The sequence below is a fragment of the Triticum urartu genome, chromosome 2 (genome assembly GCF_003073215.2).
Source record: "Triticum urartu cultivar G1812 chromosome 2, Tu2.1, whole genome shotgun sequence".
NCBI classification, from domain to species: Eukaryota; Viridiplantae; Streptophyta; class Magnoliopsida; order Poales; family Poaceae; genus Triticum; species Triticum urartu.
The window spans coordinates 493,930,412-494,002,500 of NC_053023.1; the positions used below are offsets into that span (position 1 = coordinate 493,930,412).

General features: G+C 46.0%; 1 protein-coding gene across 1 annotated transcript; it reads left to right on the forward strand.

Annotated features, from left to right (window-relative positions):
• The first annotated feature begins 31,367 nt into the window (after window positions 1-31,367).
• On the forward strand, window positions 31,368-37,344 carry LOC125538157 (OVARIAN TUMOR DOMAIN-containing deubiquitinating enzyme 6). The gene is made up of 9 exons (XM_048701452.1): window positions 31,368-31,584; window positions 31,668-32,666; window positions 33,349-33,510; window positions 34,806-34,883; window positions 35,980-36,058; window positions 36,147-36,292; window positions 36,418-36,486; window positions 36,597-36,759; window positions 36,851-37,344. Exons 2-9 carry the CDS (start codon window positions 31,983-31,985, stop codon window positions 37,093-37,095), a joined length of 1,626 nt encoding a protein of 541 aa, XP_048557409.1. The 5' UTR covers window positions 31,368-31,584; window positions 31,668-31,982; the 3' UTR covers window positions 37,096-37,344.
• Window positions 37,345-72,089: the final 34,745 nt, after the last annotated feature.

Genomic DNA, 72,089 nt, shown 5'->3' on the forward strand with positions numbered 1-72,089 from the left:
ACTTTCGAATTTGAAGGATCCAATTGAAACTCCAATGGCGCAACAGGTATGTTTTAAACCTATTTCTTTAACTTGATTGTTTTTCTAACTTCTTGCTTTATGTTGATTTTAGTTTCAGTTGTATAAACAGTTATGTTCTCATGTGATGCACATTACAAGTGTTGCCAATGTTGTGTAGTTTCTCACACTTATATTCTATCTATGCTATTGTGTCTTAAAAATATATGAGTTGAACTGTGTCTCTATCTTGATTTGGCAACATAAACTAGAATTATATGGACAATACAATGACCATAGTACATAGATATATGTTTGTTTCATGTTGTTATCCTGTCCACCTTACTACTGAACCGGTTTACCAAAATGAGTTTGGTCTACTACATGCTAAACCTGTGATGTGTCTGCTTGTTTCTCTTATAGTATGCGAACAGAATATTGGAGAAGAGCACCCCACTATGCAATGATAGAGAAAGTAATGCAGATAAGGTTCAAGATAGTGAGACAACCCTGTTGGTCTCCAAGAAAGGTGATAAAAAGATCTTGTAGACAGTGAGATAACCCCAACAGTCCTGCGTTGATGTAGTGTTCGAGTTACTGGCTAGTACCGCTGGCACAAGCTCTTCGACCTCGCTGCCTGAATCACTTCAGCTACTTCAGTCTCAGCTACAAGCTGAAAGGCATCAGTCAGTTGTGCTGCGGCAAGAAGCCAAAGGACTGAGGAAGTCCCTGTAGAATTTAGATGCATACTTTCTGGTGCAACAGCAAGTGCTGGAGGATTTAGGTGCCAAACAAGAGAAAGTTAATAAGCTTGCTAAGCATCTTGCCAGCATTATGGGTACCCAAGATATTGTTTCTTCAGCTCTTCTGAAGTGGTTTCAGTTCTGGACTTGTTTTGCTGCGGTGTTTATTTGCACTGGTCGCCAACTTTGACAACCAGTGTATATGATATGTTGCTTTATTCCCTATATTTGCACTGGTGGCGAACTTTGATGCCCAGTGGATGTAATATGTGTAATAGTCGTGATAGCCTAGCGTAAGTTGCTTGCTTATTTATTTCCTTGTTGTCTTGTTTATTTGTTTGCTTGTAGTCAGTGCAGTTCTTTTTTCGCGGTTTGCTAGTGGCTGCAATAACCTATTTTTTAAAACTAGGCCATAATAACCACGGGCTACATATTTACTATAGTTACCATGGGCCTCCTACGGTCCGTAGAAACAATGGGCCTTCTTAGGCCCGTTGAGGGAGTCCTGGATTAGGGGGTCTCCGGACAGCCGGACTATATCCTTTGGCCGGACTGTTGGACTATGAAGATACAAGATTGAAGACTTCGTCCCATGTCCGGATGGGACTCTACTTGGCGTGAAGGCAAGCTAAGCAATACGGATATGTATATCTCCTGCTTTGTAACCGACCTTGTGTAACCCTAGCCCCCTCCGGTGTCTATATAAATCGGAGGGTTTTAGTCCGTAGGACAACAGACAATCATACCATAGGCTAGCTTCTAGGGTTTAGCCTCTCCAATCTCGTGGTAGATCGACTCTTGTACTACACATATTATCAAGAATAATCAAGCAGGACGTAGGGTTTTACCTCCATCAAGAGGGCCCGAACCTGGGTAAAACATTGTGTCCCCTGCCTCCTGTTACCATCTGCCTTAGACGCACAGTTCGGGACCCCCTACCCGAGATCCGCCGGTTTTGACACCGACATTGGTGCTTTCATTGAGAGTTCCTCTGTGTCATGGCCGTTAGGCTTGATGGCTCCTTCGATCATCGATAGCGATGCTGTCCAGGATGAGACTTTTCTCCCCGGATAGATCTTTGTATTCGGCGGCTTCGCACTGCGGGCCAACTCGCTTGGCCATCTGGAGCAGATTGAGAGTTACGCCCCTGGCCATCAGGTCAGGTTTGGAAGCTTAAACTACACGGCCGATATCCGCGAAGGCTTGATCTTCGACGGATTCGAGCCCCTGCCTAGTGCACCACACGGCCACGATGAGCATGATTTAGCTCTACCATCGGACAATGTCCAGGAGATCGCGCCGGCAACCGCTCCGACCCTCAATTTGGAGCCCGCGGTGCCTTCCATAGGCGGGTGGATAGACCCCGCCACGGAGGCCGCACTCTCATCGGCGATCGAGTCAAGTATCGACCTTACCCTTCACAAGAGTCGTGACGCCAAATTACCGGATTCCTCCCCGGCCACGGACTCCGAACCGCCTGCGCTCATGCCTATCGAATCCGATTGGGCGCCGATCATGGAGTTTACCTCCGCGGATATTTTTCAGCACTCGCCCTTCGGCGACATACTGAACTCGTTAAGGTCTCTCTCCTTGTCGGGAGAATCCTGGCCAAACTATGTACGGCAGGATTGGGATGCGGATGACGAAGAAATTCGCCGCCCACCCACCACCCACTTAGTAGACACTGTCGACGACTTAACCGACATGCTCGACTTCGACTCTGAAGACATCGATGGTATGGACGACGATGCGGGAGACGAAGAGGAACCACTGCCCACGGGGCACTGGACAGCCACCTCATCATATGATATATACATGGTGGACACACCCAAAGAAGGCAATGGCAACGAGACAGTAGAGGATGACCCCTCCAAGAAGCAACCCAAGCGCCAACGTCAGCGGCGCCGCTCTAAGTCTCGCCAAAGCAAAAGCGGTGACACCGGCACAGGAGATAATACCACTCCGGACAGTGCCGAAGACGACAACAATCCCTTCCAGCAAGATTTAGGGAAGGAGGATGGAGAAGCCAGCCCTCCCGAGAGAGTGGCAGATGGAGAGGCGGAGGATGATAATTACATACCTCCCTCCGAAGACGAGGCAAGCCTCGACGATGACGAGTTTGTCGTGCCTGAGGACCCCGTCGAACAAGAGCGCTTCAAGCAACGGCTTATAGCCACGGCAAATAGCCTTAAGAAAAAGCAACAACAGCTTCAAGCTGATCAAGATTTGCTAGCTGACAGATGGACCAAACTCCTTGCGGCCGAGGAATATAAACTCGAACGCCCCTCCAAGATTTACCCAAAGCGTAGGCTGCTACCCCAACTGGAGGAGGAAGCACTCAAACCTACATCTCCAGCATATGATGCGGCTGACCGGCCACCTCGTGGCCGCGATAGAGAGGCATTTCAGCCAAAAGCTCAGCCCGCACTCCGACGCCACTCAAATAACAATGACAAGGCACGGGGAAACATGCTAGACCCGCGAGACGTATTGGAGGACAAAGAAAAACATGCAAGATCGATCTACGGATCACGAGGGCGTGCCACTATGCGAGACGATAACCGTCATGCCGGATACAGTAAAAGTAAACCCGGCCGGGCCGAACACAGCGGACAAGACTCATTTGAGTTGCATCGCGATATAGCCTAGTACAGAGGTGCCGCACACCCCCTATGCTTCACAGATGAAGTAATGGATCATCAAATCCCAGAGGGTTTCAAACCTGTAAATATAGAATCATACGACAGTACAACAGATCCTGCGGTATGGATCGAGGATTTCCTCCTACACATCCACATGGCCCGCAGTGATGATCTACACGCCATCAAATACCTCCCACTCAAGCTCAAAGGACCAGCTCGGCATTGGCTCAACAGCTTGCCAACATAGTCCATTGGCTGTTGGGAAGATCTGGAAGCCGCATTCCTCGACAACTTCCAGGGCACTTATGTGCGACCACCAGACGCCGATGACTTGAGCCACATAATTCAGCAGCCAGAGGAATCGGCCAGGCAATTCTGGACATGGTTCCTACCAAAGAAGAATCAAATCGTCGACTGTCCGGATGCAGAGGCCCTAGCATCTTTTAAGCACAACATCCATGACGAGTGGCTCGCCCGGCACCTTGGCCAGGAAAAGCCAAAATCTATGGCAGCCCTCACGACACTCATGACCCGCTTTTGCGCGGGAGAAGACAGTTGGCTGGCTTGCAGCAATAACATATCAAAGAACCATGGTACTTCAGATACCAAGGATGGCAATGGCAGGTCATGTCGCAACAAACACAAGCGCCGCATTAACAGCGACAATATCGAGGACACGGCAGTCAATGCCAGATTCAAAGGCTCTAAACCCGGTCAGCGGAAAAAGCCATTTAAAAGAAGCACTCCGGGCCCGTCCAGTTTGGACCGTATACTCGACCGCTCGTGTCAAATACACGGCACCCCCGACAAGCCAGCCAATCACACCAACAGGGATTGTTGGGTGTTCAAGCAGGCCAGCAAGTTAAATGCCGAAAGCAAAGATAAGGGGTCACATAGCGATGACGAGGAGGAGCCTCGGCAGCCGAACACCAGAGGATAGAAGAGGTTCCCCCCACAGGTGTGGACGGTGAACATGATATATGCAACCTACATCCCCAAGAGGGAGCGGGAGCGTGCGCTAAGGGACGTATATGCGCTGGAGCCAGTCGCCCCAAAGTTCAACCCATGGTCCTCTTTCCCGATCACCTTCGATCGTCGGGACCACCCCACTAGTATCCGTCATGGCGGATTCGCCGCACTGGTCCTAGACCCAATCATTGACGGCTTTCACCTCACTCGAGTCCTTATGGATGGCGCCAGCAGCCTGAACCTGCTTTATCAGGACACAGTGTGCAAAATGGGTATAGACCCCTCAAGGATCAAACCCACAAAAACAACCTTCAAAGGCGTCATACCAGGTGTAGAGGCCCATTGCACAGGCTCAGTCACACTGGAAGTGGTCTTCGGATCCCCGGATAACTTCCGAAGCGAGGAGTTAATCTTCGATATAGTCTCGTTCCGCAATGGCTATCATGCACTGCTCGGCCGAACCGCATTTGCGAGATTCAATGCGGTACCGCATTATGCATACCTTAAGCTCAAGATGCTAGGACCTCGGGGGTCATCATAGTTAATGGAAACACAGAGCGCTCTCTCCGTACGGAGGAGAACACTGCGGCCCTCGCAGCAGAAGCGCAAAGCAGCCTCTTAAGGCACTCCACCAGTTCGGCGATTCAAGACTCGGACACCTTCAAGCGCGCCCGGAGTAATCGGCAACAAGACCGCCTGGCATGTTCCGAGCTCGCATAGCAATGCGGCCCCCACCCCAGTACCAGCCAAACGGCGAAATCCGTGCCACGCGTACATAACTACGCATTGAAAATACCATGGACACAGGTGGGGAGGGGGGCACGACTACGGCACGCCCCAAGACGCGGCTTAACCGCACTAGGGGCTTCCCACTTTGTTATTTTTCTCTCTTTCAGGACTTCAATCTCTGGAAACCCTGTCCGGCAGTATGATGGCCGAACACATGATGCAGCAACCAAGGGGGCAGAAAGCTACGTCGCACCACGGAACTCCCAGGTGGATTATGATAACGAGTGAAATACTTGCTTTAATACCATTCCTCAGCTTGCCCTTGGAGGGGACATGTCAAATAGTCCTACTTTTTGCTTATCGCACTACTTGTATCATTGTGCTTTAGTGCACCTTTTTGAATAAACAATGCATAGCACTAGACTATTATTGCATTTTCTATTCTTCTTTATATATATATACATATGTTCATTCATGACATCCAGCACCCGTACATTCTGGTACGGCCAATACGCTAGGGGCTTAAGCATACCCCATAATATGGCATGAGAAGTCCGAACACTTTAGACAGTGTGGCACCCCGAACTTATAGCATTATATGCATCAGCTCTGAATCATGTCTTGGGTCAATAGTTGGGTTTGCCCGGCTCCCATGTTTTGGTACCTTACGTTCCGCTATATCGGCTAAGGTAGCACTGGGAGAACTACTGCGATTGTGCCCCCATTCAGCTAGGCTAAGAACCTCAGTAGAGAAAGCTAAAACTGACTGTCATGATAAGGCGAGAGACTGGTCGCTGTTCGAGAGGTTTCGAGTCCTTAAAGACTTATGCCGCTTAGGGCGGGGAGTCGGCTTTGTCCGGCTTAAGGCGTGTATAGTGCCCCAAATTCGGCCTTCTGAATACTAGGGACTTCGCCAAAATTTAAAATTATAGAATTCTATGGCTAAGTGAGAGTGATAAAGCATTGTAGTCTGATTGCCTTGTTTGTTGCGCTGAGCACCTCCCTCGAAGGACCCAAAAATGGGAACAAGAGTGCTCAGGTTTATCCCGAACACCCCAGCACTCGTGGCATGGGGGCAAAAGCCGACGACTAGCCATCTCTCAGAATTGATAAACAGCCAAACAAAAGGTAATATTTTAAATTCAAACAAGCATTGCATAGCGCATATGAACAAGTTTTCATACCACGGGATCACACGAGCAAGTTCATTCAAATATTACATCTTTCGCACACTCGTCCGCTACAAGACGGGCACCCTTCAGGACACCCTCATAGTACATCTCGGGGTGGCGATGCTCCTTGCCCTGCGGCGGCCCCTCCTTCACCAGCTTCTCGGCGTCCATCTTGGCCCAGTGCACCTTTGCACGGGCAAAAGCCCGGCGTGCACCTTCGATGCAGACGGACCGCTTGATGACTTCCAGCCGAGGGCAGGCATCCACAAGCCGCCTCACCAGGCTGAAGTAGCTGTTGGGAAGGGCTTCGCCAGGCCACATCCGGACTATAAAGCCCTTCATGACCTGTTCGGCCGCCTTGTGCAGCTCGACCAGTTGCTTCAGCTGGTCGCTCACAGGCATCGGGTGTTCGGTCCCAGTATACTAAGACCAGAACAGCTTCTCCGTCGAGCTTCCCTCCTCGGCCTGGTAAAACTTTGCGACATCCGACACGCTGCGGGGAAAATCTGCGAATGCTCCTGGAGAGCTCCGGATTCGGGTAAGTTAAAAGTAATTTACTTTCACATGCTTGCTTTGCATATTGAATGCCTTACCCGCCGCTATCTTCCTTATCGCCTCAATCTCCTGGAGGGCCTTGTGGGCTTCAGCCTTGGCATTCTTTGCGCTCTCAAGGGCCGCGGCAAGCTCAAACTCTCGCGTCTTCGAGTCAAGCTCCAACGCCTCGTGCTTCGTCACGAGAGCTTGGAGCTCTTGCTGCACCTCGCCCACCCGCGCCTCTTGCTTCTCCCGCTCGGTGCGCTCCTTGGCCGCTTTATCTTCGGCCTCGGACAACGCTTGCTTTAGGGTCGCCACTTCGGTCGTGCCCCCTGGCAAATCCATGATGATCCTGTCATTCTGCAATCACATCTTTTATATATATATATATTATATATATATATATATATACAAGGTATAACTTACCTCTGTTCTCCTCGAGCTGCCTCTTGGCAAGGCCGAGCTCCTTCTCGGACCCCTCAAGGTCCTGCTTCAGTGCGGCGACCTCCGCAGTCAGTGCGGCAGAGGTCAGCAGCGAAGCCTGCATACGCATATAGACATACTTATATTAGACTCCTACGGATATTATTTGATCCTCTATTCGGCTTTTCTTTGTGAACACCAAACAGAGCATCATGGGCTACTGTCTATGCGGTAATATTTTTCCTATATTTTAAATACTTACCTCAAAACCTGTTAAAAGGCTGGCACAGGCTTCAGTCAGTCCGCTCTTGGTGGACTGAACCTTCTTGATCATTGCACTCATAATAGTGTGGTGCTCTTCGTCAATGGAAGCACCGCGAAGCGCTCCCAGCAGGTTGTCCGGTGCCTCTGGATGGACAGAAGTCACCGGCACAGGCGTCTTACCCCTTTTGGAAGGGAGCCGCCTGCCCAAGTCCGGAACCGTTGGAGGTTCCGTCGCGGTGTTCGGCTGAGAGTCGAACTTGGAGCCCCGGGAGCCTTGCTCCCTTTGCTCCTGGAGTCCGGAAGGTCGCCTTGAGGCGCCTCCGGGAATGTCTCCCCCCGGCTCGGTGCCCCTTGAGACAATACCTCGGCATTGTCCGTAGGGCAAGGGGAGAAGGCGGTCGGAAGTGGATCGCTATCCATATCCGACGAATCCAAGGAGCCGTCCGACGAGGATACGTCGATACGAGCTTGGGGCGGTCTGCATAGTCATATTCGGCGTCAGGGGAAGCAGTGCGACAAAGGAATGCTATGAGTTACTCTGGTATCCGAATACTTACGACTTTGCTAGGGGCTTGGCCCTGAGCAGCCACTCGTCTTCGCCTTTGGCGGCGGTGGTGGAGCAGTCCGGAAGGAGAGTCCTTCCTTTCTTGGACCCTTCGGCCTCCCCGGTTGGGGCGGCCTTCCTTTTCTTGTCTCCCCGGCTGGAGGGGGAGCATCTTCATCTTCCTCCTCGTCTTCATGGGAGGAGGGCGTCGCAGAGTTATCGGACGATGAGTCCGATATCACCTGGCGTCGGGAACTCTTTCGGGTTCCCTTGGCCTTCTTCTTGGTCTTCTCCGGCACCTTATAAGGAGCCGGAGTCAGCATCTCCGCCAGGAGAGCGTCCGCGGTGTCTTCGGGCAGGGGGGCAGACAGTCGATCTGCTTCGATGCCTCCACCCAGTCCTGTTAAAGGTATGAGAGCTCAGACCCCGCACATGGTTAAGCTATAGGAAATAAATATCCTACCAAATGTGCAGAACTTACCGAATTCGCAGGGCGCTTCGCGCTTAGCCTGCGGTCCTCGGTGAGAGAGGGAGGGACCTCGGCGCCCTTGAATAGCACCCTCCAGACGTCTTTGTGCGTCGTGTCGAAGAGCTCGCTTAGAGTCTGGTGCCGGGCCGGGTCGAACTCCCATAAGTTGAAATCCCGTTGCTGACACGGGAGGATCCGGCGGAAGAGCATGACTTGGACTATGTTGACAAGCTTAAGTTTCTTGCTTGTCATGTTCCGGATACATTTCCGGAGTCCGTCCAGCTCCACCGATGAACCCCAGGACAGGCCCTTCTCCTTCCAGGAAGTGAGCCACGTGGGGATTCCGGATCAAAACTCGGGGGCCGCCACCCAGTTGGTGTCACGCGGCTCGGTGATGTAGAACCACCCCGACTGCCACCCCTTTACGGTCTCCATGAAGGAGCCCTCGAGCCATGCAACATTGGGCATTTTTCCCACCATGGCTCCGCCGCATTCCAATTGTTGGCCGCCTACAACCTTCAGCTTGAAATTGAAGGTCTTCAGCCATAGGCCGAAGTGGGGCCGGATGCGAGGGAAAGCCTCGCACACGACGATGAACGCCGAGATGTTGAGAATGAAGTTCGGGGCCAGATCGTGGAAGTCCGGCCCATAATAGAACATGAGGCCGCGGACAAATGGATGGAGGGGAAACCCCAGTCCATGGACGAAGTGGGAGAGGAAGACCACCCTCTCGTGGGGTTCTGGGGTAGGGATGACCTGCCCCGCGGCTGGCAGCCGGTGCGCGATCTCCGCGGCTAAGTATCCGACTCCGTGCAAAGTTTTGATGTGCCCCTCCGTGACGGAGGAGGCCATCCACTTGCCTCCCGCTCCGGACATGTTTTGGAGAAAGTTGAGGAGGAGGGTGCGGACTTGGGCGCTGGAGCTCGAGTGCGCGAGAATGGATGAGCGAGGAGGAAGAAGGCATGGGTAGAAAAAGGTGAGATCATATCCCTTTATAAGGGCGGACTAAACTATGCGCCCCCACTAGCCTGGTAAAACTCGCTTATCCCCCAAGCGCCGTAATTGATGGCGCGGTTGGGTTACCCACGTCCGTATTGATGAGAATCCCGTAATAAGGGGAACACGATCTCTACTTCGACAAGACATGTCAAGAAACCGCCTCACGTTATGTGCGGGGCTGGTTAAAGAAAAATGGTTCAAATAATTACCGGGCCGTGGCGTGATGTCATGCTGCCAAAACGTGTCAGCAGATTAGATTTGTGGTAATATTATTCTCTCTACGATGGTATGTGGAACTTATTTTGCAGGGTCGGACACTATCCTTGTATTCAAGCTCTCCTGTGGTGTATTCGGAGGAGGAACCCGCCTTGCAATGCCGAAGACAATACTGCGCGCCGAACTCATCGTCATTGAAGCCTGGTTCAGGGGCTACTGAGGGAGTCCTCGATTAGGGGGTCTCCGGACAGCCGGACTATATCCTTTGGCTGGACTGTTCGACTATGAAGATACAAGATTGAAGACTTCGTCCCGTGTCTGGATGGGACTCTGCTTGGCGTGGAAGGCAAGCTAAGGAATACGGATATGTATATCTCCTCCTTTGTAACCGACCTTGTGTAACCCTATCCCCCTCCGGTGTCTATATAAACCGGAGGGTTTTAGTCCGTAGGACAACAGACAATCATACCATAGGCTAGCTTCTAGGGTTTAGCCTCTCTGATCTCGTGGTAGATCAACTCTTGTACTACACATATTATCAAGAATAATCAAGCAGGACGTAGGGTTTTACCTCCATCAAGAGGGCCCGGACCTGGGTAAAACATCGTGTCCCCTGCCTCCTGTTACCATCCACCTTAGACGCACAGTTCGGGACCCCCTACCCGAGATCCGCCGGTTTTGACACCGACAGCCGTAGAAAGAATGGGCCTTCTACGGGTCGTAGCATCAATGGGCATTCTACGTGCTGTATGATCGATGGGCCAAACATGGGCCAATAACAGACCGCATTATGGGCCGTAGATGGGCTAGATTTGGAATCGTCCGTTCATGGGCCGACAATAACAGGTTGTTTTAATCGCTTGTATTTGATGACGTTATGAAAATGGCCCAACGGATTAACTGGCCGCAAACGGGCTGATTGTAACCGCGGGCTGAATTTGGCCCACAAGCAGAAATGGCCAATGACGGGCCGTAAGTAACCGAATGCTGGAAATGAGCCCAAGAATAAATGGGCCATGAGAAGGCTGAAAGATAACACGGGCTGGAAACGGCCCAATGGAATAATGGGTCGTTAATGGGTATAAAGGGGTACACTATTCATCGCGGGCCAGATTCACCACGGGCCATTAATGGGCCAAGAGTTACAAATGGCCTCGTATGGGCCGAAAGACATCATGGGTCGGAAGTTACAACGGGCTGGAATCAGATGGCCGAAATGAAGCTTCTGGGCTTAATTCCGATAGGCCGTAACGGGCCATGAGTTAGCGGGCCGTAAATGGGCTATATACGAACATGCCGTTAACACGCTTTTCGTGGGCCAGCCCATTACCTTTTTACCAAGTCAAACGGGCTGGCCTTTTCACCGGAATAGGCCTCTATTGGGCCGTGCCACGTGTCGACGTATCATAGGCGCCTCCTGTCCAATGAATGGATGACATCTGTCCCAACGGTGAACCAACACATGTTTCCTCCGGCCAATGAAAATTTTACACGTGGAAAATCCTCATTGGTCCGGGCTGTTAGCGGGTTATCAGATCCAAAACCGGACCCGATAGCTTAACGGCGTTCCATTACGGTGGATGCCACGTGTCGGTCACCCTTGACGAAAGCACTTCCATGACGCGTGATTTATCGTCATGGAAGTGGACACTTCTGTGATGATAATTTTGGTAATGTCATGGAACACTTCTACGACGGCACAGGCATGACTATCTTGATTCTATCATAAATTTGTCATGGATGTACATGCATGACAGAAAACATGACCTACTGTGACAAACACGTATCATCACAGAAGTGTCTTTTTTGTAGTGATAGTAATAGCGAATTTATTCCTCATGAGCAAATAGGGTGGCTATATCATTCAATTTAGTAAGATGTGCCACAACAGTTTCATATTCATAACCATAGAAAGGATCGGATTCAACCAAAGTAATTAACTCAGGATCGATAGAGAATTCATAATCCTTATCAGTAACAAAGATAGGTGAAGTAGCAAACATAGGGTCATATTGCATTCTAGCATTCAAAGACTTTTCTTTCAGCTTAGCTAATAGTTTCTTAAGATCATCTCTATCATTACAAGCAAGAAAGTCTCTAGCAGTTTCCTCATCCATAATATAACCCTCAGGTACAACAGGCAATTCATATCCAGGGGAGAATCATAATCTTCAGTTTCAATAATATCAATAGTTTCATTAATTTCATTCTCTCTAACCCTAGCAAGTTGTTCATCAAGAAGTTCACCAAGTGGCACATTATTATCAAGCAGAGAAGTAGTACCATCATAAGCATCATGCATAGCAGAAATGGCATCATCAATAACATGCGACATATCGGAATCAATAGTAGGTGTAGGTGTTGCAAGTTTACTCAAAACAGAAGGAGAATCAAGTGCAGAGATAGATGGCAGTTCTTTACCTCCCCTCGTAGTTGAGGGAAAAATCTTGGTTCTTTGATCTTTCAAATTCCTCATAGTGATCAAAAAATATAAATCCCAAGTGACTCGGAGAATATAGCTATGCTCCCCGGCAACGGCGCTAGAAAAAGGTCTTGATAACCCACAAGTATAGGGGATCGCAATAGTTTTCGAGGGTAGAGTATTCAACCCAAATTTATTGATTCGACACAAGGGTAGCCAAAGAATATTATCAAGTATTAGCAGCCGAGTTGTCAATCAACCACACCTGAAAGACTTAATATATACAGCAAAGTATTTAGTAGCAAAGTAATATAGAGGTAACGGTAACAGTGGCAAAAGTAACAGTAGCAGTTTTGTAGCAATCCTAACACTGGCAACGGAAAAGTAACTTAGGAAAGATCAATATGAAACAAACTCGTAGGCAATGGATCAATGATGGATAATTATGTCGGATGGCATTCATCATGCAACAGTTATAACATAGGGTGACACAAAACTAGCTCCAATTCATCAATATAATGTAGGCATGTATTCCGAATATAGTCATACGTGCTTATGAAAAAGAACTTGCATGACATCTTTTGTCCTGCCCTCCCGTGGCAGCGGGGTCCTATTGGAAACTAAGGGATATTAAGGCCTCCTTTTAATAGAGTACCGGACCAAAGCATTATCACTTAGTGAATACATGAACTCCTCAAACTACGGTCGTCACCGGGAAGTGTCCCGACTATTGTCACTCCGGGGTTGCCAGATCATAACACATAATAGGTGACTATAACTTGCAAGATAGGATCAAGAACACAAATATATTCATGAAAACATAATAGGTTCAGATCTGAAATCATGGCACTCGGGCCCTAGTGACAAGCATTAGGCATAGCAAAGTCATAGAAACATCAATCTTAGAACATAGTGGATACTAGGGATCAAACCCTAACAAAACTAACTCGATTACATTATAGATCCCATCCATCCCATCACTATCCAGCAAGCCTATGATGGAATTACTCACGCATGGCGGTGAGCATCATGAAATTGGTGGTGGAGGAAGGTTGGTGATGATTTCCCCTCTCCGGAGCCCCGAACGAACTCCAGATCTTCCCGCCCGATGAAGAACAGGGGGTGACAGCGGCTCCGTATCATAAAATGCAATGAACCCTTCTCTTTGATTTTTTTTCCTGAACGTGAATATATGGAGTTGGAGTTGAGGTCGGTGGAGGTCTGTGAGACCCATAAGGCCAGAGGGCGCGCCCTCCACCCTTGTGGACAGGGTGTGGGTCCCCTTCGGTTGATTCTTTCGCTAATATCGTTTACTTATTCCAAAAATGATCTCCATGAAGTTTCACGTCATTTCGAGAACTTTTATTTCTACACAAAAATAACACCATGGCAATTCTGCTGAAAATGGCATCAGTCCGGGTTAGTTGCATTCAAATCATGCAAATTAGAGTCCAAAACAAGGGGAAAAGAGTTTGGAAAAGTAGATACGTTGGAGACGTCGCAACTCCCCCAAGCTTAACCCATTGCTTGTCCTCAAGCAATTCAATTGACAAACTGAAAGTGGTAAAGAAAAACTTTTACAAACTTTGTTTAATCTTGTTGTTGCAAATATGTAAAGCCAGCATTCAAATTTTCAGCAAAGATTACGAACTAACCATATTCACAATAACATTTAGGTCTCACATTTACTCATATCAATGGCATAATCAACTAGCGAGCAATAATAATAAATCTCGGATGACAACACTTTCTCAAAACAATCATGATATGATATAACAAAATGGTATCTCGCTAGCCCTTTATGAGACCGCAAAACATAAATGCAGAGCACCCCTGAAGATCAAGGACTGACTAGACATTGCAATTCATGGTAAAAGAGATCCAGTCATACTCAATATCGATTAATAACAACACATACAAATGACAATGGTGCTCTCTAACTAGTGCTTTTTATAAGAGGATGATGACTCAGCAATAAAACTAAATAGATAGGCCCTTCGCAAAGGGAAGCAGGGATTTGCAGAGGTGCTAGAGCTCAAGTTTTTGAAATAAAGAGGAATAATATTTTGAGCGGTATGCTTCCATTGTCAACATAACAACCAAGAGATATCGGTATCTTCCATACTAGATACATTATAGGCGGTTCCCAAACAGAATGGTAAAGTTTATACTCCCCCACCACCAACAAGCACACTCCATAACCGGTCCGAAACAACGGGTACCGTCCAACTAACAACCGTCTCGGGGGAGTTTTGTTTGCATTTATTTTGATTTGATTTGAGCATGGAACTGGGCATCCCGGTTACCAACCATTTTCTCGTGAATGATGAGCGGAGTCCACTGATTGTGAGAATAACCCACCTAGCATGGAAGATATTGACAGCCCTAGTTGCCACATGAGCGATTCGAGCATACAGAACAGATTATCATTTGAAGGTTTAGAGTTTGGCACATGAAAATTTACTTGGAACGACAAGTAAATACCGCATATAGGTAGGTATGGTGGACTCATATGGAACAACTTTGGGTTTATGGAAGTGGATGCACAAGCAGTATTCCCGCTTAGTACAAGTGAAGGCTAGAAAAAGACTGGGGAGCGACCAACTAGAGAGCGACAACAGTCATAAACATGCATTGAGATTATCCAACATTGAGTGCAAGCATGAGTAGGATATAAATCACCATGAACTTAAATATCGTGGAGGCTATGTTGATTTTGTTTCAACTACATGCATGAACATGTGCCAAGTCAATCCACTCGAATTATTCAAAGGAGGATACCATCCTATCATACTACATCACAACCATTTTAAAAGCATGTTGGCACACAATGTAAACCATTATAAACTCCTAGCTAATTAAGCATGGCATGAGTGATTATAATCTCTAATTGTCATTGCAAACGTGTTCCATTCATAATAGGCTGAAACAAGAACGAATAACTAATCATATTTACAAAAACAACATAGGTCGAGTTCATACCAGCTTTTCATCATCTCAATCATTTCATCAAATATCGTCATTATTGCCTTTAACTTGCATGACCGAACGGTGTGGATAATAATAAGAGTGCACGTGCACTGGACTAAGCTGGAATCTGCAAACATTTATTCCATGGAGAAGACAAGGTAATATGGGCTCTCTGTTAGATCAACAATAATGCATATGAGAGCACTCAACATTTTCATCGTGGTCTTCTCCTCTCGAACCCCAAATAAAAGAAAAGAAATTCAAAGAAACACACTGATTTTTTGGAGTTTTTGTTTTTCTGAATAAAGTAAAACAAGAACGAGAAAAACTATTTACATGGGAAAGCTCCCAACAAGAAAACGAAGAACGAGAATTTTTTTGGGTTTTGTTTAATAGTACTAATAAACATGCATAGAAAGGAAATAAACTACAACTAATTTTTTTTGGTTTTTCTTAAGGTTTATCAAACACACAAGAAGAAAGCAAGAAAGAGAAATAAACTAACATGGATAATACATTGAAAAAGTATGAGCACCGGCAACTGGGATGAATAAATGGATTATGAATAATCAGATAATTAGCCTGCTAATTGTGTTTTGCTATTGCAAAAGGTTGTTGAAAAAATACCATGGGTGATGACCTCAAGCGACGCACACTGTTTCTAGGAATAAACCGTGTTGGATCAATGAACAATCACAAACGACTTTCTCTTGAAAACTATTTGCGTTAGGCGACCTTGCGCAAACGTTTACCACATAAAAACTGTGTGTGATGGACAACCTTTGACCATAGTTTCTTCTACGGACCGTGTGTGATACATTCAATAACATAAACAATTTAACGGAAAAAATTGTGTGTGATGTACTCCCTCTGTAAACTAAAGTAGTGATCTAAACAATCTTATATTAGTTTACGGAGGGAGTACCTGTGAACGGAAACGTTTTCCTTGGAGCAGCTGTATGGGATGTGCATACGAACGGAAACATTTAGCAGGGACTGACTGTGTGGGATGTACTTGCGACCAGAAACAATTTCATCGTATAATTGTATTTTTTTAGCTCTACTGTACGTATTTCCGTATTTGAGTGCTCGCCGGTCGCACACGACCTCATTTTGTCGAACGTGTGTGCCAGGAGGTCATATCCCCGACGGTTTCTAGGTCGTGTGGGAAGGACCCCCCCTATCGCCCACACTCACTTGGCGACGGTTCCAAATGCCGTCGCGGAAAGGGGTTTTAAACCGTTTGTTTAGGACCGACGCGCACCAGTGCACATAGCATGGAAGATATTGACAGCCCTAGTTGATACATGAGCTATTCGAGCATACAAAACAAATTATCATTTGAAGGTTTAGAGTTTGGCACATGCAAATTTACTTGGAACGGCAGGTAAATACCGCATATAGGAAGGTATGGTGGACTCATATGGAACAACTTTGGGGTTTATGGAAGTGGATGCACAAGCAGTATTCCCGCTTAGTACAAGTGAAGGCTAGAAAAAGACTGGGAAGCGACCAACTAGAGAGCGATAACAGTCATAAACATGCATTGAGATTAACCAGCATTGAGTGCAAGCATGAGTAGGATATAAATCAACATAAATATCGTGGAGGCTATGATGATTTTGTTTCAACTACATGTGTGAACATGTGCCAAGTCAAGCCACTCGAATCATTCACAGGAGAATACCATCCTATCATACTACATCACAACCATTTTAATAGCATGTTGGCACGCAAGGTAAACCATTATAAACTCCTAGCTAATTAAGCATGGCATGAGTAACTATAATCTCTAGTTGTCATTGAAAACATGTTTCATTCATAATAGGCTGAATCAGGAACAATGAACTAATCATATTTACAAAAACAAGATAGGTCGAGTTCATACCAGCTTTTCCTCATCTCAATCATTTCATCATATATCGTCATTATTGCGTTTCACTTGCATGACCGAATGGTGTGGATAATAATAATAGTGCACATGCATTGGAGTAAGCTGGAATCTGGAAACATTTATTCAAAGGAGAAGATGAGGTAATACGAGCTCTTTGTTAGATCAACAATAATGCAAATGAGAGCCACTCAACTTTTTCATCGTGGTCTTCTCCTCTCGACCCCCAAAGAAAAAAAAAGAATTTCAAAGAAACACACTGAAATATTTTGGGAGTTTTTGTTTTTTGAAGCAAGAGAAACAAGAACGAGAAAAACTATTTACACGGGAAAGCCCCTAACAAGCAAAAGAAGAACGAGAAACCTTTTTGGGTTTTCTATTAATATTACTACTAAGCATGCATAGAAAGTAAACTAACTACAACTAATTTTTTTGGTTTTCCTTAAGGTTTTTCAAACACACAAGAAGAAAGCGGAAAAATAAATAAACTAACGTAGATAATACAATGAAAAAGTATGAACACCGACAACTGAAATGAGTGTGTGAACATGAATGTAATGTCAGTGAGAAATACATACTCCCCCAAGATTAGGCTTTTGGCCTAAGTTGGTCTACACCCATGGGTCAAAGTAGCCCTCTCCGGTGTACTGAGGAGGATCCTGGGGGTTCCACTGGTTAGCGAGCTCTTGTGAATCCCACTGATAAATAGACTCCTAGTATGGATCAGGTGATGGCTCTGGCTCCGGAGGTGGGGATCGTGTCCCCTCCCAGAATGCATGAATGTCTGCGGGCTAAACAAAGTACCTACCTGAATGAATATCGAACAAAATAGGTGCAGGCAAGGTAATAATCTGAAAAGTATTCTCGCTAAATACCAAGTTATAAATGAGTCTGCTTTCCTGATCATAGTGAATAAACTTATGTGCTACCATGCTATCATAATCTAAGTAAATAGTAGGTAGCAGTTCTTTTCTTTCTCATAGTGCCTTATGGGTATCTCAAAGTGTTTAGCAAGGCATGAGGCGAAGATACCTCCGAAAATAGGACCCTTTGTACGATTTAAGCTCAACCATTTAGCAACTATAGTGCCTAAACTGTAAGTTCATCACGGTGTAAAGCATGGCACAAATAGCAAGGTCAGGGCCACTAAGGCCTCCACTCTTTCCACAGCCAAATAAACATCTCCCAACGAATAATGAGTAATAGCATAAAACAGGGAAATGAATACTAGCCACTCTCGCTCTCGACACTACTCTCGGTTCCCCTACGGTAATTTCATGAATAAAACCTTCCACATCACTAGGGTGTGGTTCCTCGACGCTACCCTCATAAGGTAATTTACAAACCTCACAAAAGTCATAGAGCGTCATTTCCTTGTACTCATCATATAAGTAAAAGTCTACCATGGGTGGTGATCTCCTAGCGTGAAAATGAAAATTTTGCACGAAAGTATTAGTGAGTAGGAGATACTGATCACATTGGTCGAGGAGTAAGTCGGTGATGCCTGCATTCCCAGCCAAATAATTGAAATCATCATAAATTCTGGCCGCTTGTAAGAATGCATCACATGGCCATTCACACGGCCGAATCTCCATGGCACGAGTAAGATTATACTTGGGCTTCTCTTTCTCCTCATTTTCTTTTTCTTTCGAACCCCGGCTTGAGGAGCCTCTCAACAATCTCCTCGTCATTTTCTTCCTCGAAGAACAATCCTCTAAAGCAGTTTTGTGAATGGAGATTTGAGCAAGGAGATCAAAAATGGCAGCAAGATGAGCAAGAACACGAGCTTGAGCTATGGAGTGATTTTTTCTGGAGGAAGAAGGAGAGGATGGGTGCTGGAATAAGTGGAGGAGGGCCACATGGGGCCCACAAGGACAGGGGGCGCCCCTAAAGGAAATATGCCCTAGAGGCAATAATAAAGTTATTATTTATTTCCTTATATCATGATAAATGTTTATTATTCATGCTAGAATTGTATTAACCGGAAACTTAGTACATGTGTGAATACATAGACAAACAGAGTGTCACTAGTTTGCCTCTACTTGACTAGCTTGTTGAATCTATAATGTCTCTTACCGATTTACCACTATCGTTTTGGGGTTATGTATTAGAGACATCTACATTCACGTTAAATAGGGCACCATCTAATCCGTTGAGACGACACCATATGAACTATGGTTTGGCTAGAAACCTAAGTTGTCGTTACTTAAAGTTTGGGGTTGTGATGCTTATGTGAAAAAGTTTCAGCCTGATAAGCTCAAACCTAAATCGAAAAAGTGCGTCTTCATAGGATACCCAAAAGAATCTGTTGGGTACACCTTCTATCACAGATCCGAAAGGCAAGATCTTTGTTGCTAAGAGTGGATCCTTTCTAGAGAAGAAGTTTCTCTCGAAAGAAGTGAGTGGGAGGAATGTAGAGCTTGATGAGGTAATTGTACCTTCTCCCATCACAGAAATCAGTTCTAGTGATTTCTACGCCAATTAGTAAGGAAGCTAATGATGATGATCATGAAACTTCAGATCAAGTTACTACCGAACCTCGTAGGACAACCAGAGTATGGTCCGCACCAAAGTGGTACGGTAATCATTTCTGGAAGTCATGTTACTAGACCATGAGGAACCTACGAACTATGAGGAAGCGATGATGAGTCCAGATTCCGTGAAATGGCTTAAGGCCATGAAATCTAAGATGGGATCCATGTATAAAGAACAAAGTATGGACTTTGATTGACTTGCCCAATGATTGGTGAGCCATTGAGAATAAATGGATCTTCAAGAGGAAGACGGACGTTGATAGTAGTGTTACTATCTACAAAGCTCAAATTGTCACAAAAAGGTTTTCGACAAGTTCAAGGTGTTGACTACGATGAGATTTTCTCACTCGTGGCGATGCTTAAGTCTGTCCGAATCATGTTAGTAATTGCCACATTTTATGAAATCTGGCAAACGGATGTCAAAACTACATTCCTTAATGGATTTCTTAAAGAAGAGTTGTATATGATACAACAAGAAAGTTTTGTCAATCCTAAAGGTGCTAACAAAGTGTGCAAGCTCCAGCGATCCATCTATGGACTGGTGCAAGCATCTCGAAATTGGAATATACGCTTTGATGAGTTGATCAAAGCATATAGTTTTATACAGACTTTTGGAGAAGCCTGTTGACGGTGTCCTGGACTAGGGGGTACTCACCACGTCATCTCCCGATCTATTAGATTGGGCCGAGGACCCCCATGGCCGTATACTCATGGGCCAGTTCGGACAGCTGCCGCATACAAGGAATATTCCACAAGACTTGGCGATCAAGACAAGGACTCCTCCCCACCGGCGTATTCGGCTAGGACTCTTGTTATCCTAGGCCTCTGGTGCATTATATAAACCGAGGCCAGGCTAGTCGATAGATGATATATACAACAATCATACCATAGGCTAGCTTCTAGGGTTTAGCCTCCTTGATCTCGTGGTAGATCTACTCTTGTACTACCCATATCATCAATATTAATCAAGCAGGACGTAGGGTTTCACCTCCATCAAGAGGGCCCGAACCTGGGTAAAACATCGTGTCCCCTGCCTTCTGTTACCATCCACCTCAGACGCACAGTTCGGGACCCCCTACCCGAGATCCGCCGGTTTTGACACCGACACCTGTATTTACAAGAAAGTGAGTGGGAGCTCTGTAGCATTTCTGATATTATATGTGGATGGCATATTGTTGGTCGGAAATGATACTGAACTTCTGGATAGCATAAAAGGATACTTGAATAAGAATTTTTCAAAGAAAGACCTTGGTGAAGCTGCTTACACATTGAGCATCAAGATCTATAGAGATAGATCAAGATGCTTGATAAGATTTTTCAATGAGTACATACCTTGACAAGATTTTGAAGTGGTTCAAAATGGAACAGTCAAAGAAGGAGTTCTTGCTTGTGTTGCAAGGTGTGAAGTTGAGTAAAGACTCAAAACCCGACCACAACAAAAAATAGAAAGAAAATGAAAAGTCATTCCCTATGCCTCAGTCATAGGTTCTATAAAGTATGCTATGTTGTGTACCAGTCCTATTGTATACCTTAGCATGATTCTGGCAAGGGAGTACAATAGTGATCTAGGAGTAGATCACTGGATAGTGGTCAAAATTATCCTTAGAGGACTAAGGAAATATTTCTCGGTTATGGAGGTGATAAAAGAGTTCGTCGTAAAGAGTTGCATCGATGCAAGCTTTTTACATCGATCTAGATGACTCTAAGTCTCGATCTAGATACAAATTGAAAGTGGGAGCAATTAGCTAGAGTAGCTCCATGCAGAGTATTGTAGACATAGGAATTTGCAAAATACATACGGATCTGGATGTTGCAGACCCATAAACTAAACTTCTCTTGAAGGAAATATGCCCTAGAGGCAATAATAAAGTTATTATTTATTTCCTTATATCATGATAAATGTTTATTATTCATGCTAGAATTGTATTAACCGGAAACATAATACATGTGTGAATACATAGACAAACAAAGTGTCACTAGTATGCCTCTACTTGACTAGCTCGTTAATCAAAGATGGTTATGTTTCCTAACCATCAACAAAGAGTTGTTATTTGATTAACGGGATCACATCATTAAGTGAATGATCTGATTGACATGACCCATTCCATTAGCTTAGCACCCGATCGTTTAGTATGTTGCTATTGCTTTCTTCATGACTTATACATGTTCCTATGACTATGAGATTATGCAACTCCCGTTTGCCGGAGGAACACTTTGTGTGCTACCAAATGTCACAACATAACTGGTGATTATAAAGGAGCTCTACAGGTGTCTCCAAAGGTACATGTTGGGTTGGCGTACTTCGAGATTAGGATTTGTCACTCCGATTGTCGGAGAGGTATCTCTGGGCCCTCTCGGTAATGCACATCACTTAAGCCTTGCAAGCATTGCAACTAATGAGTTAGTTGCGGGATGATGTATTACAGAACGAGTAAAGAGACTTGCCGGTAACGAGATTGAACTAGGTATTGGAATACCGACGATCGAATCTCGGGCAAGTAACATACCGATGACAAAGGGAACAACGTATGTTGTTATGCGGTCTGACCGATAAAGATCTTCGTAGAATATGTAGGAGCCAATATGAGCATCCAGGTTCCGCTATTGGTTATTGACCGGAGACATGTCTCGGTCATGTCTACATTGTTCTCGAACCCGTAGGGTCCGCACGCTTAAGGTTACGATGACAGTTATATTATGAGTTTATGCATTTTGATGTACCGAAGTTTGTTCGGAGTCCCGGATGTGATCACGGACATGATGAGGAGTCTCGAAATGGTCGAGACATAAAGATTGATATATTGGAAGCCTATGTTTGGATATCGTAAGTGTTCCGGGTGAAATCGGGATTTTACCGGAGTACCGGGAGGTTACCGGAACCCCCCGGGAACTAGATGGGCCATAGTGGGCCTTAGTGGAAAAGAGAAGGGGCTGCCCAAAGTGGGCTGCGCGCCCCTCCCCTCCCTTAGTCCGAATAGGACAAGGAGAGGGGGGCCGGCCACCCTCTCTCTCTTTCCCCCTCCGCGAATCCTATTCCAACTAGGATTGGGGGGGGGGAATCCTACTCCCAGAGGGAGTAGGACTCTCCTGGCGCGCCTCTCCTAGGCCGGCCGCACCCCCCCTTTTAGTCATTTATATACGGAGGCAGGGGCACCCCAGAAACACACAAGTTGATCCACGTGATCTTATTCTTAGCCGTGTGCGGTGCCCCCTTCCACCATAGTCCTCGATAATATTGTAGCGGAGTTTAGGCGAAGCCCTGCTGCAGTAGTACATCAAGATCGTCACCACGCCGTCGTGCTGACGGAACTCTTCCCCGACACTTTGCTGGATCGGAGTCCGGGGATCGTCATCGAGCTGAATGTGTGCTAGAACTCGGAGGTGCCGTAGTTTCGGTGCTTGATCGGTCGGGCCGTGAAGACGTACGACTACATCAACCAAACGCTTCCGTTGCGATCTATAAGGTACATAGATCATACTCTCCCCTCTCGTTGCTATGCATCACTATGATCTTGCGTGAGCATAGGAAATTTTTTGAAATTACTACGAAACCCAACATCTCTCACAAGCAAAACATGATCACTCTTTGGGTGTTAATCACATATAGATGTGAACTAGATTATTGATTCTAGTAAACCCTTTGGGTATTAGTCACAAAGAGATGTGAATTAATCACATAAAGATGTGAACTATTGGTGTTAAATCACATGACGATGTGAACTAGATTATTGACTCTAGTGCATGTGGGAGACTGAAGGAAATATGCCCTAGAGGCAATGAAACATTTATTATTTATTTCCTTATATCATGATAAATGTTTATTATTCATGCTAGAATTGTACTAACCAGAAACTTAGTACATGTGTGAATACATAGAAAGACAGAGTGTCACTAGTTTGCCTCTACTTGACTAGCTCGTTGAATCAGTGATGGTTATGTTTCCTAACCATAGACATGAGTTGTCATTTGATTAACGGGATCACATCATTAGAGAATGATGTGATTGACTTGACCCATCCGTTCGCTTAGCACGATGATCATTTATTTTGTTGCTATTGCTTTCTCCATAACTTATACATGTTACTATGACTATGAGATCATGCAACTCCCGAATACCGGAGGAACACTTTGTGTGCTACCAAACGTCACAACGTAACTGGGTGATTATAAAGGTGTTCTACAGGTGTATCCAATGGTGTTTGTTGAGTTGGCATAGATCGAGACTAGGATTTGTCACTCCGAGTATCGGAGAGGTATCTCTGGGCCCTCTCGGTAATGCACATCACTATAAGCCTGGCAAGCATTGTGACTAATGAGTTAGTTGCGGGATGATGCATTACGGAACGAGTAAAGAGACTTGCCGGTAACGAGATTGAACTAGGTATTGAGATACCGACGATCGAATCTCGGGCAAGTAACATACCGATGACAAAGGGAACAACATATATCGTTATGCGGTTTAACCGATAAAGATCTTCGTAGAATATGTAGGAAGCAATATGAGCATCCAGGTTCCGCTATTGGTTATTGACCGGAAGTGAGTCTCGTTCATGTCTACATAGTTCTCGAACCCGTAGGGTACGCACGCTTAACGTTCGGTGACGATCAGTATTATGAGTTTATGCGTTTTGGTGAACCGAAGGTTGTTCGGTGTCCCGGATGTGATCACGGGCATGACGAGGAGTCTCGAAATGGCCGAGACATAAAGATTGATATATTGGAAGCCTATGTTTGGACATCGGAATGGTTCCGAGTGGTTCGGGCATTTTTCAAGGGGGGGGGGCTTTCCTTCTCTCCTACTCCTCCTTCCCTTCCTCTCCTACTCCAACTAGGGAAGGAGGGAATCCTACTCCCGCTGGGAGTAGGACTCCCCTAGGGTGCACCATAGAGAGGGCCGGCCCCTCCCCTCCTCCACTCCTTTATATACCGGGGGGCACCCCATGGACACACAAGTTGATCATTGATCTTTTAGCCGTGTGCGGTGCCCCCCTCCACCATAATCCACCTCGGTCATATCATAACGGTGCTTAGGCGAAGCCCTGTTCTGGTAGCATCATCATCACCGTCATCATGCCATCGTACTGAGAAAGCTCTCGCTCGACACTCTGCTGGATCATGAGTTCATGGGACGTCACCGAGCCGAACGTGTGCAGATCACGGAGGTGCCGTACTTTCGGTACTAGGATCGGTCGATCGTGAAGACGTACGACTACATCAACCGCGTTGTCATAACGCTTCCGCTTATGGTCTACGAGGGTATGTGGACAATACTCTCCCCTCTCGTTGCTATGCATCACCATGATATTGCGTGTGCGTAGGATTTTTTTTGAAATTACTGTGTTCCCTAATAGCCCCAGGGGGGTGGGCGCGCCCTCCACCCTTGTGGCCGACTGGTGAGGCCCCTGGTGTGTTCTTAGCACCAGAAATTCTAAAATATTATATAAAAAATCATACTAAATTTTTAGGGTATTTGGAGAACTTTTATTTTTGGGACATTTTTTTATTGCATAGATAATTCAGAAAACAGACAGAAAATGCTATTTTTGCTTTATTTAAACTAAATAACAGAAAGTAAAAGATGGGTACAGAGAGTTGTGCCTTCTAAATTCATCCATCTCATGCTCATTAAAAGGAATCCATTAACAAGGTTGATCAAGTCATATTATTAAACTTCTTCAGAATGACATGAAACCAGAGGACTTTCGAATTGTTGGGGAACGCAGTAATTTCAAAAAATGTCCTACGCACACGCAAGATCATGGTGATGCATAGCAACGAGAGGGGAGAGTATTGTCTACGTACCCTCGTAGACCGTAAGCGGAAGTGTTATGACAACGCGGTTGATGTAGTCGTGCGTCTTCACGATCGACCGATCTAGTACCGAAGATACGTCACCTCCTCGATTTGCACACGTTCGGCTCGGTGACGTCCCGCAAACTCATGATCCAGTAGAGCTTCGAGGGAGAGCTTCGTCAGCACGACGGCGTGATGACGGTGATGATGTTGCTACTGGAACAGGGCTTCGCCTAAGCATCGCTATGATATTACCGAGGTGGATTATGGTGGAGGGGGGCACCGCACACGGCTAAAGATCAATGATCAACTTGTATGTCTATGGGGTGCCCCCTCCCCCGTATATAAAGGAGTGGAGGAGGGGGAGGGTCAGCCCTCCTATGGCACGCCCCATGGGGAGTCCTACTCCCACCGGGAGTAGGATTCCCCCCTTTCCATGTAGTAGGAGTAGGAGAAGGAAGGAGGAAAGAGGGAGAAGGAAAGGGGGGCGCCGCCCCCCTTCCTAGTCCAATTCGGACCAGAGGGGGAGGGGGCGCGCGGCCTGCCATGGCAGCCCCTCATCTCTTTCCACTAAGGCCCATAAGGCCCATGAAACTCCCCGAGGGTTCCGGTAACCCCCCGGTACTCCGGTATATGTCCAAACTTCACTTGGAACCCTTCCGATGTCCAAACATAGTCATCCAATATATCGATCTTTATGTCTCGACCATTTTGAGACTCCTCGTCATGTCCGTGATCAAATACGGGACTCCGAACTACCTTCGGTACATCAAAACACATAAACTCATAATATCGATCGTCACCGAATGTTAAGCATGCGGACCCTACGGGTTCGAGAACTATGTAGACATGACCGAGACATGTCTCCGGTCAATAACCAATAGCGGAACCTGGATGCTCATATTGGTTCCTACATATTCTACGAAGATCTTTATCGGTCAAACCGCATAACGATATACGTTGTTCCCTTTGTCATCGGTATGTTACTTGCCCGAGATTCGATCGTCGGTATCTCAATACCTATTTCAATCTCATTACCGGCAAGTCTCTTTACTCGTTCTGTAATGCTACATCCTGTAACTAACTCATTAGCTACATTGATTGCAAGGCTTATAGTGATGTACGTTACCGAGAGGGCCCAGAGATACCTCTCCGACAATCGGAGTGACAAATCCCAATCTTGATCCATGCCAACTCAACAAACACCATCGGAGACACCTGTACAACACCTTTATAATCACCCAGTTACGTTGTGACGTTTGGTAGCACACAAAGTGTTCCTCCGGTATCCGGGAGTTGCATGATCTCATAGTCATATGAACATGTATAAGTTATGGAGAAAGCAATAGCAACAAACTAAACGATCATCGTGCTAAGCTAATGGATGGGTCAAGTCAATCACATCATTCTCTAATGATGTGATCCCGTTAATCAAATGACAACTCATGTCTATGGTTAGGAAACATAACCATCATTGATTCAACGAGCTAGTCAAGTAGAGGCAAACTAGTGACACTCTGTTTGTCTATGTATTCACACATGTACTAAGTTTTCAGTTAATACAATTCTAGCATGAATAATAAACATTTATCATGATATAAGGAAATATAAATAACAACTTTATTATTGCCTCTAGGGCATATTTCCTTCATGAATAACACTAGGTTACCTCAACGGGGATATGCATTTCCCCAACAATAAGAATATCATATTTCTTTTTGACAGCAGCAAGAGGGAATTCAAAACCTACAATAGTAATAGTTGAAATTTTTCCGATAGAATTGATACTATAAACTTGAGGTTGTTTCTTCGGAAAGTGTACCCTATGGTCATTACCATTAACATGAAAAGTGACATTGCCTTTGTTGCAATCAATAACAGCCCTTGCAATATTCAAAAAGGGTCTACCAAGGATAATCGACATATTGTCGTCCTCAGGAATATCAAGAATAACAAAGTCCGTTAAGATAGTAACGTTCGAAACCACAACAGGCACATCCTCACAAATACCGATGGGTATAGTAGTTGATTTATCAGCCATTTGCAAATAATTTTCAGTAGGTGTCAACTTATTCAATTCAAGTCTACGATAGGAAGAGAAAGGCATAACACTGACACCGGCTCCAAGATCACATAAATCAGTTTTAACATAGTTTTTTTAGTGGAGCATGGTATAGCTGGTATTCCTGGATCTCCAAGTTTCTTTAGTATTCCATCCTTAAAAGTATAATAAGCAAGCATGGTGGAAATTTCAGCTTTCGGTATTTTTTTATTTGTAACAATCTCTTTCATATACTTAGCATAAGGAGGCATTTTAAGCATATCAATCATGAACGCCTGCGCGGTAATAATAAACAAATTGATTATAAAAATGCATGCATCAAAGTCATACAAAAATTCGGCATGACCTTCCCTAAAAATAGGACATATAGAGTTTGCCCGAAATTCGTCGAAACATAAATAGATTGATATTTCGACAAAACATAGGCAACTCAAGCACAATTTGGGGGCAACTCATGCCACACACACAATTTTCATCATATCGCACACATACACATATTTCCATTCTTGCAAAAGCACACATTTTTAATCACCTATCTCGAGATCGAGCACGGTGATGATGATGTCGATCACGTCGCCACACACCTAGGGAATGATCAAAAGTGGTCAAAGCTTACTTCTTGACATGGCTAGATCTAGTTAGGGAGGTACATAGGTCACTTCTTTAAATGGGTAGATCTACCTAGCTAGTTGGGGGAGGGTATGACTTTAACTAATGGAGGGGGAGGAAAAAGAGAAAGGAGTTGTATTAATGGAGGTGGTGTAGTTAGCTAGGAGCAATAAAGAGAGAGAAAGAGAGGTAAAAGAAAGGGGGTAATGGTGGGGAGAAGTAGCGAGGAAGAAGCAAAGTGAGGGAGAGAAAAGGTGGGAGCTAGGGGAAAGTGAACAGAAGAAATGATGGGGGAGGGGGGAGGAAAAGGTGGTGGCTGCGCTTTAGCAGTAGCGCGGGAACAGAAAACGTGATGCTGCTAAAATTGTAGCAGTAGCGCGCTCCTGGGAGACGCGCACGCGCTACTGCTAAGTGGGGCCTGCCATGTGGCCAAGTTCAAACTTAGCAATAGCGCCCTACCCTAAAAACGCGCTACTACTATTTTCTTAGCAGTAACGTGGTTTTTGCAAGGGCGCTACTACTATACCTAGCCTGGCGACAATAGTGTGACAATTATAGTAGTAGCACCTTTTCTTCTTGTCGCGCTACTGCTATGTTGATAGCAGCAGCGCCCTTTGTGACCACGTGCTACTGCTACTTAGCAGTAGCGCCTCATTTTAGCTAGCGGTATTGATAAGCTTCTGTGTATAAGGTTTTCCCTAGTAGTGTCTCTTCACCGCGCTGAGCGACGAGCTCCTCCGCCTCCCTCTTGACCGGCGGCAGCGGTGTGCACGAGCTGCTCGCGCTGGAGGAGCTGCCCTCGCCAGAGAGCCGAGCTGCCACCGGTCGTACTCCTCTGCCTCGCGACGGCGGCGGCTCAAGGCCCCCGTTCGTGTACCGCCGGGCGGACCGCTTCCTCGCCGCGTCGGCGGCGGTGTAGTGATTCCGCTCGGGGTCCTCGCCTTCGCCGGCTCCACGGCCGGGGCTCCACATCACGCGCCACATGGTGGCGGATCGGCATTAGCGGCGTCGGCTGGTGGATTTGAGTTGCCGGCCGCAAGAAATCAAAGAGGAAAGGGGGGATTGCGTCGGCGGGGAAATAGGATTCCACCCCATATAGTGAACACAGACCCGTAGATATACTACTTGGAGGGTGTTTTTCTGAACCGCTATAAACACTTTATGGGGCGGTACGGGTCTGGTATGACCTAGAAAGCAGATCAAACCTATATAGTCGCCGGAATTATACGGCCGGACCGCTTATAAAAGATCCGCCGGAGATGCTCAAAATGCCGTAAAGTTTCGTGTCCTGTAGATCCATGGCTTTCCGTTGCTGCGATGACCTGTAAAGTAGCATCTGCGGCAAGAATGAGCGCGTGTAGAGCATCGGATGACTTTGCCTTGTGCCGCTGCTTCTCGCTTTCTTTAATCAGTTCGGTCTGGCCGCGGATCCCGTGAAGGCGATGATTCCCTGGCCGTCATGGTCCTAGGCCCCAAGGAAACGCCGCAAGGAGCCAAAGTTTTGTTCCCAGATTTGTGTGGAGAGCATGGTCATCTGCGATGTCGTACGCCCGGAGATTCGAATTGAATATCTACACGTCTCAAAAGGGCCAGAGGGGATCAGGGGAAATTTACACGTCCCGAAAAAGGAAATCCACATATCTATACGTTTGTGTTGTTTAAAAAAGAAATCTAGACGCAAACTAACATATGATTGGATAGTTAGGAGGATAGTGGTATTCTCAGCCCATTAGGGCTTCTAGTGCTCACATTTATTTCTGAATTTATTTCAAGATTTCCGACGATGCATGTTTAATGAGGGAGACGTTCCTGTCGACAACGAGACGCCTACGATGACTTCGTAGAATCTCAAGATGATATATCGTCTCAGTCTTTCGGAGGTGCTCATAAGGATAGGGTGAGGGTGTGCATGTGCACGTTCATAGAGGTAAGTGTAAGCGCATGTATATAGGTGCTTTGCGTTTGTACCATGTTTAAAAAAAAAATCTAGATGTTGTATGCATCTTCACCTCGTACCTTTTTGTGTTAGGTTTTCGTATACTATCGGAAATCCCTGTACATTTTGGGCCGTTAAAAATGTTGCACTCTCCTTGTAGTGGTCTTCGATGAAGACACATCACCAACGCGTGGACTTCGGTGTCTTTTTCTCTCTCTTTACACCCTTCATGTTTCAGCATCTCACTCTCTTACATTCTCTCGAGCTCTCTCTCATAGTTTCATGTCTGCGCTATTGGCCGTTCACCCACCTCCTCTCCCTCGGCTTCTTTCCCTTTGTGAGTTCTAGTGCAAGCACGGTATATGCCCCAACCAGGGCCTTGGTGTTGGTGCCGCCTTTTGTTTTTGCCTCCACATGTGACGGCAATTAACATCGGTAGTGCCTGGTATAGTTGCTAGTGGTGTGGAGCGTACATGATGTGCAACCACATGCCACCATAGGGCAGGAAGGTAGGGGCACAACCATCGAAGGGAGATTGAGTTAAAGGGCAGATGTTGCAATGGCAGTACTAGCTAGGTAACGTGTGCGCGTATAACAAGGACATGAGAGGAAAGTCGGAGTGAAACCATACATCCATCGAAACTCGTAGATGGACGACATCACAAGTTGGTCTGTGAGTAGACTCAACGGCACCATCGAGGGGCTACGGTAGATTAGTTGGTTTATTTATTGTACACATTTGGCGATTTTCTTTCTTTAATTAGCTTATTGTGTTTTTGCGAATATTTTAAATTAGCTTGATAGATGGGACAAATGGATAGCTTGGAGCGGCTTGGCGAGAATGGAGAGGAGGTGGGGGTTATATATATAAAGAATAGCGTGACATATGGATATAATGGGAAGGTAAAACTTTTTTTTTCTAACAAGCCTTGGTTTTCTTTATTCCTTATCAAAGATTACATCCTTTATAAGCGACTGCATGAGAAAACTAGGGGTTTAATTGACCCACGCACAAATATTTAAGTATACTAAAAAATATCTATCTCATACGCTGCAACATCTACTTTGCTGGGGCATAATAACTTAAAAACGTCGTCAAGAAAACTTGCATGCAACATGCAGTCATGAAAAATTGCTGAACTTGCAGTGGCAGAAAACCCCCTGAGTTATGAGTCGAGATCACCTGCTTACTATCAGACTAAAGAATAGCTTTGAGAAGAAATTCCACAAAAAGAAATGAGAAGAAGAAAAAGAAAGAAATCGTGGTCGAATTGGGCCTCGGCCCAATCTATCTACGCAAATACAAAGCCACAAACTGGGCAACTGGATTCGTGGCAACACAAAACCAAGGGCGTAGCGACTACCGTCCATTCTTCACGGACGCTGCTATGCGGTCCCACATGTCATCCTCGGATGGCCATCTCCCTTCTCCACTTATAAAATGTTGGCACGCTCTCGCCCCTCGTCTCCCTCCCTCCTCTCCATCGTCTTCTTCCCAGCCTCACCTACTGCTACTCTTTCTCTCTCCACCCAAAACTGAATCCCCAAAGCGCCAGCGACAGAATCACGCGACGACGCGAATCTTCGTCCCGTAAACCCTAGCGCGGTCTACCCTCCTCAGCCCGGAGCCGTCTCCGTCGCCTCGCCCACCGGATTCCCCGACGAGGTAACCCGCTCGACCCCCCAACGGAACCCTAGGAAATTTGGTTGTTGTTCCATCGAGATTGATCGAATTGGCGGGCTATTCAGGGTTTTGGGAGGGTGGTGCGCCGCCCCTGCCGTCCGGGGATAGCCTGCGCGTCTCGATCTCGGGGGAGCTAGGGTTTTGTGATCTGAGGCCTCGAGGTCAGCGGCGTCGCCCTGGTTCTGATGAGAATTGGCAGTCTAATGCTCAGATTGGCCGCCGGCGACGACGAGAGGAGCAGCTTCGTTGGCAGCGGCGGCGGAGGCCTCAGGTTCACCGCTCCCAAGGTCCGTACACGGGACAAGGGCGCCCCTATATCCCTCTAAGTCCAGAGGGTTGCTGGTGTTGAGACGTGGAGCCTTCGCTGAAGAAACTGGGGAATGACGAGGATCTTCGTGCAGCGTGGGCCCGGTGGCTCCTCGTCCAACTCGGCTCGCTCGGGCTCACAGGCACTGCAGCAGCAACAGCAGCAGCAGCAGAACCAGCCAGCAGCAGCTGCCCGGGAGGAGGAGCTTACGGTGCAGCCGCAGCCACTGGAGCTCTTGGCTTCAGGTGATACGACTGAGCATCTACTTGAGGGTGGCGAAAGTAGTAGCAATGATCCTTCAAGGCTGGTTGAAACTGTGTCTGAGAGCTCAAGTCATGTGGAAGAGGGATCTGAGAGAGAGAAACCCCCCAAGGATGACTCCAATGTGACCGATCCCCCTTTCTTGATGGAGCTGTCAGGACTCCAGCTTTCGGATCAGTTTGAGCAGGCGAATCCTGTGCAGTCAGGCACTGTGCCATCGCAGATAACCGGCGCAGCATCACACCCACCGCCTCCTCCGGCTCCACCACCAAAACCATCATCATCTGCTAATAATGGGTTGAGGAGAATGGGATCTGGAAGCTCAAATGGTGTGCGGATTGGATCTTCAAGAAGGCCAACTGCTTGGCCACCAGTGGCAGCTTGGACATCTGCTTCGGGTTCTCGCCCTTCTTCCCCTAGGTCACTTGCTGATTGTGAAGGGTACAATAGTGCAGATGAGCAAGGTGCCTGTTACACCTCTAGCTATGATGATTCGGTATGATCTCTTGTCTGGTTCTGTTATGCGTGGACTTTAATTTTGGATCTTAAGCATATAGTTAGTATAGTTAGTTTATGTACTACATCAACATTGATCATATAAAGATAATGGCGTAGATGTTTTGGATTCCTTGCAACTGAATGGTGCACTTTTGTGGGGCTGGGTTTAGTTAGGAGTATGAATAATAGATGATTCCTTTAATTGCTTATTATGATCAGTAAGTAGATATGCCTAAATAATCCTGGTCTATGAAATCTCAATGTCTCCTGCTTATATTTGCTAGTGGCTACTTCTCTACGCACATTGAATGGTGCACTTTCATGGAGCTGTTTTTAGTTAGGAGTATGGTTAATTGCTTTAATTGCTTATTATGACTAGTAAGTAGATATGCCTATATAATCCTGGTCTATAATATTTCAATGTCTCTTGCTTATATTTGTTAGTGGCTGTTTTGCTACGTACACTGAATGGTGCACTTTGCGCAGCTGTTTTTAGTTAAGAGTATAATAATAGATGATTGCTTTGATTGCTTATTCTGATTAGTAAGTAGATATGCCTTTCTAATCCTGGTCCATAAAATGTCATTGTCTCTTGATTATATTTATTAGTGTCTGATTTCTACGTACAGGGTGAGTAAGTATAATTTTGTACTGGTCCTGATGTATTTTATTTCCCTCAGGAAAGGGAGCATATGTTCGAACATGACCTAAGGCGAGTGAAAGGGTTTGAAATAAGAAAGATGGCAGCAGATGGGAATTGCCTGTTCAGAGCAGTTGCTGATCAAGTTTATGGCGATCCAGAAACTTATGATATGGCTAGGCAGATGTGTGTTGACTATATGGTAGGTTGCATATTTTCATCTGAGTAGTAATTTTTCCAGAGTTGAGTTTGTGTTTTCAAGACAATCATTTATTGCCAGTGAGTAGAGTAATAGCACTTATCCCTACACTTTTAATTCATTAACTCAATTCACAAGCTTTGGCTATTCATTATTTTAGCATATTATTTCCTTGTCTCCTTGTTCATGCCACTTTGCTAGGTTTACAATAATCTAGACGTATTTTTTTCTTGAACACGTGCTAAAATGTGTGTTGTTTGTATAAGGAGAACACCAAGAAGGCATGAACTTACAAGGGTAAACCGGCAAAATCTAGAAGAACAAAAAGTTCTAAGCTTACCAAAAACGTAGATGCTACCTAGACGTAAATGATATTTGCTGGATAGTATGTAGTTTAACTTAACCTAGTTCCAGTCTTCTAGTTGATGACTGGTATAGGTTGCTGCCTGGCTGATTGGTGATAGTGAGCCGTCTATTAAGCAAGATAGCTTCAGAGGCAGCACCCAGTAACTCAGGCAGCACTTTGTTAAAAACACTTGCAGCCCTTCCCGTCAAAACTTGTTGCTACTTTACTCTTTTTGGTATTTTTTTGGAAGAATATCATCAAATACTGAATGTGCCATAATAACGCAAAATTCTGCCAATTTCATTGTGAATCAACTGTGCGGTTGAATATCAATGTATGGCATATTGCTGATTGACAATTTTCTTATCTGCCTGCAGGAATGTATCTGATTATATATTATTTTAGATTGTTTGCAGTTTTTTCATCATTTACCCACTCACCTTTATTTAGCAATGTGCCCTGTGGTTTACAGCATAATTTTTTAGTTACACTACTGCCAATGTGGCCACCACTTCCACAGTTAGCTTTCCTAGCAAAATGCTCTACAGTATGGTATTATTTGGTAATTCAGTGTAAGCAGGTGAAAGCATGCGCAAACTACGTGGCTTCTTTGTGCTTGGGACATAGCATAATACATGGAATAAAACTGTTATTACTTCATCTGGTTTAACGTACTTGTCATTTTATTAGCTTCATGCATGTAAAACAAGAGGGTTTAATACTTTTTTAACTTTTGAGTTATCGGCATAGTTAACCCCAAGGACTTTGTACCCATTTACGTAGGTCATTAATATGGGCATTTTATAAAAATGTTCACCCAGAAGCCCAAAATTACATCTATTTGCAAACTGATGCAAACTTCCAAATTTCTTACCTATTTTGGACTGGCGTAGTTAATACTCAGTAGCAAGGCAATTGAAGTGCTCATTGTGTTTTTCTTTTTTCACTCCAGGAAAGAGAGCGGGATCATTTTTCTCAGTTCATGACGGAGGGCTTTACACCATATTGTAAAAGGAAAAGAAAAGACAAGGTAGGGTTTTACATGCCTGGTATGCTTGCTTAAAATGGGTAGGCAAATCATTACTCACATATTTGTTTGTCCCTCATTTGTACAAGATGACTTCCAAGATTAGAATGCCTTTTCCAATTGAATTAATTATTTTATCGACTCCTGTTTGATTTTATACGTCATTCATGTTCCCCCGCACAAGCATTTTCCACCTGTCTAGATCTCGTACTCCTGCAGAGACTTATTTAAAATGTGCTATTTATTCTGTATTTGGTAGTATATGTGCTTTCATATGGGGAGGCAATGAGGCATGCACTTCTCCCTACTTGACCTGTTCTACTGCACACATTTTTTTTTTGTACAGCAATACTGCATCAATGTATATAGGGTATGTTTGGTTTACAACCAATACGAGACATACCAATTTTTTGGCTTGCCCGTAAGATTTGGCTGTTGCTTGGACGGATGCCAAAATTTTGGTTCGCCAAAGCCCGCCCTCAAGTTCCCGTGTAATTTTTGCCAAGGCATGGGCGCACCGATGGCGTGCAAAACTCCTCTCGCCAAAAAGTTGGCAGCCCAGCTCACCTGCTCTACGTATGTGGGGCCTCCTTCTGTACCATAATATTAGAGCAATTAGTGTGACAGATTAACGGGATGAGTACACGCTGACGGAAGCAAGCGCGTCACGTTTCATCTAGCGGCCGTTTGAATAGCGCATGTTTTTAGTTCCGTTCATGCAGCTGCGCAACTAATCCTACTTAACCATGTCTAATAGCAGCTCATACTAGTCTCAGTTTCCATTTCTGTTGGCTCATCATAAAAATTGAATCGGTATCGGACTAAGCAATAATTAATACAAGTTCTCAAAGTATTTGTGAACTTAGTTGGCTCCAAAAAATTGGCAGGTGCAATGGCTATAATCCAAATAACAGTGATTTACCAAATTTTCTGTCCTGCCAAAATTTTGGCTGGGGCTCAAACCAAACACACCCATAGTCAGGAGCTGCCTTCAAATCAAATACAAAAAAGGAGTCATGTGATACAAGGAAAAAGTTAGCACCTTAGCTTCTTTATGATTGCAATGGATTTTATGTTGATTGGTTACCTGATTTTCTAGGTGTATGGCAATAACATTGAGATCCAGGCATTTGCTGAGATGTACAATCGTCCAATTCACATATATTCATACAGTACAGGTAAATTTTGGTCTAGCATTTTAACCCTGCTTCTTTGTAACCTCAACTCTCTCACTCTCAGTCTCATATCGGTTTGCTCTTGTTGCAGAGCCTATTAACATTTTTCAGGGAAGTTATAACACAGATGTTCCTCCGGTTAGGTTAAGTTACCATCACGGTAACCATTATAATTCAGTTGTTGATCCTCGTCGGCTGACAGTTGGGGCAGGCCTTGGATTTAGCTCCCTTAGAGGGGTAAGCCTTCGGAAACTTCCTTGTCGGGCATGATTCTTGGTGGTTATTATTTCCCTATTAACCATTTTGTAATGGATGGTTTTGTGAACTGTTTGTGTTAAATAAACTTCCACTTGTGTGTATAGACCAACAGTGTTGACAGAGACCAAGTGAAGGCTGCAATAAAAGCTCAGCAAGATCAGCAGATTGAGAACGTGAGTTGTCTACTTTCTGTGTTCTTACTTTCCATCAAAGCATGTTTGTAAGTAAACAGGTGAAATCATCAAATGGCGTGGGCTTGATGCTTGTGTTTGTGCAATTTTAGGCACTTTTGGCTGAAGGGCGACTCTACTCTGATCTGGAGTTAACTGAGAAGGAAATAGAGCGGATGGTGATGGAGGCCTCTCGGGCAGAGTATCTGAACCAGCAGCAAGTTAACTTCAGAGAGTCATCAAGGTCAGGGGCAGAGCCATCTTCCTCCGCAGCAAGTAAGCATCCTTCTCTTGTTGTTTGAGGAAATTTATAGTGTTCCATTGATCGGTTGTTTGCCTGAAACTGGGATGCTTTCGTGCTCTGTAGTTAGTGGATCATCTGGTTCGGCAGCGGATAGAGGCAGTGAGAATTGTTTCGTACTCCCAGACACGGTGCTGACTCGCAGCATGCAGTTGCTTCTGGCAATGGGCTTTAGTTACATGCAAGTGATGGAAGCCTACAGTATATTCGGAGAGGACATGGACTCGATGATCTGCTACCTGGTGGAGATGGGAGGCACCGGAGCCTCCGCAGGCGGCAGCAACCGCCGGAAAGGGAAGGCTGCTGAGTGATGTGTGCACCTTTCTAGAGGCGACTGAGGATCGAAGTTATCAGGCGTAACTTTCAGGACTACATACAAAATAACGATAGCCTCTGTGAGTTAAGAAGACATCGATGTTGTGCTGCCATTTTGGGGAATATATAATAAATAATGAATAAAAGGTACTCTCAAGAGACTCTCTATTCGATCTGGTGTTTGAATGGTGTCTGTTGTAGTACGTACTTTTGATCTGTTGAGTCAAGCTGCTCCCTTGTGACCATTGTGGTGCTCACCTGTGATTATGTCTGTCTAGTTTTGTTAAGCTGTGCAACATGTCTCAGTGCACTTGCAAAACGAGCCATGCCCAACACTTGCAGAATGAGGCATGCTTTGAGCTGTTGAGCAGCTTAAAATGAAGAATCGTTTTGGGCAACTAGATTTCACATGGTCATGAGATTATAGGGTAGGAAAACACGTTCAGAATCACAGAAGTTTGTAGGATGGACCGTGTGGTAGAGCAATGACGTGTATTCGAATAAACCAGGGCCGATCCTTTCCAAATTAGTTCTCCCCCTTTCTCTCGACCCTTCTCCTCTCTTCTCCTTGAGAGTCTCTCCCGTGAGCTCGGGCAAGGCCCGGATCTGCGCCACCGGTGTTGCTGGCCGGAGTGGAGATAGTAGTTTAGGTTTAGCTCCACTTTGGTGGTGTTTGGCCTTGTGCTAGTTTGGTGTCATGCCGCTAGGGTGAGCTAGCGAGCTCCATGGTGGAGGAATGGAGGAGGAGACGAATCTGGCAAAGCCCTTCTAAATAAGCTCGCTAAGGCCCTTAGGAGAGACGATGCGAAGGGCCTGCCGTTTCCTCCATGCCGTTGAGGTGGCGGACGAAGAAGCAGTGGGGATCCTTGTTTCGTTTGTCTCGTGGCGGGTTTGCCTCGTCAGATCCCAGCTTCCGACGAGGTTGGCGTCGATCCCTGACTTGTGGGAGGTTCTTTGGCTCGTCAGAGCTGTCGAGCGGCGAACATGCTGTTGGGCTTCGTGTGTATCATCAGCGGTGGTTATGGGGAGGCTAAGGCTCCAGTCCTCGCCGACGAGCCGCTGATTCCTATGGCCGTAGGGCGTCCCTCTTTCTTCCTCCCGACCATGTTGCCAAAGGGGAGGCAGCGCAGCTTCGGTTTGGTGTCCACGGTGTTCGCTGTGGAGGGCTCGACGGACCAAGTGGTCTCGTCCCCGGCGCCGGCGAGTTCAGTGTTGTTCTCAAGCTGTTTTGAACCCAATCATATTTCCTGTTCTCTGTTTGGGGTCCTCTTTGCAAAAGTCAAGGACTTGGTTGTATTTTCCATTTTCTTTTGGATATTGATGTAATGTGGGCGTTTATGTTTATCTAATGGAATGGGTCTGGGTCCTTCGGGATCCTACCTTTATTCCCCAAAACAAGAATAAACCAGAGATAGATAAAAGGTTAAGCAAGCGCAAAACCGATGTTTGAAATTTTAAGGGTGAGGCCATAGTTGGCGCATGTTGGCCTCTTCACCACCTGTTAGATGTAGCAACAACAGCACGGCTTAAACCGCATTGAAGATTTTATGGTGTATTTTAGTAATTGTAGAATTAGATTCCTTGAAACTTGTTCAAGCTTTCAATGGCATAATCTAGGTGTAGAGTCCCTACGTGGTGAAATTACATATGAGGAGAATAATCTTAAACTATGAAAGGTGCCCTTGTGTGGTAGAACCAGGTCTTCCACCAGACGGTTCATCTTTCTTTTTACTAGTTGTTTTTTCTTGATAGGTGTTGGCGCAAATAGGCACAAACCCCCTCTCTCCTTGGCTTGGTTCATTAACTTTCTTCTTCTTTATGGGTCGTAAACGTTTTCTTGCGCGTGCAGTTTTCTGTTCAACGTTTTTAACGCGTGCATTTTTTCAAAAGCGGACCGAGCTGGTTTTGTGAAGATTCTAGAAGCTTCCAGATGGACAGCTTTGGGAAGCTTCTAAAAGCTTTCGTATGATTTTGGGAAGCTTCTGACCAATTTTTTCTTTTTTGGTTTTCTGGAAGGCTTTTATTTGGTTTTTCCTTTTATAAATGCGTGACCATTTTTCGTGAATTTTTGCCCAAATTCATGACCTTTTCTAAAAAAATGTGAACATTTTCCTTAAATTTATAAACTTTTTCACTTTTGTGAAGTTTTTTCCTTAGAAATATGTTTTTTAAAGCACGTGAACTTGTTTTTCACTTGCATGAATTTTTTTGAACTCGTGAACTTTTTCAAGGTCGTGATCTTTTTTGAATCGGAAGAAGTATTTTTTAACCCGTGAAATTTTTCGAGTTTGTGAACTTCTCTCAAATCCATGATTTTTCTTGAATCCCATGATTTTTTAACTAGTGAACCTTTTCAAGTTTGTGAACATTTTTTAAAACCGTGTTTTTTTCTCGATTCTCGTGAACATTTTCTGAATGTTTGCTTTTTAAAGCAATTTTTCTTGAAAAGTCCACAGTGGACCAGCCAACCACGACCAGCGAACCAGGAAAACCGGTGTGCCCCGATCGAACGCTCGCATCCTTGTGTGGGCCGGCCCATGAGGAGGTGCCTGTAGGCGCTGGTTACCCTCCCTGGCGCTTAAAGCGCTTGGGAAGGGGTCTCTAGGGGAGGTGTGTGATAGCCTGGCTTAAAAGGGATGATAAACTACTCATATCATAAGGAATTCCTTGTTTTTCGGAAGCCCATTTAGATAGAACTTCAAAGTTAAGTGTGTTCAGCTTGGAGTAATTTCAAGATGGATGACCGACCGGGAAGTTGCTCCTGGTTGCGCACGAGTGAGGATAAAGTGCGCGGAAAAGACTAGTATTGATCTGTGGGGCCAGTCTAGATCCTGCCAGGAGTAACGACCACTGGCGGGAGTGTCCGCGGTGTTACAAGTTGGTATCAGAGCCGACCCTCGAGGTTACACCTATGTTTGCGGACAGGTGCGCGGTCATGTTGTGCACGACGTTTGTGACCCGTCATGGCACACAACATGACACATGTGCCGGACTAGATGCACAGACGTTTGTGCCAAGAGGGAACATTCCCGTGGCCCGACGAGGATGTAGGTTCCTCTGAGTGGGGGTGTATGTGATAGCCTGACTTAATAGGGATGATAGACTACTCATATCAATAAGGAATTCTTTTTTTCCGGAAGCCCATTCAGATAGAACTCCAAAGTTAAGCGTGCTCAGCTTGGAGTAATTTTAGGATGGGTGACCGACTGGAAAATTGCTCCCGAGTGTGCATGAGTGAGGACAAAGTGCGCAGAAAAGACTAGTATTGATCTGTGGGGCCAATCTAAATCATGTGAGGAGTAACGACCACCGGCGGGTGTGTCCGGAGCATTACAAGGTGCTTATAGCGAAATAAACTAGTTATCTCTTAATCATCAATGCTTATTTGTGGAAGATAGACGTTTAATTAGACACACCTTAAGGTAGATTTTGAGGAAGCTTATAGATTTTTTAAAAAATTGTTATGATTAAAAAAGGAATTTCTTCTAAATACACTAGTTGGGTAACACAGACAATGGAGAAAGGAAAAGTAGCTGTCATGGTAAACGATCAGATTGGTCCTTTCTTTGAAACAAAAAAGGGCTAAGACAGGGAGACCCTTTCTCTCCTTTCCCTTTTTAATATAGCCATGTATATTCTCAATTTACTTCTAAAAGCTCAATATTTAGGATTGGTCCAGGGCTTAGCTCAGAAGTATGTTGATGGAGGTGTTAGCATGCTTTCAATATGCTGACGACATCGTTGTGCTAAGGCTTCTACTGCAGCAAGGTTTTCCCGGCTTCGGTGAGGGAGGGGCAAGGACGGCAATGCGCCTTTGACTTGCTTCGGCGCTAGTAGTCATCGCTAGGTGGTCTATGGATCTAGATGTATTTTTACTTCTGGTGTTCTTTGTACTACCTTGATAGTTGATGAATAGACTTAAAGTTATCCTCGCAAAAAATATGTTGATGATATGATTTTTATGTTTCAAGATAATTTAGAGAGTGCTAGAAATGTGAAATTGATTCTTTGTTTGTTTGAGCAACTTTTGGGTTTGAAGGTCAATTTTCATAAAAGTGAAGTTTTATGTTTCGGGGAAGCTAGAGCTAAACAGGAGAGGATGCTGTGACAGGAAGAGGATAATGTTAAAAAAATATCATTTTGTGAAGTGGGAAGATGTCCATGGACCAAAAGATATGGGAGGCTTGGGGTGTTGTACTTGGACATAATGAACATTTGTTTACTCTGTAAATGGATCTGGAAATTGGAAAATGAGAAGGGGGTGTGGTTGGACCTAGTGAGGAATAAATATCTAAGAAAGTGTACTCATAGGAATAGTAAAAGTAAACCTGGACATGCTCATTTCTGGCAGGGGCTTATGAAAGTTAAACATGTTTTCTTACAATATAGTAGGAAGATGGTGGGTAATGGTGAAAGGACTTTGTTTTGGAATGATGTTTGGTTAGGAGATAGGCCGTTAAGCTTGAAATTTCCTAGGCTGTATTTGCTTACTTTTAGTGTTGCTAATGCCCTTTCTGAAGGCATGAGTAAGATTAGATTCGGAAGGATTCTTTGGGGGGAGACGACTGATATGTGGTATGAGTTGAAGGAAATTTGTAAGGATGTTGTGCTAACAAAACAAGGTGATACGTGTTCTTGGTTGCCAGATAAAACTGGCAAATTTACTGTTCGATCATTGTACTTGGTTTTAAAAACTAATCAGGTTCCATGGCCACATAGAAAGTTGTGGTATGTTAAAATCCCTTTGAACATTAAAGTGTTTCTTTTGTTGGTTTTCAAAAATAGTGTTCGAACTAGAGATAATTTGGCCAAACGAAACTATAAGGGAAGGATGTAAGCTATAGCTTTTGTGATCATAATGAAATAGTAGAACATTTGTTTTGTACTTGTGTGGTTGCTAGATTTGGCGTGGTTAGGAGTGTGACTGGTAGTTGATATACCTTGTAGGATAGATGAATTTAGTGGCTGGATAGAGAGGTTTCCTAAACATCAAAGATAGGTGATAGTTGTGGGTGTTGCGGCAGTTTTCTGGACTTTGTGGAAAGCTAGGAACTCTGCTACTTTTCATCATAGTTATGCGCATGATCCTAGTGTATTGTTCCATCAAGTTTCTTACTGGATCTCTTATTGGGTGGGCCTATAGTGGAAAGGAAAGCAACAGACGCTGCGAGACATGGCGGCACTGCTAACTTAGGTGGCGAATGGTTTCTTCAACAAAAGTAGAGGTTGGGCTCCGATGACGAGAAGACTTGGAGTAGGGTAGTATTTTTAGCTTTGTGTCTTTTGGATCTTTCTATAGCTGGAATAGGCAACTGGAAATGTTCTTTTGTTTCCGCAAATTGTACGGCCCCTGCGTGGTTTCCCTCCTTTTGCAGGTGAGAAGTTTACTGCTTTTCTTGTTTAGGGTCTATTTCATGGGTTACCTGAGCATGTTGCTTTGTGCTTCGGCACCATGTTCTTGAATATTTAAGACTTTGTTTATTGGTTTCCTTTCATTTATGAAATAAAATTGGTTGTATGCCCCTCAATTCGAAGAAGACACCACTTCTGTAGATATAAGCAACTGGTGGTTAAGAAACATTCGATTTATTTTTCTAAGCATCTTCCTAAGCAATTTGTATTGTATCGGAAGCTCTCTACACACGTGGAGGCCGTGGCCCTCCTCCAAGCCGTCAACTTGGCTGATCAGATAGGCATCGGTAGGGTTCAGTTCAAGACAGATTGCCTCACTGTTAAGCAATAAATCGTCTCAAACGCCTTCGATCATGTAGCATTGGGGTGTGTGTTCAGAGAGATCCGATCAAAGCTTCAAACCTAGTTCATCTCAACGGAAGTCCTTCATGTCTCCCGAGTGTGCAAAAACCCAGCACATGTGCTAGTGGCTTTCGGTGCAGGGTTAGACTCTAGAAATCTACGTGTTTAGTTCGTTGATTACCCTGTTGATGTAACCTGTGCTGTAATTGACGATTTTGCCATGTCTTAAATGGAATACATGTGTTCCATCTCAAAAATAAAAAAAATAAAAGGAAAATGTTTATTTTAAGTCAGATGAAAACAGCCAAGCGCAAGCCGCCTCCCTCGGGCAACACGTGTCCTATGGACCCACCAACCATTCCCCACATCTCCCCACAATCTTATCTCTTTCGCGTCTACTCCTTCTTCCCCAAATCCCCATCTGACTACCTCATCTCCCGCTCTGTCATGCCGCTCTTTTCTCCACAACATACCCCCCACATGCGCTTCTTTTGTCCATGGCTAGGTGTTGCAAAGGCTTGGCCAGCGGACATCCACTAGGCCTTCCTTTCTCTACCACCAGGGAGGAGCCATGGTCGCACAACAAGCAAATCTGGCAGCGCCGCCGAACGGCGCCACCAGCGAGGCTTGCTGCTCCAACACCGAGCTGCACACCGCAGGCGCTGCAGCATGGCGGCCGTAGGTGTTGCGTGCTCCGCTACCCATGCTCCGCAAGGGTCCAAATCCCATGGCCACTGCGGCTGTTGCGAACGCTGTCGGTGGTGATGCAAGCCAGTGGCTGTCGTTGCGAAGCAGCATCCCATCGCCGTTGTGCTGGATCGCAACATCTGCCATCGCAGCCGTGTGCTTCCTCGCAGCACCCCGTCGCTCTGGCACTGCGATGAAAAAAGTCGCTGGTAAGTAGCCGGTGATGGTGCTGCAATGAAGCTTCACCGGTGGCCATGCATCGAGTGCTGCGGTGGAGCTTCGACAGGACGGTCGTTGAAGTAGAGGGGCTCATCGGCGTCGCAATGAAGCATGGCCCGGGCCACCGGAGCTGTAGTGAAGCATGCAGGGTCGTTGAAGCGCCGCCGGAGTTGCAATGAAGCGTCGCGATGGGCGTTGAAGCTTCGTCGGGGTTGCAATGAAGCATCGCCGACACTGCAATGGAGCATCATGGGGCGCCGTCGATGCTGCCATGGGAGCGGTCTGATCCTGTGGCTGGGAGCATCTGAATCAGACAGCTCTGAGGGCGGTTTAATTCTGCCTAAAATCATCCGAATGACCCATAGCGACTGCCGAAGAAAAAGAAGCTCTCCCGTTCTACCATGAACAAAGCAAAACAAAGATGTGCAATAGGCTAGTGCGTCAGTACCCTCTATGGCCCTATAAGGGTTTTATCGAAAGAGACCCTCTGCCCACTGGAATTGCCAAACAAGACCCCCTCCGGATGAAATTGACAAAAAAGACCCCCTCAGCCATGGCGGCAGGCACGACAGACGACATGTGTGCTGCCACGGCTGGAGGTGGCGGACCCTACCGCCACGCCAGGAGGCAGCCACCCAGGTAAAACGGGAGTTCTACAGTGCATCTCGCCGGCACGGAACAGGCAAGGCCATGTGGGCCCTGCCGCCACTCCACGAGGCGGCCAACGTTGCCGCTGCCGCTCTCGGTCGACAGCTCCTACTGTGCGCGGGCCCAGCATGTGGGCCATGCCGCCACTGCGTGAGGCGGCCGCACTGTTTGAGACGTTGCAGCCGACAGCATCCACCGTTGCTTCGGCGGGAATCCGCGCCGTTTCGTTTATTCATGCGCCCTGATTCGTATGCCCTGCTCCTGCCCGGGAATCACTCTGGCTTTTGCTTCTTTTGCCTCAGCGGATGCGACGGTACTGCAGGAATCACTCTGGCTTTTGCTTCAGCGGATGCGAAGACACTGCGAGAATCACTCACTCGCTGCGGGAATCCGAGGCTACGGGAACCTGTTGTGCCGGCACTACAGAGATCCTCTTCCTTTTATATACTATGCTTGTGCTCCGTGCGTAAGCACACTGTCTCTGGCCTCCTCTTCTGCTCTCCGAGTGTTTAAGAATAGAGATAAAGAAAAACTCACTAGGCACTTTCACTCATGATTTAGGGCGATTTAGAGTTGGATTTTGAATATGCTGAAGTTGAAGAAAAGATAGATGAAGGTAAGATCTATCCATTTTTGTTGATTTCGTTCACGTGCATGATGTTTTTACTCTTTTTGTTTAGTTGATAGCTATGTGTTCTCTATTTTGTTAGGCATTATTTCATCACTTTTTGGACTCATTTAGAGCTTCAGGAGTAGGATTTGCCTAGCGAAGTGAACTACGAAGTTGAAGATCAAGGTATGAGCTTTGCAATACATTGATTTTTTTGCATGCAAGGTGGTAATTAGTTAGTATTTTAGCTCGTCATTAGCTATGCGATGTTAGTGCTTAGAAGTTAGAAATAATTTCAGACAACAGATGTTGCATTTATACTATTTTTTGAGAAGAGTAGGTTCAAGATGTTGTATCAATGTTAGCTGCGTCCATTAGTATTGACATGCGAGAAGATCTTAATACAACAATTAAGAAAAAATTGGTACTGTAATTGTTCATTGCATGTGGTATGTTATTTCATGTGGTATGTTTATTAATAAGTCTGTAGTTAGGAAATCGTAGGTCTACTTTGTTATGTCGCAATAATCTTAATTTTCTATGTTAAGATTACGGGCTAATGTACTTAATGATGCATGTAAGTAGGTAAAATAATTCATCTTAGTAGCAAACAAGGAGGAGATGACGTGATTGAAGAAATTGTGTTTCCATCTTCATTGTCCCTTTTGAGGTGTGCAAGTGCTATTTTCATACTTTTGATAGCAGAAAGAAAAATCCGTGTGTAATATTGATGTTCATGTGGTAATAGGTTGACTCCGTTCATATAATACTGGTGATGGATATTTATTCGAACTATTTTGACACTTAATTGCATTCGCAAGCACATCCATATTGGAGCTGAGGTATAAATGACGCCGTGATTTTGTTAATATTTTTTATATTGATGTACTATTGTGAATTATGTGCATGCCGCTGTGAATATTATTATTTGTAAATAAATGATTATTATCGTATGATATGAAAAAATTATATAAAACCGAAAGATATTAAATGTTTTACTCATATGATATTAAAATGTTATTATCATACTGTTATGTTTAGTGGTTGTTTGGATAGCGAGTAATTATCCTCGGTTTTGTCAAAACCTGTTGTAAGAAAATTTTGTAAAAACCCAATTTTTTACTAATAGTCGTTTTTTCCAAAAGCTCGGTTTTTGCATGTTACGAGAACCAGTTTAGGATATTTTTAAGGTAGTTAGAGAAAAGCAAACAGAGTTTTACTTTGTTACACTACTAGACGAGTTTGAGAAAAAATATCGTTAACCAAACAACCCCTTAAAGTCTAACCAAATGATTCTAAAAACATACCGAATATTTGTAACGAAAATACGGTTATTATTTTAGTCGTATGATATGTAAATGTTGTCATCGTACTACTACTAAATGTTCAGTTACTAATTATTGGATGTTGTTAGGTACTATGGAAAATTTGTTAGTGTACTATGGGGACGTCTTACGGGACGGTCCTTTCGGGGTGGATGTGTCCTTGTGCGGGTCAACTATAGTTGTAGTGAGAGACATGGTGAACGTGGGTTACGCAGCAGTCATAAGGTGCATCCGAGCGGTGTTTGGCCCAGGGATGCAGGAAAAAAATGATAATGGAGGCCTTCACTATTGACGGAGGAAATGATGGGACAGTTGCCCGTTAGGATTTGCGGCCTGTCACAGGTGATCAGTCGTGGGGTCGTACATGAGGTTTGCTAGCAATCCCAATAACTCTATGTTTGGTCAGCCGATGGTGTATGTCGAGTTCATTTCAGTCACTAATGTTGCCGGATGCAGTAGCAAGGGTGGTGAGGTCAAGTTGGCCATCACATCAGCCCCTAGCATCGGCCCATCGGAACCGACGGGCGGCCAGCCTCTGTATGACACAGGATATTGGTCTGTGGCTATTGACATGAGCGAACATGTGGAGGGATTGCATGAGGCACTAGAGGATGACGATCATTCTTTCGCGTCTTCGGACTCAAGCGAAGAAGAAGATGTTCCTCCTCAGAGGGTGGTCGTGGCGGCACTGCAACTTGGGTTTTTACAGGATATGAGCATCACCAATGAATTTCACTCTATTTCTGGCCTAGAAGTGGGGAACCTGGAGGTTGGGAAGGTTTTCCCAAACAAGAAGTCTGCTTACTGGGCAGTAGCTAGCTATGCAATCTCCCTCCACCGCCAGCATAGAGTGAAGCAATCCGATAAAAAAGAGCTGGCGGTCATATGCATCCGCTCCGCGAATGGTTGCCGCGGAAGAGTTCTCACTAGACTGAAGCCCGGGGCATGTCAGTCATGGCATATCACAAAAATAGTGGAGCATAGCTGTGAGCAAACTCGGACTCTTTCAAATCACTGCAATGTGATTGCAAGATATGTGGCAAAGAAGATGGAAACGATTGTGCAGGAAAGTCTCAATATTAGTATTAGGGCTTTGCAAAAAGCTGTAGAAGATCAAATTGGCTTCCCTGTCAACTACAACAAGGCTAGGCATGCGAAGGAAAATATATTCTAGAACTTGTATGGAACCTATGAAGAGGCCTATTCTTATGTTTCCAGAATGCTTCATTAGATAGCAAGTGCTAATAAGGGGACTCAAGTTTGGCGAAGAGAACGTCCAAACCCAATGAACCTGGGTGAGCTAATCCTAGACCGCTTATTCTGGGCATTCGCCCAGACTATACAAGCCTTCAGGCACCGTCGCCCGATATTGTCAGTTGATGGTACCTTTCTCACTAGAAAGTAGAAGGGCATACTATTGGTGGCGATTGCAGCAGATGCAAATAATCAGCTTCTTCCTATTGCATATGCACTGGTCGAGAGCGAGAACAAAGATATCTGGTTGTAGTTCTCGAGCTGCCTGAAGATGGGTGTCGTGAAAGAGCATGAAGGTGTTTGCATCATCTCTGATCGCAACACTGGATTATTAAGCGCTCTCGACATAATTAAGGAGTTGTCAGAAGAGTGGGGGTGGCCGGATCTAGAGGGAAGGTGGTGCATGAGGCATTTGGCAGCAAAATTTTACTCCAACTTCAAAAACAAGGATTGGTTCAAGTTATTCAAAAGGATGTGCATGCAGAAAACTGAAGCCAAAATGAATGTGATCTGGGCAGGTACCAATGGTGAGATCGAGCGCGTGGCCTTGCCGCAGAGAGAAGACCGTAGGGGTTGTAGGATGCTGATAAATCTGAGCAGTGGATGTCGTGGGAGTGAGTCTGACAGTAAGAATAGGGGGTACGTAGGAGGAGGTAAGACCCTAGCTACGGTGAGGTTGTACACGCAGGTTTACGAGTTCAGGCTGGATTATGCGTGAAAGTTACAGGGGGTGCGAACCCTTGTACCAGAGGAGGGGGTGGCTTATATAGAGTGCGCCAGGCCCCTCCGGCCCTCGGTTACACATGGTTCAATGTCAGTTAAGACATGGGCATTACTGGTAACGCCTGCTATTAGTGATCTTTATGACTACGAAGTGAATGCCTACCTGTTGCCATCCCGGGGGACTGTAGGCCTTCTATGTTATGAGTTATTCTTTTGTATGGTCGAGTGTAATGATTATGTAGAGTGGAATTGGGATATCCAAGTGGAATATTCCATCGAGTGGATTACACTTTAGGGTGATTTCAGTCGGATATCTTCTGTAGAACTTTGTATGTCTTTGACTCTAGGGCAGTGTCCTTGGGTAGGGTGTCTAGGTCAGGCTTATGACCCTACCCTAGGTACATGTCATCGTCATTAGCCCCCAAATGGATTGAGGTCCAAGTGTAGAAGGGTTGAAGTTGGTTCCGACTCGATTCAATGATTCGGAGGCATTTCATCAAGGCCCTAAGAGCATACTGGTACTTTAACCCTGCATCAGTCGCTTCGATTGATTCTCGCCCCTGAGATCGCCGAGTGAATCATGTTGTAAATCTTCGAGTGAATTGTAATGTGATATCTTCGATGCGATTGACTGCTCTGCGGTTTCCGGATCTCACGGGATTCAAAATTTTGGAGAAGCGCACGGGACGGGGTGTGGCACAGTAAACAGAACGAGTAGACAGGGACGCCTCGATCTTTGCGCCGCCTTTTTTGCCATGTATCGAGCGAGCGCCTGTTACAGGGTGCGATAGGATCGCTTGGGCCCACGGGTCAGCCACTTGAAAGCGGGCCCATAAAAGGCGCCGAGGCTGATGCGATGCACTGTGCACCTCATTCGATCCCCTTTCTCTCCACTTCTCCACCTCGTCTCCTCCTGCTCGCCATGCCCTCGCCCGTTCCTCTCGAGCTCCACCACCATGGTGAAGGAGAAGACTGCGACTATGGAGCGCGCAAAGAAGGCGGCGGTGAAGGGCAAGAAGACGGCTCAGGGGTCGTCGTCGCGGTCTGGTCTGCCGCCTGGCTGGATCCAGGGGGACTGGATTCGCTCCACCATCGTGAAGGAGGACTTGGATAATCTTGCCAACGATGATCTGATTGCTCACGGGTCTTGGAGGCTGCTGGAGGGGGAATCTGAGCCCCAGCCACGTGAGCGCGAGCACGTCCTCCTCACCACCCACGTCGAGCGAGGTTTTTCCCTTCTCCCGCATCCATTCTTTCGGTGTTTTTGAACTTTTTCGGCGCTTAGATTCATCATTTCCCTCCCAACACAATCTCGTACCTTGCTGCTTTCATCTCGATGTGTGAAAACTTCCTGGGGTGCTAGCCGCACTAGGGTCTGTTCAAACACATCTTCACCTGCCGTTTTCAGTCGGTGAAGAAGGCTAATCCGAGTGATGAAAAAACACACGTGATCCAGATGTGCGGGGGGTTGGGAATCCAAACTAGGGGTAGAAGTACTTTTCCTCCCATGACCTTTTCCGAGTCAGTCGGGGGATGGCAGTGGGCCTGGTTCTACTGCAAGGACATCCCGACTCCTTGTCAGTCGACCGGCCTCCCCCTTTCACTATGGAGAGACTCTGTCAGCCCTCTTCGCTAATTGTAACCACATAAGAGAAAGGTGATGTGTCCCTTTTAGTCGACGCGGTCGTTAACTTAGTCCGGGAGGGTGTGTCCGGTATGGATCTGTAGGAGGTGTTCCTCAGTCGACGTATCCAACCCCTTCAAGCTCGTGACCATCCGATGTGGATGTACTCGGGCACTGAAGACACAGCCCGGATCCACCTAGAGGAGGTCTCTGCAGAAACGGTGGCTCAGTGGCTACGGAGCATCACTGGGAATAAGAGCATCTCCAGCCGTGCCCCCAACAGGCCCCGAGGCCACTTTTTCGGCGCCGGCGCCAAATGCCCCAGTCGCACCCCCAGGACGCCGAAATCCGCCGGTTCGGCCCATTTTTGGGCCCGAAGATCGCAAGCCAAACCCGGCGCATTGGGGGGCGCTTGGGGGCTCCGGCGCAAGGGAAAAGCACGGTTGGCCCACATCGTCAGGAGAAAAGTCAAGTTTTTCTTCCCCGACTCGCCTCCAACCCCCCGCAGGCTCGACTGCCAACAACTACATCCCGGCTCTGCCCACCGCCCTTCACCGCTAGATAGCCAATCCCCACAGGAAAAAGAGTAGAGGTTCGCCGAGGTAGCCCCTCCACCAGTAGATGGGCATTTTTCATGCCGTTTCCAGCCGTGGAGGGGCAGTTTAGCAGTGGGTACGCGCCCAGCGGGCGTAAGGTTTTCGGCGATTTGCCTGCCTCGGTGATCGACTCGGATGACGAGGAAGCACTCGCTGCGCTGCTGGAGGAGGAAGAAGCCGAGGACGACGTCCAGGAAGAGGGACATCTCATGGTCCTCGTGCCCTCGCCGCCCTGCTGGCGAGCAATGAAAAGCCGCGGCGAGGTGGCTCAGCGCCGGGGCAGATGAAAGCAAAGAACCGGCATCGTCTCGAAGGCTACTGCATGCTCTACTCTGACTACTTCGTCGACGCTCGACTGCACGGTGACAAAACATTTCGGCGCTGTTATCGGATGAGCCGAAAGCTTTTCTTCAGGATTGTGAATTCCATCTGGGAGTTCGACAGCTACTTCAAGTGCAAGAAGGATTGCACCGGCAAACTTGGATTCACCTCGGTCCAGAAGTGCACGACAGCAATGAGGATGCTTGCATACGGAGCTCCCGGTGATTCACTCAACGACTATGGGCGCATGGCCGAGTCCACCACCATTGAGTGTTTCTACAAGTTCTGTCGGGCAGTCGTGGCAGTGTTTGGACCACAATACTTGTGAACACCCAATGCGGAAGACACTGCTCGGATCCTAGCACAGAGTGCAGCAAGAGGATTTCCTGGGATGCTTGGAAGCATTGACTGCATGCACTAGAAATGGAAGAACTGTCCATTTGCTTGGCAGGGGATGTACAAAGGCCCAAAAGGCGGTTGCAGTGTGGTACTTGAGGCGGTGGCCACACATGACCTTTGGATTTGGCACTCCTTCTTTGGTATGCCAGGAACTCACAATGACATCAACGTGCTGCAGTGCTCCCCTATCTTTGCCAAGCTTGTTGAAGGTCATTCTCCTCCGGTGAACTTCTAGGTCAATGGGCGGCACTACAACAAGGGGTACTACCTAGCTGATGGCATCTATCCGAGATGGTCTACATTTGTGATGACTATCTCAAACGCTGTGCCAGGAGGCAAGAAGTCCTACTTTGCCAAGGTGCAAGAGGCTTGCAGGAAGGATGCCGAGCGGGCTTTTGGTGTGCTCCAATCTCGATTTGCTGTTGTCCGCTACCCTGCTCAGACCTGGTCGAAAGATCAAATGTGGGAGATCATGACTTGCTGTGTCATCTTTCACAATATGCTTATCGAGAGCGAGCAGGGAGATCCAGTGTTTGACACGGAACCATACTACAGGCAGGGTCCTCTAGCCGAAGTTGATCACCAGCTACCAACAACCTGGACTGCCTACCTCAGTATGCGTCAGGAGATCCGATACCCACAGGTGCATCATCAACTGCAGCAGGATCTGGTGGAGCACCTATGGAGGCTCAAGGGTGACGGCGGGCTCGACGTGTGATGAAATATGAGTTTTTATTTGTTGAACTATATAATTTGTATTGAACTATTTGTTGTTGCACTATTTTGTTGAACTATTTGATTTTCTGTGATGAACTATGTGACAAAAAATATTTATGTTGATAATTGAACGCCGAGCCACGATGAACCACGCCGAATATGGGCCGATTCTCGCCCATATGGGGCCTTTATTCGCCGAAAGTGGACCAAAAACTGGGCCAATCTCGGTGCCTGGGGGCGACGACTGGATGCCCAACCGCCCCCAGCGCCGATTGTATTGCCGGCTCATCCCCAGGGGGCAATTTTTATGCCTCCTGGGGGCCAACGGCTGGAGATGCTCTAAGGACAACCCTCGCGAAGCCAGGAGGATTTTGCCATTCGACACCGACAATGCTCCAGAAGAGGTCAGACATGCTTTACCGAGTGTTCTTTTTCAACATGTAATCGTTCTTGAATCTGACTGATATTTATAACTTGTGCCTGGCAGATTTTCACCAAGATGTACTCAATGCCAAATGGGGAGCAGCACCAGGAGGGAGTGGAGAGTGATGGCGAAAGCGTTGAATGGTAATATGAAGATCACAACGAGGAGGCCAACGAAGACTTCGGTAGCAGCGAGGAAGTCCACTCGCCGCCCCACTCTGAACAACGCTCCAAGCAGTCGCAGGATGGCAATATGAAGATCACAACGAGGAGGCCAACGAAGACTTCGGTAGCAGCGAGGAAGTGCACTCGCCGCCCCGCTCTGAACAACGCTCCAAGCAGTCGCAGGATCCCGCAGGAGGGTGATGTCTACTACACAACCTTCTTCTTGTAGACGTTGTTGGGCCTCCAAGTGCAGAGGTTTGTAGGACAGTAGCAAATTTCCCTCAAGTAGATGACCTAAGGTTTATCAATCCGTGGGAGGCGTAGGATGAAGATGGTCTCTCTCAAACAACCCTGCAACCAAATAACAAAGAGTCTCTTGTGTCCCCAACACACCCAATACTATGGTAAATTGTATAAGTGCACTAGTTCAGCGAAGAGATGGTGATACAAGTGCAATATGGATGGTAGATATAGGTTTTTGTAATCTGAAAATATAAAAACAGCAACGTAACTAATGATAAAATGAGCGGAAATGGTATTGCAATGCGTTGAAATAAGGCCTAGGGTTCATACTTTCACTAGTGCAAGTTCTCTCAACAATAATAACATAATTGGATCATATAACAATCCCTCAACATGCAACAAAGAGTCACTCCAAAGTCACTAATAGCGGAGAACAAACGAAGAGATTATTGTAGGGTGCGAAACCACCTCAAAGTTATTCTTTCTGATCGATCTATTCAAGAGTCCGTAGTAAAATAACACAAAGCTATTCTTTCCGTTCAATCTATCCTAGAGTTCATACTAGAATAACACCTTAAGACACAAATCAACCAAAACCCTAATGTCACCTAGATACTCCAATGTCACCTCAAGTATCCGTGGGTATGATTATACGATATGCATCACACAATCTCAGATTCATCTATTCAACCAACACAAAGAACTTCAAAGAGTGCCCCAAAGTTTCTACCGGAGAGTCAAGACGAAAACGTGTGCCAACCCCTATGCATAAGTTCATGAGGTCACGAAACTCGCAAGTTGATCACCAAAACATACATCAAGTGGATCACGTGATATCCCATTGTCACCATAGATAAGCACATGCAAGACATACATCAAGTGTTCTCAAATCCTTAAAGACTCAATACGATAAGATAACTTTAAAGGGAAAACTCAATTCATCACAAGGGAGTAGAGGGGGAGAAACATCATAAGATCCAAATATAATAGCAAAGCTCGCGATACATCAAGATCGTGCCGAATCAAGAACACGAGAGAGAGAGAGATCAAACACATAGCTACTGGTACATACCCTCAGCCCCGAGGGTGAACTACTCCCTCCTCATCATGGAGAGCGCCGGGATGATGAAGATGGCCATCAGAGAGGGATTCCCCCCTCCGGCAGGGTGCTGGAATGGGTCTAGATTGGTTTCCGGTGGCTACAGAGGCTTGCGGCGGCGGAACTCCCGATCTAGGTTTCTTTCTGTAAGTTTGGGGTTATATAAGAGGTATTGGAGTCAGGAACAAGTCAGGGGGGTCCTCGAGGCGGCCATGAGGTAGGGGGCGTGCCTAGGGGGGTAGGGTGCGCCCCCACCCTCATGGTGGCCTCGGGACTCTTCTGGCCCATCTCCGGTATTCCGTGGGCTTCTTCTGGTCCAAAAATGATCTCCGTGAAATTTCAGGTCAATTGGACTCCATTTGGTTTTCCTTTTTTGCGACACTCAAAACAAGGAAAAAACAGAAACTGGCACTGGGCTCTTGGTTAATAGGTTAGTCCCAAAATTCATATAAAATAGCATATAAAACATCCAAGGTTGATAATATAATGGCATGGAACAATAAAAAAATTATAGATACATTGGAGATGTATCAGAGGGCGCGGCAAGGTAGTTCTGCCGAGTGCTAAAATCCCGAAGCGCACTCGGACCTCGACTCTAGAGCCATCAGAGAAGGCCATGAAACAGGCCAAAGTTGTTCCACCAAAGCCTCAGAAGGCTCTACCCAGGATCAAGGTGGTCGTGCCTATTGCTTCAGCGTAAGTGTCTCTTTTCTTTGTCTTTCATTTCCACTTCAAACTTTTTCTCTAGCTTGACCGAGTGAAATTTGGATGTTTCAGTGCTGCTACTTATGCAACATCCATGGACATCGACGAGGAGCGGGGTGACGCAGAGACCGCAAACGCGAGCACTTCTTAGGCAGGTTCGATTCCACAACTATGCTTTTGCTCTTCTGACTGTTTTGGTGAGCGACTGAAACCTTTCTGTCGAGTGTTTTGCAGTGCCGACAAATGTTATCCAGCTTCCGGATGATGATGATGATGATGAAGGGCCTTCAAGGAATATAGTGAGAAGGGGTAGGACTTTGAGCAGGAGGGTGATAACCCACAAGTATAGGGGATCACAACAGTTTTCGAGGGTAGAGTATTCAACCCAAATTTATTGATTTGACACAAGGGGAGCCAAAGAATATTCTCAAGTATTAACAGTTGAGTTGTCAATTCAACCGCACCTAAAAGACTTAATATCTGCAGCAAAGTATTTAGTAGCAAAGTAGTATGGAAGTAACGGTAACGGTGGCAAAGGTAATAGTAGCAGTTTTGGTTTTATAGTGATTGTAATAGCAACAACGGAAAAGTAAATAGGCTAAGATCAATATATGAAAAGCTCGTAGGCAATGGATCAGTGATGGATAATTATGTCAGTTGCAATTCCTCATGCAATAGTTATAACATAGGGTGACACAGAACTAACTCCCGTTCATCAATGTAATGTAGGCATGTATTCCGAATATAGTCATACGTGCTTATGGAAAAGAACTTGCATGACATCTTTTGTCCTACCCTCCTGTGGCAGCGGGGTCCTATTGGAAACTAAGGGATATTAAGGCCTCCTTTTAATAGAGTACCAGACCAAAGCATTAACACATAGTGAATACATGAACTCCTCAAACTGCGGTCATCACCAGTAAGTATCCCGATTATTGTCACTTCGGTGTTAACGGATCATAACACATAATAGGTGACTATAGACTTGCAAGATAGGATCGAGAACTCACATATATTCATGAAAACATAATAGGTTCAGATCTAAAATCATGGCACTCGGGCCCTAGTGACAAGCATTAAGCATAGCAAAGTCATAGCAACATCAATCTCAGAACATAATGGATACTAGGGATCAAACCCTAATAAAACTAACTCGATTACATGATAAATCTCATCCAACCCATCACCGTCCAGCAAGCCTATGATGGAATTACTCACGCATGGCGGTGAGCATCATGAAATTGGTGATGGAGGAAGGTTGATGATGACGATGGCGATGGATTCCCCTCTCCGGAGCCCCGAACGGACTCCAGATCAGCCCTCCCGAGAGAGATTAGGGCTTGGCGGTGGCTCTATATCGTAAAACGTGATGACTCCTTCTCTCTGATTTTTTTCTCCCCGAACGTGAATATATAGAGTTGGAGTTGAGGTCAGTGGAGCACCAGGGGCCCATGAGGCAGGGGGTGCGCCTAGGGGGGTAGGTGCGCCCCCACCCTCGTGGACAGGGTGTGGGCCCCCTGACCTTGATTCTTTCGCCAATATTATTTATATATTCCAAAAATATTCTCCGTTGATTTTCAGGTCATTCCGAGAACTTTTATTTCCACACAAAAATAACACCATGGCAATTCTACTGAAAACAGTGTTAGTCCAGGTTAGTTCCATTCAAATCATGCAAGTTAGAGTCCAGAACAAGGGCAAAAGTGTTTGGAAAAGTAGATACGACGGAGACGTATCAAAGGGTGCCCGCTAGCAAAGTACCTCACCCAACATCTGAGCCTGAAGTTCAGCAACTTGGTGATCCAGTACGGACTGATGTCTCGTTTACTGATTCTTTGTCGACTGACCAGCCTTCAGCGTCAACTGCCCAGGCTCCCGGCCCGATTGTGCAACCTCAAGCTCCAACTCCACCCCCTACATCATCGGTTCCCTCATCCGTTCTGTTTGCCCTGCATCACATCTCGAAGGACCAAGTGGGAGCTGCCAAAGGAGCTATGATCCATGCGGGTGTGATGATGGACCGACTGAAGGTGGTGTATGACACCAGCAAGGCTGCCTACGACGTCAGCTCTGCTCTTCAAGCTAATGTCTGAGTAAGTGGGATTGTAAGTTGATCTCCGATTGGTTTTCCAACTTGATTCTTGTTTTGTTAGGATATGCTACCTGAAAACTGTTGCTTTGTTATTCGTAAGATGTCAGTCTGTACCCTGCATTTGTACACCCACTGGGTGTTTTATGTAGCTGTGTAGCTTTTTCATTCGAATTAGACAGGTCGTGTCGAGTGAGATCTTGGTCCAGTGGGGGCACGCTGAGTGCACCCACTGGGTGTAGTCCCTGAGACCGCGGTCGACTGCGGGCAGTCGGCGGTGGTCTGAGAACATTTATATATTTTTTTACTCCTTCCACTCGGACTGGGCAGACCATGCCAAGCGGGAAATCAAACCAGTGGGGGCACGCTAAGTGCACCCACTGGGTGTAGTCCCCAAGACTGCTGTTGAATGTTTGATTCGGCAACAGTCTAAGAACTCTTTTTGCTATAGCAATCTGATCTTGCATTTTTTCATTCGGAAATAACTGATCTTTGTTCCGTCGACTGATTCGTCTTGTTGTTTATTGCAGAAATCTTGTGAACTTGGGACCAAGTACGCTGATTTGGAGAAGGAGAAGATCCAACTCAAGCTCGACCTGGATCTTGCCAAGGAGAACCTAAAGAAAGCCCAGGATGAAGTAGTTGTCATGGGAGGTAACAACTTGTTGTCTATTCGCCTTGTCGTTTCTCCTTTCCATCCTTTGAACCGAGTGATTTCACTCTAATAGATGTGCGTAGTGAAACCATCAACTCCAAGCTCGTCTGAGGAATGTTATTTCTTTAGACAAAATTGAAGCAGGCTTTGGAGCAGCAGGACCTTGATCTGGTGGCGGCGCAAAAACGGCGCGTGAGAAGACTGAACTTGGTGACAGGAAGCTGGCTTCAGTCCGAAAGTTGGAAGTGGAGAACGCCAAGCTAAAAATGGTTGTTGACGAGGCGAAGAAAGAAGTTGTATAGCTGAAGGAGGAGAAGGTGACCCTGGCTGACAAAGTAGATGTTCTCACTCGGAAGAGGGATGGACGAGAAGCTTATCTGGGGTCTTGCCAAGAAGATGTTCCTCATGCTTGAAGGTATTTTCTCTCGTCCGACTGGATCGAAAAAATTTCTACCCAATGCTGTCGCCAATTCACTATTTTTCACTCCATGCAGAACTCAGTCAAAATTTCGAAGAGGAAACCGGGCGGATCAAGATATGACTAGACCCCATCAACTCCCCTGTCAAGAATGAAGCTGCCATGAACGTGCTGCGACTGGAATCTCGCCTTGCCAGTGTCTTGGACTATCTCGCCTAACTGAAAGTGGCTGTAACGCCCTCGATGCGGCTATATCTCCCACGTGTCAAAGCACGACTTGGAGGCATAACCGCATTGAAAGCAATGCCGCAAGTGAGGTAATCTTCACACAACCCATGTAAATCATAAGGGAAAAGAGATACATAGTTGGCTTACAATCGCCACTTCACACAATTACATGAATAAAGCATTACATCAACCAGATACAATCAAGGTCCGACTATGGAACCAAAATAAAAGAAGACTACCCCAAATGCTACACAGATCCCCGATCGACCCAACTGGGCTCCACTACTGATCAACTAGAACGAAACAACACAAAGGACAAGATCTTCATCGAGCTCCTCCTTGAGCTTGGTTGCGTCATCTGCACGGTCTCATCGGCACCTGCAAGCTGGTTTTGGAAGTATCTGTGAGTCACGGGGACTCAGCAATCTCACACCCTCGCGATCAAGACTATTTAAGCTTATAGGAAGGGTAAAAGGTATGAGGTGGAGCTGCAGCAAGCGACTAGCATATATGGTGGCTAACATACGCAAAAGAGAGCGAGAAGAGAAGGCAAAGCACGGTCGAGAAACTATGATCAAGAAGTGATCCTAGAACAACCTATGCCAAGCATAACTCCAACACCGTGTTCACTTACCGGAGTCCGCCGAGAAGAGACCATCACGGTTACACACTCGGTTTCTGCATTTTAATTAAGATAAACTTCAGGTTCTCTACAACCGGACATTAACAAATTCCCATCTGCCCATAACCACGGGCACGGCTTTCGGAAGTTCAAATCCCTGCAGGGGTGTCCCAACTTAGCCCATCACAAGCTCTCACGGTCAACGAAGGATATTCCTTCTCCCAAGACAATCCGATCAGACTCGGCATCCCGGTTACAAGACATCCTCGGCAATGGTAAAACAAGTCCAGCAAGACCACCCACTGTGCCAAAAAATCTCGATAGGAGCTGCACATATCTCGTTCTCAGGGCACACTGGATAAGCTAAGCGTACGGGAGCCAACGTAACCCAAGTTGCCAAGGGACGGCCCCGCACGGTGCTTTGGGTTGGACCAACACTTAGAGAAGCACTGGCCCGGGGGATTAAAATAAAGATGACCCTTGGGCTGGCCGACCCAAGGGAAAGAAAAGGCTAGGTGGCGAATGGTAAAACCAAGGTTGGGCCTTGCTGGAGGAGTTTTATTCAAAGCGAACTGTCAAGGGGTTCCCATTATAACCCAACCATGTAAGGAACGCAAAATCCGGGAACATAACACCGATATGACGGAAACTAGGGTGGCAAGGGTGGAACAAAACACCCGGCATAAGGCCGAGCCTTCCACCCTGTACCAAGTATATAGATGCATTAATTAAATAAGAGATATTGTGATATCCCAACAAAATAACCATGTTCCAAACATGGAACAAGCTCCAATCTTCACCTGCAACTAACAACGCTATAAGAGGGGTTGAGCAAAGCGGTAACATAGCCAAACAACGATTTGCTAGGACAAGGTGGGTTAGAGGCTTGGCTTAACAATATGGGAGGCATGATAAGCAAGTGGTAGGTATCGTAGCATAGGCATAGCAAAAGAGCGAGTAACTAGCAAGCAAAGATAGAAGTGATTTCGAGGGTATGGTCATCTTGCCTGAAATCCCGCAAGGAAGAAGAACGAGCCCATGAAGAAGATAAACGGACGTAGTCGAACGGGTCCTCACAAACACGACGTTATCGGAACCAACCCGAAGAAGCAACACCGGAAATAAGCACACAACATAGTAAACAAACCACACATGAACATGGTATGATATGCGGGATGCGGTATGTGATGCATATGCATGATTTGGAAAGGAATGATTGGACCTGGCCTCAACTTGGAAATCCAAGAGTTCCACTGGAAAGGTGAGGTGATTTCGGTCGAAATCGATATAAAGATCACAGGAATCGGATGCACGGTTTGGAAATGGCAAGCAAAACAAATATGGCACCAGTCTGCGATTAACAACAAGTAGCCTTCTAAATGCAATAAGAACAACATGCTACAGCACTCCAACATGACAACAAAATACATGGCAGGGATCCACTCAAGAAGCTTAACAAAAGATGAACACTGAGCTACGACTAATTCACTCAGGAAAAGGTTCAAACAAGCATGGCAAAAGTGCAAAAGATAACAGGTTTCAGACTTAGTGAAATTAACAACATGTCAGGAATTTATCATCAGGAAGCAATCTTTAGAGCATGAAAACTACATGCTACAGGAACACATCATGGAAAATGAAGGCATGGCATGAAGCTACTCTAGGCATATAAAAAAAGTCCCTTAGTGACCTTGAGCCAAAAGGGATCAGAAAATACAATTGTAAGTATGTGAACATAGCAAAAACATAAGCAGATTCAGACTTAGTGAAAAACTGGAGCATGCAAAACAGTTAACGAGTAGACATGTTTACGAGCTCGATGCACTCACTACGAGGCATTGCATGACAAACTAAGTATACACCCATCAAGAATACATGGCATAGAAGCTAGACATGGCAAAAACAACAACATAGCATGCAAGGATCAACTACAACAAGCTCGGCAAAATTGCTAAACATGTTAACAATCTGCCAGGAACATTTTATAGCAAAAGTAGAGCTCGATTGACTCAAGCTAGAGTGCTCCATAAATGCAAACAAAGACCTGGATGGATAGAGCACCACAATATTAACAAAACATCCTTACTGATCATCCTCAAAAGAGGCACGGATCACTAGGAAACAACATGAACATATGGCATAAAAACAATAACAGGACAAGGACAGTGAAATTCTAAGTCCCTGAAAACAGCATCATTGAGTAAGCTACTTTGCATGCTTGTGCTAGTCACCACATAGATCACAAAAATACATGGCATACACCCTTGTAAAGATGGCATGGCATATAACAAAACACATGTAGAGCTCAGGATCATAACATGCTCACATTAATCATGGCAAGAATGACAAAAGGCCATTTGCTGAAACAGATCTGACATATTCCTCACATAGCCCTCTTCCAACGACATTTCGAGCATCAATATGAGCTGAAATGAAAATGATGCAATGAGATTAAATGATGTACTCGTCGAGACGAACATTTTGATATGCTACACGCATGAATCGAAGCCACGATGAGGAAGTTATGATGCAATGAAAAGTGCATAAAATTAACGGAGATTAGGGCAAAAGTCAACCCGATCTGAATCTGGATCTGGATCTGGCCGTCGCACAGATCGAGGTTCACTGGATCCTTGCCAGAGGTGTAGTTCGCCGGCGACGGGGAAGGAGAGGACGGCGAGGGACGAGGGGACCGGAGGAGGGCGAGGACCGCGCGCGGCGAGGCAGGTCCGGCGGCGTGCGGCGCTTGCCGCCGGCGGAGAAGAGGCGACGAGGCTCGCCAGGGCGGTGAGGAGGCGACGGGCGGCGGCGCGCGGCGGCCGGCGGCGTCCGGTCGCCGGAGACGGACGCGGGCGGCGGAAGGCGCGAGGGGCGCGGGCGTTCGTGCCGCGGCGGCGGCGGGATGGGCCCCGCGGGCCTGATCCGGGCTCGTGGGCCAGCGGCGGGGAAGTGGTCCGGCGGGACAGGTGTCGGCGGCGAATTGGATGAGGCGGCGGCGACAATTTCGTCCGCTAGGGACAGACATGTCTGGCGGCATGCGGGGGATTTTTTAGGGTTTCATCTGCGCGGATTTTTGGGGAGAGCCACATATATATAGGTAGAGGGAGCTAGGAGAGTCCAAATGAGGTGCGGTTTTCGGCCACGCGATCATGATCGAACGACCAAGATGATGGAGGGGGTTTAGGTGGGTTTTGAGCCACTTTGGAGAGGTGTTGGGCTGCAACACACATGAGGCCTTTTCGGTCCCTCGGTTAACCGGTGGAGTACCAAATGAAGTCCAAATGGCACGAAACTTGGCAGGCGGTCTACCGGTAGTAAACCAAGGCCGCATGACAAGTCTCGGTCCAATCCGAAAACGTTTAACACCCGCACACGAAAAGAGGTAGAAAGGGACACCGGATGACATAGGAACGTCGGAATGCAAAACGGACAACGGGAAAAATGCCCGGATGCATGAGACGAACATGTATGCAAATGGAATGCACATGATGACATGATATGAAATGCATGACACGCAAGCACATGACAAGGCAACAACAGCGAATAACTGGAGGACACCTGGCACATTGGTCTCGGGGCGCTACAACACTCCACCACTACGAGAGGATCTCGTCCCGAGATCTGGAATGGCACCGGAGGGAAAACGGAAGTGAAAGAGAAGAGGTAAAACTTGTTGGGTAACGTAGCATAAATTCAAAATTTTCTACGCATCACCAAGATCAATCTATGGAGTAATCTAGCAACGAGGGGAAGGAGAGTGCATCTACAAACCCTTGTAGATCGCTAAGCGGAAGCGTTCAAGTGAACGGGTTGATGGAGTCGTACTCGTCGTGATCCAAATCACCGATGATCCTAGTGCCGAACAGACGGCACCTCCGTGTTCAACACACGTACAGCCCGGTGACGTCTCCTACGCCTTGATCCAGCAAGGGGAGAAGGAGAGGTTGGGGAAGACTCCATCCAGCAGCAGCACGACGGCGTGGTGGTGGTGGAGGAGCGCGGGACTCCAGCAGGGCTTCGCCAAGCACTACGAGAGACGAGGAGGAAGAGGGGTAGGGCTGCGCCAACAGGGAGATTGAATCGTGTGTTGGGCTGCCCCTTTGCCTCCACTATATATAGGGGGAGAGGGAGGGCTGCGCCCCCACCTAGGGTTCCCACCCCAAGGGGTGCGGCAGCCCTAGATCCCGTCTAGGGTGGCGGCCACAAGGGGGAGAGGGGGAGGCGCACCTAGGGTGGGCCTTAGGGCCCATCTGCCCTAGGGTTTGCCCCCTTCCCCTATTGGAGGCGCCTTGGGCCTTGGTGGGAGGCGCCCTAGCCCACCTAGGGGCTGGTCCCTTCCCACTATTGGCCCATGTAGGCCTCCGGGGCTGGTGGCCCCACCTGGTGGACCCCCGGACCCCTCCGGTGGTCCCGGTACACTACCGGTGATGCCCGGAACACTTCCGGTGGCCAAAACCATACTTCCTATATATCAATCTTTACCTCTGGACCATTACGGACCTCCTCGTGACGTCCGGGATCTCATCCGGGACTCCGAACAACATTCGGTAACCGCGTACATACTTTCCCTATAACCCTAGCGTCATCGAACCTTAAGTGTGTAGACCCTACGGGTTCGGGAGTCATGCAGACATGGCCGAGACAACTCTCTGGTCAATAACCAACAGCGGGATCTGGATACCCATGCTGGCTCCCACATGCTCCACGATGATCTCATCGGATGAACCACGATGTCAAGGACTTAATCAATCCCGTATACAATTCCCTTTGTCTATCGGTACGATACTTGCCCGAGATTCGATCGTCGGTATCCCGATACCTTGTTCAATTTCATTACCGGCAAGTCTCTTTACTCATTCCGTAACACATCATCCCGTGATCAACTCCTTGATCACATTGTGCACATTATGATGATGTCCTACCGAGTGGGCCCAGAGATACCTCTCCGTTTACATGGAGTGACAAATCCCAGTCTCGATTCATGCCAACCCAACAGACACTTTTGGAGATACCTGTAGTGTACCTTTATAGCCACCCAGTTACGTTGTGACGCTTGGCACACCCAAAGCACTCCTACGGTATCCGGGAGTTGCACAATCTCATGGTCTAAGGAAATGATACTTGACATTAGAAAAGCTTTAGCATACGAACTACATGATCTTGTGCTAGGCTTAGGACTGGGTCTTGTCCATCACATCATTCTCCTAATGATGTGATCCCGTTATCAACGACATCCAATGTCCATGGTCAGGAAACCGTAACCATCTATTGATCAACGAGCTAGTCAACTAGAGGCTTACTAGGGACATGGTGTTGTCTATGTATCCACACATGTATCTGAGTTTCCTATCAATACAATTCTAGCATGGATAATAAACGATTATCATGAACAAGGAAATATAATAATAACCAATTTATTATTGCCTCTAGGGCATATTTCCAACAAAACTAAGTTGCTTCGCTGACCAAAGAGTGAAACCAAAGAGTCTTGAAAAGGTTTATCCATCTCGAGAAAAGAATACAACGGATATGACGAAGTTGAAAACACTCCGTTAGGAAAGAGGAATAAGCAAGAACAACTTTGAGCAGCACTCCGATTGAGAAGTTATGCAAGACTTGATACGATGAAAAGAACTTGAGCAGAGGGAACAACACCCCGGTTAAATGGATAGGCATGAAAAGAGCATGCTCTTTGACAAAACGAGATGATGGGTTGAAAAGAGCAACATCACAATACCTCCGGAACAAAAGAATATAAGATAGATAATTTAAATAGGAGAATGGAGAAGAAAATGCCAACTTCTATCACAAAAGATCTTGAAAAGGCATCTTTAGGAGAAGGGTCGAACGGAATTGTTGTAAAAACCAACAATGAAAAGAGTAAGCTTGTTGTGGGCATATGAAGAACATCTCAAAACTACGAGGTGAAATTCTTCCACCAATGGAAACAATAGATTGGATTGATATGAACAAGAAGGCGAGAAAGTTATTCCACTGGGAGGATAAATGAAGAACTTGCGTCATTTATAAGCACCATAAATAGCAACAATCCTTAGGGAAAGCTTTAGGTGAAATATAACCCAAGATAACTCCAACGAAGGGATTGATGGATTTAAAATACATCATTCTTAACAACATGTGAATCATGAAACATGAACTCAAATTATCAAGAATGACATAATACCACCTTCAATGATACGGAAGAAAGAATTGCACTCCGGATAGCAAGATGAAGAATGCTTGAGCTCCTTAGAAAAGAATCTCAATGAACACTCCGAGAATGAATTAAATCATAGATGAACCATCATGTAGAACCTCCATGAAGAACTCCGGTAACAAAAGGATAACGAGAAGAAAGGGAAGTTGAAAACACAAGGTGAAACCTTGTAATGCTTTAGATGTATCTCTGTGATGATATAATTGCAAGAGCTTGGAACTCTAGAAAAGAAAGATGAGCTATTGAAACCAAGAATTTTTGATGAACCTCTGAAATAGGGAATTAATCACTTGGATGAACAAGAATAAGGATTACGTTATGCGTATCCTTCACCAATTTAAATTGAGGACAAACAATGGATTTGGCATACTACTTATTCTCGTAGAAAAGATTAAGAGAGATATCGCGCAAACTTGAGAAAGTTTTCAATGAATCACCGGTCGGGTTGAAACAACGAATAAATTGATATGATGAACGAAGGAAGACAAAATCTTGGAAGAACCACCATAAGAATTTGGAAGAACGAATAAATTGATATGATAACCAAGGAAGAGAACTCTTGAACGAATCACCGTAAGAATTTAAATGAACGAAGTAAAGATAAAGAAACATCGGGAAGAATTATAAAAAGAACGAAGATACTTGAGACAATCTAGATACATGAGAACGAAGGGATCATGAGCTAATTATAGAATACTTGAATGATGCACCGGTAAGATTTAGAGAATGAGAGCTGAAAGCTGGAATGAATAATCCTGAATTGATGGACTCCGAATAACAAACTAAGAAGACTCTTGAATTGCTCCGGATAGGTGAAAAGAATTCCCACAATCGAAAATAATTATGAGAGGATGGCAACAAGCTAGAATCACGAATCTTGAAGAGAATGGAGCAAGATTAAAGGGAAACTCTTCTTCGGTCTTCAAAATCCGAGAATGACGACGAGAAACACCACTATGAATTATTGAGGTACTCCGGAATGCAAAATAGAAAAGGTTGAGCCAATGATGAAAGAATTTGAAAGATCTTGGAGAAAAAGCATTTGACTGATGGTAAATCATTCTTATGTCAAACTTTGAATAGAAATTTGAGGATAGCTCCAGGAAAATAAGAAGAGTCAGGTAAGATCCTGGGAAAAGACCTGTGGGTTAGGGCCCACTCAAAAGAAACACCGTTGAAATGATTGCTTGAAAAGAGAGATTGCACCGGTTGAATTAAACGGCTTGAATGGGATAATAACCTCGAAATAGGTTGAACGGATCTTGGATGACAAGACGAGCCTTCTGAGATATCTACAGCACTCTAGAACAATAGAATAGCGAGAAGTGGATGATTATGAGGTGCAATGGCATGAAAAACATTTGAAACGAGTTAAGGGATATGATCAACACCAAAAGCTTGAATCGGATCCCCTCGGAGAAGAAAATGAGTGAAGAGAGACGAACTTGAACCTCCGTTAGAATCTTCTTGAGAATCACCGGATAATTACATTGACGGAAAGAATGGAGAGGCTTCCCATCAAAAAAAAGGATACTTGAATAAGAAATCTGAGTCCTTGAAGAAACAAAGGGAGGGAGGGCGGGAAAACAAAGGCAGCTTGGGACGAATGAAATGAACACCGTTGAGAAGAACTAAGATTGGATCTTGCAAATGTTGAAGTGATCGGATCCACTTGAAGAGAAACATGCCGGTAGAGAAGAAATTTAGATGACAATCTCGATGATCAAGAAGGATTTGTATTCACATAGAAATATGAGAACACCGCTTGGAAAAGGTATGGAATCAACATTTGACTTTGAAGCAACTCTAATACCACAACTCAAAACAAAACAAAGATTGGCTTGCAAAATAAGTCGGAACAAACATATGATAGGGATTTCGTCCGAAGTTTTCGTGGTGGGGCCTACACGGGCTCGATCGTACAGCACCATCATGTACAAGGCAATGCACATGACATACGAAGCGTCCCCGAGTCAACATAGCCAATGACTCTTTAAGACACAACGAGACCACTGTAAAACCAACCGTGGATAGGCGGACCACTAGATGTCGAACCCCAATTTCATATCATACATCTGTCGGAAAGATATACTAGGAGCTACTTGAATTCCCACTTATAAACTCTCGAAACTTTCTAGTTATGCAATCAGGTGTTGGGGATACAGGGGAAGCATAATATCTCACCCAAACTAACAAATCCTACATCCAGCTGTATCCATCCTTCAACACATAACCAAGAAAACCTTCGGAAATCATTTACCTCAACCTTCGAAAAGCATCCGTTATATGAGTTATGGCAATACTCCCGAACTCCCGCCCCAGTACTGGGAGGCGTCGAGGTTATCTCACCAACAACTGCATAAAAGAGATTTTCGATGTCGGCGAAACTAAACTCAGGTATTCCAGAACTGCAACGATAAAATTGTGACGACAACACCTCGGAGCTCAACTCCCCGGGACACTGCCACAACCCCTAAATGTCAGGAGGCACCAAGAACAATGTTCTCGTCACAAAACCATCAGAACGATTCCAAGATACCCGCGTGATCCTAAAAAAAAATTAGTGAAATTTGAGAAGAGAAGAGTCAAAACTCTACGTCAGGATGCCTTACCAGAGCGATGAAGGGACTGGGGAGTAAAAAGAATTCCTAACTCTCCAATATATATAATCCTAAATGACTCAAAACATTTTTTCTAGACTCAACAACGCCAACGATTCGATCAAGCAGGGGCTCCTAAGGTCGGGGAAGGCTCTGATACCAACTTGTAACGCCCTCGATGCGGCTATATCTCCCACGTGTCGAAGCACGACTTAGAGGCATAACCGCATTGAAAGCAATGTCGCAAGTGAGGTAATCTTCACACAACCCATGTAATACATAAGGGAAAAGAGATACATAGTTGGCTTACAATCGCCACTTCACACAATTACATGAATAAATCATTACATCAACCAGATACAATCAAGGTCCGACTACGGAACCAAAATAAAAGAAGGCTACCCCAAATGCTACACAGATCCCCGATCGACCCAACTGGGCTCCACTACTAATCAACTAGAACGAAACAACACAAAGGACAAGATCTTCATCGAGCACCTCCTTGAGCTTGGTTGCGTCATCTGCACGGTCTCATCGGCACCTGCAAGCTAGTTTTGGAAGTATCTGTGAGTCACGAGGACTCAGCAATCTCACACCCTCGCGATCAAGACTATTTAAGCTTATAGGAAGGGTAAAAGGTATGAGGTGGAGCTGCAGCAAGCGACTAGCATATATGGTGGCTAACATACGCAAAAGAGAGCGAGAAGAGAAGGCAAAGCACGGTCGAGAAACTATGATCAAGAAGTGATCCTAGAACAACCTACGCCAAACATAACTCCAACACCATGTTCACTTACCGGACTCCGCCGAGAAGAGACCATCACGGTTACACACTCGGTTGATGCATTTTTATTAAGATAAACTTCAGGTTCTCTACAACCGGACATTAAAAAATTCCCATCTGCCCATAACCGCGGGCACGACTTTCGAAAGTTCAAATCCCTGTAGGGGTGTCCCAACTTAGCCCATCACAAGCTCTCACGGTCAACGAAGGATATTCCTTCTCCCAAGACAATCTGATCAGATTCGGCATCCCGGTTACAAGACATCCTCGGCAATGGTAAAACAAGTCTAGCAAGACCACCCGCTGTGCCGACAAATCCCGATAGGAGCTGCACATATCTCGTTCACAGGGCACACCAGATAAGCTAAGCGTACGGGAGCCAACGTAACCCAAGTTGCCAAGGGACGGCCCCGCACGGTGCTCTGGGTTGGACCAAGACTTAGAGAAGCACTGGCCCGGGGGGTTAAAATAAAGATGACCCTTGGGCTGGCCGACCCAAGGGAAAGAAAAGGCTAGGTGGCGAATGGTAAAACCAAGGTTGGGCCTTGCTGGAGGAGTTTTATTCAAAGCGAACTGTCAAGGGGTTCCCATTATAACCCAACCGTGTAAGGAATGCCAAATCCGGGAACATAACATCGATATGACAGAAACTAGGGCGGTAAGAGTGCAACAAAACACTAGGCATAAGGCCGAGCCTTCCACCCTTTACCAAGTATATAGATGCATTAATTAAATAAGAGATATTGTGATATCCCAACAAAATAACCATGTTCCAAACATGGAACAAGCTCCAATCTTCACCTGCAACTAACAACGCTATAAGAGGGGCTGAGCAAAGCGGTAACATAGCCAATCAACGGTTTGCTAGGACAAGGTGGGTTAGAGGCTTGGCTTAACAATATGGGAGGCATGATAAGCAAGTGGTAGGTATCGTAGCATAGGCATAGCAAAAGAGTGAGTAACTAGCAAGCAAAGATAGAAGTGATTTCGAGGGTATGGTCATCTTGCCTGAAATCCCGCAAGGAAGAAGAATGAGCCCATGAAGAAGACAAACGGACGTAGTCGAACAGGTCCTCACGAACGTGAAGTTATTGGAACCAACCTGAAGAAGCAACACCGGAAAGAAGCACACAACATAGTAAACAAACCACACTTGAACATGGTATGACATGCGGGATGCGGTACGTGATGCATATGCATGATTTGGAAAGGAATGATTGGACCGGGCCTCAACTTGGAAATCCAAGAGTGCCACTGGAAAGTGAGGTGATTTCGGTCGAAATCGATATAAAGATCACCGGAATCGGATGCACGGTTTGGAAATGGCAAGCAAAACAAATATGGCACCGGTGTGCGATTAACAGCAAGTAGCCTTCTAAATGCAACAAGAACAACATGCTACAACACCCCAACATGACAACAAAATACATGGAAGGGATCCACTCAAGAAGCTTAACAAAAGATGAACAATGAGTTACGGCTAATTCACTCAAGAACAGGTTCAAACAAGCATGGCAAAAGTGCAAAAGATAATAGGTTTCAGACTTGGTGAAATTAACAGCATGTCAGGAATTTATCATCAGGAAGCAATCTTTAGAGCATGAAAACTACATGCTACAGGAACACATCATGGCAAAGGAAGGCATGGCATGAAGCTACTCTAAGCATATAACAAAAGTCCCTTAGTGACCTTGAGCCAAAAGGGATCAGAAAATACAATTGCAAGCATGTGAACATAGCAAAAACATAAACAGATTCAGACTTGGTGAAAAACTGGAGCATGCAAAATAGTTAATGAGTAGGCATGTTTACGAGCTCGATGCACTCACTACGAGGCATTGCATGACAAACTAAGTATACACCCATCAAGAATACATGGCATAGAAGCTAGAAATGGTAATAACAACAGCATAGCATGCACGGATCTACAACAACAAGCTCGGCAAAATTGCTAAACATGTTAACAATCTGCCAGGAACATTTTATAGCAAAAGTAGAGCTCGATTGACTCAAGCTAGGGTGTTCCATAAATGCAAACAAAGACATGGATGGATAGAGCACCACAATATTAACAAAACATCCTTACTAATCATCCTCAAAAGAGGCACAGATCACTAGGAAACAACATGAACATATGGCATAAAAACAATAACAGGACAAGGACTTGGTGAAATTCTAAGTCCCTGAAAACAACATCATTGAGTAAGCTACTTTGCATGCTTGTGCTAGTCACCACATAGATCACAAAAATACATCGCATACACCCCTGTAAAGATGGCATGACATATAACAAAACACATGTAGAGCTCAGGATCATAGCATGCTCACATTAATCATGACAAAAATGACAAAAGGCCATTTGCTGAAACAGATCTGACATATTCCTCACATAGCCCTCTTCCAATGACATTTCGGGCATAAAGATGAGCTCAAATGAAAATGATGCAATGAGATGAAATGATGTACTCGTCGAGACGAACATTTCGATATCCTACACGCATGAATCGGAGCCAGGATGAGGAAGTTATGATGCAATGAAAAGTGCATAAAATTAACGGAGATTAGGGCAAAAGTCAACCCGATCCGAATCTGGATCTGGATCTGGCCGGCACGCAGATCGAGATTCGCCGGATCCTTGCTGGAGGTGCAGTTCACTGACGACGGGGAAGGAGAGGACGGCGAGGGACGAGGGGACCGGAGGAGGGCGAGGACCGCGCGCGGCGAGGCAGGTCCGACGGCATGCGACGCTTGTCGCTGGCGGAGAAGAGGCGGCGAGGCTCACCGGGGCGGTGAGGAGGCGACGGGCGGCAGCGTGCGGCGGCCAGCGGCGTCCGGTCGCCGGAGACGGACGCGGGCGGCGGAAGGCGCGAGGGGCGCAGGCGTTCGTGCCGCGGCGGCGGCGGGATGGGCCCCGCGGGCCTGATCCGGGCTCGCGGGCCGGCAGCGGGGAAGCGGTCCGACGGGACAGGTGTCGGCGGCGGATTGGATGAGGCGGCGGCGACGATTTCGTCCGCTAGGGACGGACATGTCCGGTGGCATGCGGGGGATTTTTTAGGGTTTCATCTGCGCAGATTTTTGGGGAGAGCCACATATATATATAGGTAGAGGGAGGTAGGAGAGTCCAAATGAGGTGCGGTTTTCAGCCACGCGATCGTGATCGAATGACCGAGATGATGGGGGGGGGGGTTTAGGTGGTTTTTGGGCCACTTTGGAGAGGTGTTGGGCTGCAACACACACGAGGCCTTTTCGGTCCCTTGGTTAACCGTTGGAGTATCAAACGAAGTCCAAATGACACAAAACTTGGCAGGCGGTCTACCGGTAGTAAACCAAGGCCGCATGACAAGTCTCGGTCCAATCCGAAAACGTTTAACACCCACACACGAAAAGAGGTAGAAAGGGACACCGGATGACATAGGAACGCCAGAATGCAAAACGGACAACGGGAAAAATGCTCGGATGCATGAGATGAACATGTATGCAAATGGAATGCACATGATGACATGATATGCAATGCATGACACGCAAGCACATGACAAGGAAACAACAGTGAATAACTGGAGGACACCTGGCACATTGGTCTCGGGGCGCTACAGTGGCATTGTCGCGGATCGGCAAGGAGTTGTGGCTAGAGGATGTGTTTTAGAATGATCTCAAGTCACTGATGACTCGACTCAATGACATCGCTGACGGGGTGTAGGCATGGAACAGGTCGTCTGCCCGCTGCGGTGCTGATGTGGCTCTATCTCTTGTTTGTGTTCACTACAAGGACGCCAAGGAGGAAAAGTTGAAAGCTCTTCACGTGGCAAACACCAAGAAGCTTCAATTTCAGTCTTTCATGGAGACCTTCATCGATGCAGCCACTCGC

Bases quoted from the DNA above. Each gene is read 5' to 3' on its own strand.
- LOC125538157 (XM_048701452.1), top strand. From the start codon at position 31,983: ATGACGAGGATCTTCGTGCAGCGTGGGCCCGGTGGCTCCTCGTCCAAC. The intron at 32,667-33,348 runs GTATGATCTCTT...TATTTCCCTCAG, and splicing joins CCTCTAGCTATGATGATTCG to GAAAGGGAGCATATGTTCGA. The intron at 36,059-36,146 runs GTAAATTTTGGT...CTCTTGTTGCAG, and splicing joins CATATATTCATACAGTACAG to AGCCTATTAACATTTTTCAG.